This window comes from Mytilus edulis, chromosome 3 (assembly GCF_963676685.1).
Source record: "Mytilus edulis chromosome 3, xbMytEdul2.2, whole genome shotgun sequence".
Classification (NCBI taxonomy): domain Eukaryota; kingdom Metazoa; phylum Mollusca; class Bivalvia; order Mytilida; family Mytilidae; genus Mytilus; species Mytilus edulis.
This window is the reverse complement of record NC_092346.1, coordinates 35,237,441-35,298,388: the sequence shown is the minus strand read 5'-3', so window position 1 is coordinate 35,298,388 and position 60,948 is coordinate 35,237,441. Positions and strand designations below refer to the sequence as shown.

Sequence of the window (60,948 nt, the reverse complement as noted above, 5' to 3'; positions counted from 1 at the left end):
GCCTATTGCATCAGTGTATTATCAGGGTGTTCAATAAAAGCAACAGTAGTATACCGCTGTTCGAAAATTAAAAAATGGATTGAGAGAAAACAAATCCGAGTTACAAACACCAAGGGAAACACTCCAACTATAAGAGAAAAACAACGAATCAACAGAAACACTGAAGTGCAACAAAAAACCAAAACGATAAAAGTGAGCATTTTTGAAAGTGCATTTAGACTTCATAATATTTGTAACCCCTCTCCTATTTTAAAGGACCCCCCCCCCAAATATTTCATACCGTGGGGCCCTTTTTGTGATTCAATGGTTGTCAGTTGGGTTGTAGGGGTCGAGTATTTATACAGTACTTATATTAATCAATCGAATTTCATTCCACTTGAGCAAATATTTAAAGGTATTACATAAGCTCCCAGATGTTATTTAAGAGATAAATAAACAAGAGAAGTTGATTTTTAGTTTATTTTTGTCAGGTTGGTAATTTTTACTAATGGAATTTATAATTTGTCTTTCCCTCATCTTAAATAAATTTAAAACAAACACCTCTTTTACAGCACTTTCATCAAAATTGGGCGATGTTTTTATACAAGTACAGGGATAGGAAAAAACCAAAAAAATACCCTTTTTACATCCTTTCCGTTACTTTTTAAAACCAATAGAACTTGGTGCAATATTTATTTTTTAATGATAATATATTCTGTAGTGTTATTTGTAATAAGAATTCAAATCAAATACAATGATTTACATAAACTAAGAAAAAGCTTTGAAGGCTTTTAAACTTATCACTGGTTAAGTATTTGTCATTGTATTTGAGTGCATTTCCTTCTTATCACTAATAATTCAAGCATTTTTGCGTTCGAATCCATGATGGATTAACCTTTACCTGTGGCTTCCAAAGCCAAGATTTGATCATTTAAAAACCGTGTCGGTTCTATTAGAACTGTATTAAGGATTGAGACAGTGCTTCGTCTACATGCAGACAAATTCAGTCAACATGTTTTAAAGTAAGAATTGACATAGTTCTTCATAAAAAGGCTTATAAACACATGTTTTTTAAAGTAAGGATTCAGACAGTTCTTCATAAGTAAACACATATTTTTAAAGTAAGAATTTAGACAATTCTTCATAAATATGCTTATAAACAAATGTTTTAAAGTAAGGATTGAGACAGATCTTTATAAATATGCTTATAAACACATGTTTTTAAAGTAAGAATTAAGACAACTCTTCATAAATATGCTTTTGAACACATGTTTTTAAAGTAAGAATTAAAACAATTCTTTATAAATATGCTTATAAACAATGTTTTTAAAGTAAGGATTAAGACAGTTCTTTTATAGAATAACATAGTTTCGATGTCCGTAGCGTTGCACATATTTATCTATCCAAAGTACAAGAACAATAACTAAAATCAGCACTCTTTTACTTTATTTTTTAATATCTTAGAAAAATAAAGGCTTTAGAGCAAATGCCATGTGATTTCCATTAACATGCATATTTCCAAGGGGCATAACTCGCTAAAATATTTGATAAGCACTCATTTTTCTTAAAAATCAAAGACAAATCATAGACCGAATACCGTGCGTAACGTCATTGTTTAAATAAATCTTTGATATAAATTTTATGAAATTCTGGCAGTAATCATTGCACACATGAGAACGCCGACAATCCAATTTTCCATATAATCAATATATCCAAGAGGTTAACGCTTTCAAAAATAATTGTTCGGCACTGATTTTCGAATTTGTCAAAGACATTGCTAATATAAACCTATGATTTAAGTTTCATAAAATTCTGGCACGAATTGTACACATGACATCGCTACCATTGTACACATGACAGCGCTACCAATGCATGTTCCTTATATATAGTGTTTCCAATGAACGTTACTCTTTTAAAACTAATTGATCGGCACTGATAGTCGAACTTGCCTAAGACATTGCTGATATAAACCTATGGTATAAGTTTTATTAAAAGTTTGGCAAGAGATGTACACATGAAAGTGCTAAAAGGACCGGATGGGCGCACACTAGAAATTTAGACAAGCACATCCAATCGGCACCAGCATATGGAGTATATGTGTCTCAATTGATACGTTACTCTAGAGCTAGCTCAAAGTACGTTGATTTTGTTGAACGAAATATTGCTTTCTCAAAATTTGCTAAGACAGGGCTATGAAACAATCAAACTAAGGTCATCACTCAAGAAATTTTACGGTCGCCATCATGAGCTGATTGACCATTATGACAAAAGTGTGTCAGAAATCATATCTGATTGTCTTTCTCAGTCATAATAATCTTCCATCATTACCGAACTGAACAAAGAAATAACACGACCGGTTCGTGTTGTTTCTTATTTCTTATTTATAAATGTTGATGTATATGTCCCTTGGTTTTGTGAGTCTTTGTTTACTCCTTGGTTTTAATTGTTATTGTCTTAAAATAATGTTAGAAAGGAAATGGGGAATGTGTCAAAGCGACAATAACCCGACCATAGAGCTGATAACAGCAGAAGGCCACCAATGGGTCTTCAATGTAGCGAGAAACTCCCGCACCAGGAGGCGTCCTTCTTCATAATTATACAGACAAACACATGTTGTAAAGTAAGGAACAAAACGATTCTTCATAAACATGCAGGCAAACACATGTTTTAAATTAAGGTTAACGCCAGTTCCTTATAAATATACAGACAAATAAGTTTAAAAGTAAGGATCAAGACGATTCTTTATAAACTTACAGACAAACACATGTTTTGGATTAAGCATTATTACCATTCTTCATAAACATACAAACAAATATAAGGATTAAGATAGTTCTTCATAAATATGCTGATAAAACAAATGTTTTAAAGTAAGCATTTTTAGTAATTCATAAGTTTTACATGCAGAAAAACACGTGTTAAAGTATTGAGATAGTTCTCCATAAATATGTAGTCAAACACATGTTTTGAAATAAGGATTAAGATAGTTCTCCATAAATATTTAGTTAAACAAATGTTTTGGAATAAGAATTAAGACAGTTCTCCATACATATGTGGACAAACACATGTTTTGAAATAAGGATTAAGACAGTTCTCCATACAAATGTAGACAAACACATGTTTTAAAATAAGGATTAAGACAGTGCTTCACAAACATGCAGACCGACACGTGTTTAAGGGTCAGGATTGAGATAGTTCTCCATAAATATGTAGTTAAACACATGTTTTGAATTAAGAATTAAGACAGTTCCCCCATACATATGTAGACAAACACATGTTTTGAAATAAGGATTAAGACAGTTCTTCATATATATGCAGACAAACACATGCTTTACAGTAAGAAATAAGAAAGTTCTAAATGCATATGTAGGCAAACAAATGTTTTATAGTAAGGATTAAGACAGTTCCTCATATATATGCAGATAAGCATATGTTTTGAAATAAGGATTAAGACACTTCTTCATAGTTTGCAGATAATATGTTGTAAAGTAAAGACTGAGACAGTTCTTTATATATATGCAGACAAACACATGTTTTATATTAAAGATTTTCATGAAACATGCACACAAACACCTGTCTAAAATAAGAATTAAGACAGTTTCGTAAATATGCAGACAAAAACATGTTAGACTTAGAGTGAAGATCAAAACAGTTCTTTATTAATATGCAGACAAATCTGATGTACTGTTACACTGTCCCAGGTTAGGGAAGGGTTTGTCGATCGTTAACATGTTTAATATTGCTACATTCTGTAAGTGAGGGGCCTGTAATTCAGTTGGTGTAGTTGCTGCAGTATAATTATTTCGTTCATTTTTTTTTTTACATAAATCCAGCCCTTAGTTTTCTCATTTGAATCATGTTCACATTTGTCATTTCGGGGCTTTTTATAACTGACTACGCGATATGAGTTTTGCTTATTGTTGTAGGCCATAAGATGATCAATAGTTGTTAACTTATATATGGCATTTGGTCTCTGATGTACAGTTGCCTAATTGGAAATGATATCATTTCTTATTTCTATAAACACATGTTTGAAAGTATCACATTTTACAAATTATGTTATCTAAAAAGTGCAACAACTTAATTTGAACTTAAATCTTTAACTGTTTAATCATAGATTAACTCAAATGTCAAACATTATTAAATTCACATCCCTAATTAACTGTGCATTTAAAAAGTCAGAATGCGAGTACATAGAACGAAATTCATAACAGTGTGGTCGACAGTAAAACGTTTATTAGTAATTGTACTGAAAAGTTTACCTTTAACTTGTTTGTCGTGGGCGATGATTTTATGCTCACTCAGTCTATCGGAGGCCTTCAAGTGGGGATTTAAATAATCATTTGTTACACATTTTGATACATAAAATGAAACTTTCTTTTCACATATCATTTAAGGAATTTATTTTAAATAATGTTATACCATCACTTACAACAGTTTCACTTTTAAGAATATTAATGTCCAGAGCTGATATCAATAAATAATAATAATAAAAAAAAAGTTTATTCATGGTAAAAAAAACCCAAAAAAACTTTTAAGTTAATAGGGACCCGCGTTATTTCTGAAAATATCTTATTGATTAAGAGAACAAAAACTTCTACGTTGTCATCATTTAAGAGTGGCCTTCTATTTATTCAATGCTTACCATGTGGGCTTTGTTTTTTTTTATATACCATAAATCGATTCGTTCATTCAGATATTTGTCAGTTTGCCTTGGCTCTTCAAGTACTAGTCCAACACACAACTTCTCACGAAATTGGTATTTTTCTTACAAAAATTACATCCATGTGATGTATTCTTTTCATGGAGAATGAATGTTGCACCTTATTTTATTTGTTATCGTTTTTTTGTGTGTGTATCATTGACGTATAAGACAACCTGAATCTTCTGTATTCAAATTTAAAACATACGAGATGGCAATTATGACACAAAATAACTAAATTAAACTTACAGCAGAAGAAAGATAATGAACATCGCTTTTATAGTCTTCCAAATATCGAAGACGCGTGGTCTTTTTAAAAATGATGTAAATTTATAAAGGAAACAACAAACAAAATAGTTCGAATATTTATATTGGAAAAAGTAACGGTGTGTAAATCATAACAATTATTTTATTTCAATGAAAATCAAACTGTTGAATTTTTTCCGCTGCGAGCAAATTTTTAATTTTGGTCGCATTTTGAAAATCAATAAATCTTGTATTCTTGTTGGAAGCTGCACTGTGTAGTTTATACCCGTTTTTTTCAATGCCACACAAATCCAACACAGACAAAAAAAAGGGTAGGTTCAAGAAATAATTGATGCAAACTATACTTTATTGTAGTTTTAACATGGGTAGGCATTATATTCGTGATTATTTTTGCCCGAGCGATATCGAAAAACTATTATAAAAAGTGTCCTAGTTCAGTGAAAATGTACGTCATACTTATTTCCTAAACAAATAAATAAACAAACATTAATTAACATACAACACTACCAAAGGCCAGAGACTCCTTACTTGTATGATTTTGTAAAAAAATGCATCTTTTTAAAACAGTCGAAAACAAAATTGTCTGTCCAATGGAAAAGTCGAAGCCAAAAAAAGATGAACAGTGCATTATAGAAACATTGAAGCTGGTTGCAAAAGTTGACGACAAGATCTATTTTATAACTTGAGTATGGCCTAATACTATTAACCTGAAATAAATATATTTATAGCAATTCCCTTGATACGAAAGATCTACATGTTGCCTTGGGCTTTTTTTTTTGCTCTTTGGTTGGGATTTTGTCTCGATGACAATTCAATTTTCATTCTTATCATAGATATAACTGCATGTTAAAATAAGAATATGAAGTGTGATAGACAATCAGACACATTCTTTCCAGGGACCAACAGGCGTTATCAAGCTATAGGTCCCCGTATGGCCTTCGACCATTAGCAAAATACACACTTTATAGAATGAAAGCTCCAAGAGGTCTTGGGATGAAAAAAAACAAACATAAAAGATGAGCGAGAAAATAAATAGGGATACCGTATGGAAATTGGAAAATGGTCCGCAACATTAATTTAGTCAACTCACTTAGTTGAAATTAAAGACCTGGCGAATTTTAGCCTTTTGCAATGGATGTGATGTATGTTTAAAAAAAATCATGGTTTGTTTGGACATTTTTATAAATCAAGTCTTGTTTTTAAATTATTTGCAAGTAAGTTTTAAGTCATGAACAAATAATCACTCACAGAAAGACGTCAAATCCATCAACAAAAGAAAAAAATTAATAGACGACCGACAACGCACAGAATATCATGTATGTGTTCCGGACCATATGAGTATTTTACACGTATGGTCCAAATACTCATAAGGTCCGGAACATATTTTATTTGCGATCACAAATGCACGAAGACGTCCATTTCTATGTAAATTGGGTCGATTTTTTTTATATAGATAAGATGAATGCGTTTCTGTTGCCAAGTGTTTTTCACAAGTATAGTAGCAGTATAGCAGAACAGTTTAAGTTTTCTATATACACCAAATGATACATTTTGCCAATACAATAACGTAAATGCATGCAAATTTCACAAGGTTTAATCCAAATAGCTTTCTTACTATCCAAAAACTTTCAAGTACGAAAAAGACAGGGCAGAAGTATATTTTGTCTTTATGTTTCGTATTTGCACAACTTTTGAAAGTGGATTATGCATTCGTTCTAAAATAAAATTAGACCAGATAAAAGTTAAAAGATTACATAACTCGACAATCGCAATTGTTAAATCCGAAAAAGATAATCAATCAATACATGCATTCAGTAAGTCATTCTTTTTTCTGAAAGAACATGGCTTTGCGATATCTTATTATGAAAATTGATTGTCGAAATATAACAAAAACACAAGTAAAGGACGTTTAATTAATCAATATAAATCAAAACACAAATTCCTGATTAGTATTTCGAATTATTTTATATAGGCGTTGAGAATCTTTGGTGACCCCACGGTTTAAATGTTTATATTAAGGACGTCGTGAGCAATGGGCGTTATAGACGAACGTTCACCTAATCTGTCCCAGTCAATGGGATATTAAAGTGCGCCAATCAATGTCCATAGCCACACTGTTATGAATTCGATACTATGTTCAAACTCTTTTAGATAATTTTTTAGTAGCAATAAACATAAGAACTATGTCAATTGAACATGCTTTGATACTATATATGCGCTTGAATTTTTACTTGATAACATCTTTGTTCGCTTTAAAGAGATTCCGTATATCGTCAAGCTCTTGGAATTCCAATGGGGACTAACTGTGCACCACTTATTGCGGACCTGTCTTTGTATTGATATGAGTTACAATTTATGACTATTAAAATTAGCAAAGACCCATCGAAACAACACTTGATACAAAAATTTAACAATACTTTTAGATATTTGGATGATGTATTGGCTCTCAATAATGACGACCTCAGTATGTATACTAAAGAAATTTATCCTGTTGAACTTACTTCAAAAAAAGATAATACTAACAATGACCACTGCCCTTTCCTCATATCTAAATCTTTAACGGGAAGCTTAATACAAAAATTTATGATAAAAGAGATAATTTTTCATTTCGTATCGTCTATTATCCATTTCTAGATGGTGACGTTCCCTTGTCACCATCTTATGGTGTTTATATATCTCAACTTGTAAGATTCGCTCGTGTATCCAACAACGTATTAGATTTTAGCGAGAGAAATGTATGTATAACTGAATAATTATTACACCAGGGTTTTCGATATCACAAACTAGTCAAAACATTTCCTAAATTTTATCATCGGTATATTAAGGAAATAATTCGTAAATATAACTCAACATGCAGACATCTTATACATTCAGGTATTTCCCATCCAATCTTTTATTGTAATATTCTTTACAAAGCACAAAAATGTCAGTATTCACCTCAAAAGCTTGCAAAACCTTTAAACAGACTTATTAAGAAGGGATATAGTTACTATACTGTTGTCAGGTCATTAAAGATTGCATATTTTGGCTTTAATATTGATTCACTTATAGAGTCTTTGCATCGGAACTAAACACATTTATTTAAAAAACAGTTGTTGTCATGACACGGGTTATGTTCTTCTCATATATTTTATGATAGTATGATACTTAACACCTAACGGGAGGGATTGCGCCTGATATTCATATGATGAAGACATAATCTTTCAATCAGTTTAATTGAGGTCTTGAGCTGTCATGCCAGTTAACTGCTAGTAGTCTGTTGTTATTTATGTATAATTGTTATTTTATTTATTTTCTGTTGTTACATCTTCTGACATCGGACTCGGACTTCTCTTGAACTGAATTTTAATGTGCGTATTATTATGCGTTTACTCATCTACATTGGCTAGAGGTATAGGGGGCGGGTTGAGATCTCATAAACATGTTTAACCCCGCCGCAATTTTTTCGCCTGTCCCAAGTCAGGAGCCTCTGGTCTTTGTGAGTCTCCTATGATTTTTAATTTTAGTTTTTTGTATAATTAGGAGTTTAATATGACGTCCATTATCACTGTACTAGTATACACATGTTTTTAAGGGGCCAGCTGAAAGACGCCTACGGGTGCGGGAAAGTCTCGCTACATTGAAGACCCATTGGTGGCCTTCGGGTGTTGTCTGCTCTATGGTCGGGTTGTTTTTTGGACTTTGACACATTCCCCATTTCCTTTCTTAATTTTATTAGAATACCAGAGGAAATACTGTGGATGTTTCTCTTGAATATCCATATGTTAAGCTCTAAAACACCAAGAGAGTACATAAACCTTAATTCACACTACAGAATAACTTACATGTATAACATGATAAAAAACAGTATTATAATTATACACATATTTTACATACTTATGCTAATGGAGGTTTTTAATTTAATACACTAATACAAAAATTTCTAGTTCATTTGTTATGCCTGTATTTGAATCAATGATTTTTATATTCTTTTGGGTCTTACCCCCTGTCCATCTGTCCGTTTGTCTGTCCTTCCATTATTCATTCTTTTTATGTGTATTAAGTTATTCCAGACACAATAATGTTTAGAAAGAAAGGTTTTGACTTTGTCATAATACAGTTACTTTAGAGTGGACTCTTTATATTCTTCGATGTTACTCCTGTTTAATCAATTATATTAATTTTGTTGGATTGTCGTTATTATGATGATAACCCTGTGTATCACTAACTGACATTAATAAGGTATATAGAAAAAATCGGGGCCGTAGTGATAGTCCGACAGTTCAATTGTCCGACGGTTCGATGGTCCGACAGCTCGATGGTCTGACGGTTCAATGGTCCGACAGTTCAATAGTCCGACAGTTCGGTAGTCCGACAGTTCAGTGTTATTTCTGCTTCTATATTTGAAACGGAAGTCCCGTGTGGAATGAGGGTACTGCAATATGTGATGAAAGTCGCATGACAGGAATTGATTTGAAAGCATGCTTTCATTATGAGGCTCGTACCGACTTCGCAGTCGAACCGGAAGTGGAACACGAACCGTAAGTTCGGTTCATTTGAATCGTCTGTTGAGACGAACCAAAGAAACAGTAGTCCGCTGAAAATAGTTTAAACCAAATGAAAAGTGATCCTACTCATCTATCGGAGGTAAGCTGAACGTGACTTCCGGTCACTCATGTTTTTCATCATGAAAGATGGAGGCCTCCAATAATCAGTTCCGGTCTCAAATGACTGTTTTTCACGTGTTCACACTACTCGGAGATTTTAAAGAATTGTTATTTGGAAATGTGTATCCATATTTTCCATGAAAAATGATTCAACGAAATATCGGACAGTTAACTAAAGCTGTGAACGGATCCAGTGACGAAAAGACGGACCTTAGGACGAACGAACAAACTTAAGCCTTCTGTGTCTTTACACAAAACCGGAAGTTAGATTTCTACTTCTAACTGAAGAAATCATCTTACTATAAGCACAATGGCACAAATCGACAATTCTACCAAAATAGCTTCCTGCGGGAGCTTATAAAAGCTCCTACATTTGAGGGAAATTTATTGTTTATTAATCAATATTATTATAGTACCATCCAAATTTAGCTTAGCTATAAATGATTCAGTATAAACCTGTGCAAGACGTATTGATTATGATCATTCTATTTGGTTAAAGTTGATTGATGTATATGCAGGTGCTTACCCTTCCGGAGCACATGGGATCACGTGTTTCTCAAGTCTTCAGTTTTCAGTTTTCTATGTTGTGCTTTGTGTACTATTGTTTGTCTATTTGTCTTTTTTTTTTTTGTAGCCATGGCGTTGTCAGTTTATTTTTGACTTATGAGTTTGAATGTCCCTCTGGTATCTTTCGCCTCTCTTTTATGATAAAATTGAGAATGAATTGCTATTTCATTTTTATGATTGTTGTTTCTTAGATGTTCAAGACATCTCTCCAAGTGATTTATTACTGCCAACACGATATGGGTGCGTATGCAATATTCAATACAGAGGTACCTGTATGATACGACACCTAAGTTATATTACACATTTTGTCGGACTAAAAAATAATTTCTTTGTAAATTCTTGTGATTCCTTACCTACTCTTGTTATTCATTAATATTGCTTACTACTTATCGAGGTACCTGTATGATACGACACCTAAGTTATATTACACATTTTGTCGGACTAAAAAATAATTTCTTTGTAAATTCTTGTGATTCCTTACCTACTCTTGTTATTCATTAATATTGCTTACTACTTATCAAGGTTTACGCTTAATTCATATTAAAATAAGACAATGTGTTTGTGATTGCCAACGACACAACTCTCCAATGAAGACCACATGTCGTTTAAAGTAAGCAATTATAGCTAGGTTACTGCATGATCTTCAACATGGAGAATCGGATTACAAAATAAAGCAATTGGGGGCTTTATAAAGGCCCCCTAAATTACCAGTATGACCAGTATAAAACAATTCAGATGAGAAAACCAATAAAAGAAAAACAAGTGTGAAAATACAGCAACAAACAAAAACCACAGCCGGATTAAACATTTTTTTCTGGATCCAAGATTCCCTTAGACAGCGGTGGTATACAGCACGATAAAAATCAGTTGATTACGACCAAAAATCAGTTGAAAACGACCAAAAATCATCAAATTGATATAGGCCAAATAAACATTTAACAATTATAATTATATCAAATGATTTGATAAAAATTACACAATAAAAACATACAGTACCAATTAGTCCGTTTCCTGGTGTAAGTGGTATTTGCTTTTTTTGGGGGGGGGGGGGGGGGGGGGGGGGGGGGAGGTGTAACGGCATTTAGTTCTTGTATTTGCATTAGAAGAAAAATGTGTTACTAATCCGTTTGTGATTTTTTTTTTTTGCATTTGTTGGTGATGCATTTCATTCATCAAATATTTTCATGCAAAACACTATAATCAAATTTGGAATTATTTATCTTTGAAAAATATCACAAATTGTCAGCAAAAATTCAGTAGTTTTCATAACTAAATAGTTTTATCAAAAAGTTCACTTTTAAATTTACACAATGTTTAAAGAAAATACAACAAAGTGTCAAAACTGAACCACTCCATAGCACACTGCGTTCCAGTATTGGTCTAAATTTCTCGTTCCATTATTATATTCCTCTTTCAATCTCATCATCCGTGCTTCTAGATTTCGCCATTTTATTTTTATTTTCGGCGCTGGATCGCCCCTATCGACAGCCTCCACGGAGTTCTCCAAAGTTGCTTGTTGGTCTTTTAAGCCACAAAGAAGGGTGTCTAACCGAAACAGTGTTATTCCAGAGTCGGTGGAAACCTGCAATATTAATAATAATTAATAATATTAAACGATATTAATATCAAGTAAAAATATGTGATACATAATTAAATACTTCTTTGTGTTTGACATGACTGTTTTACACTTGTCATTTTGTAGCCCTTGAAAGTTTACTTTGCTGTGTGAGTCAAGGCTTAAATTGCTTAAATTTACTACCTAATTAGGTTTCAGATAGAGTTGTCCCGTTTGCAATCCCATCCCATATTCTTATGTTTATATAGACGTATTGGTGGCACTTGTGTTCATATTTTTTAAGATTTTCTTAAACATAAAACCAAATTCGTAATATGGAACGGAGAAGCAAACGCTACAGCTATACATACTTGTACTGACGTGATTTTATACATATTAAATCAAATCATTTACACCTTCAGTAGCCGGAAAGGGGGGGGGGGGGTAAAATGGTGTCCACTATTTTAGAAAGAGACTGTTTAATAATTAAAGAATACACGAAAAATTGTGTATTAAATAAAATTACGAAATTTTAAACCTTATACTAAAGCCCCCCTAACCCCTGCATATCAGTTTAACTGTAGAAATGCATTTATATACCAAGCGAAAATTTAAATCTAAATCGTTTTTAGTAAAAACATATTCTGAATGTGAAGTTTAAATTGAGACCTTTTTCTCGTCAGATTTACTTTTGAAATAAAAAGATAACACTTACTTTCAACGCTGTTGTTTGTTCTGTTGTTCATATCTCTTTCATACACATTCCACATCTGGGGAGGGAACAACCCGTTCAAATAGTTCCTTTCGAAGTAGTCAAGAAAGTCCCTTAGTCCATTATACCGCCTGCAGAGTCTCTGAGTTCTACGGGATGTTCTCAACAAACGAAATTTCTGGCGCACAACAGCAATTGGTAGGTATCCAATGGCCATAACTTTACGGACTAGGCTTTTTACTGCTGGTCGTCGCCGGTAACTTGCCGCAAGACCTAAGTTCTGGACTTTTCGCCACAAACTCTGATTGAAGTGAAAATAGCAACCACTAATTTGAGCGCGTGGACGCTCAGTTTCTACTGCTGGTATCAATGCGAGCTCAAAATCACAGATGACTTTTCTTGGGCGCCATCTGTGCCGTGTGATTTGTCGAATTTTGACTTTCAGTGTCTCTAAAATATGTCTATAGTCACCAATATTGCGATCAGTAATTAGACAGTTTACAAAACACATCACCCTATTACGGTACCGGCCGTGAATGGTAAAAAATTGTGAATATGGCCTTGGGCAAGTTCTGAAGGTCCCGTCGCAATATATCTCTTTACATTGTCTAAGATTCAATAAGTTTTCATGTGTTGCATACATCAGAACACCCCAATCATTGTTTTTGTACAACAGAAATCTATCTTCCGACCATGTTCGTTTCCAATGCCCGTGAATGGAAACTTCATCAATATCACGAGGCACAGCGGGGACGTGAGCTAGTCGTGAACGGACTCTGTGGAATTCAGGAATATGTTCTCGATCCCCGCCTCCTTGTGCCACATGTGTGTGTTTTAAGAGATAATCTCATAACTCTTTAGAGTGGCCATTGTAATTTTGAATTTTGACTGATTCTATCAATATTTAATGTGAAGAGGAAAATGAGACGTAGATACATTACTTGTGTTGACCAAAGATAGATTTTCTACTCCTTATAGACACCTGTTGGTCATATATTTCCCCAAATAATCAATGCTGCAACATCCTTGTTTTTTCATATTTTTTTTAAGCGTTTCCTATTTTCCCGTTTAAGAAAAGTTAGAGAAGCGCTAGGGACGCATTAGAGATATAGTGTGAAAAGTTCTTTTGTCAGAATCATTTGATAAAGAGCTACGAGAAACTTATTTTAAGAATTAAAAATTGTTTTTCTTTTCCATTATATATTTTAGTACATTTTGTACGTTAGAACTAGATTGTTAACTTTCTAATACATCTACGGTCCTAAAAAGTATAATTGCTATAAAGACGGTATATTCAGCAATTCTGTCCTTCTTCTCAAGTACCATACACTCTAGATCTATACTTCTGATAATGCCGTTACTTTCTAATAAAATGGATATGTTGGCTGCAGTGTAAGCAAATTGATTCTATAATGTTTCATTGTTTAAAAATATACCCGTTAATGTATTGAACTTTCAAGTTAATTTCAAATGAACTAACAAAAAGACTGTCTTTTGAACTGAGTTTTATTGTGCGTATTGTTGTGTGTTTTTTTTTTCTACCTCTAACCAATGTAGAAAAAACAAACACACAACAATTTTTGCATTTTTGCGCCTGTCCCAAGTCAGGAGCCTCTGGCCTTTGTTAGTCTTGTATGACTTTTATTTTTAGTTTCTTGTGTATATTTTGGAGTTAAGTATGACGTCCATCATCACTAGACTAGATATATATTTTTGTTTAGGGGCCAGCTGAAGCACGCCTCCGGATGCGTGAGTTTCCCGCTGCATTGAAGACCAATTGGTGGCCTTCGGCTGTTGTCTGCTCTTTGGTCGGGTTGTTGTCTCTCTGACACATTCCCCATTTTCATTAACAATTTTATATTTCACAAAAATAATATAAACTAGAATTGCCATTGCAAGCAATAGCGGATGTCACCCTTCCCCCCATTGCCACTAAGCGGCAGCCATTTCAAACTTGTTTAACAGTAAATGCACAAAAATGCATGGCTATTCATCTTTTTGTAAATTTTCAGTATATTCAGAGCATTTTAAAGTATATCACATTTATACCGTTTCCATGGCAACGGCAGCCATTTTGAAAATTTCAAAGTCAAAAGTCTCATCTTTACTTGTCAGTTACCAATAATATCAAATTTCATTAAGTTAAAACCTTTCTGAGAATTTTGACATTTTTTGCAGTTTCCATGGCAACCGTGGCCATTTTGGAAATTCCAACTTTAAAAGTCATATGTAGACTTGACAGTCAACAATCATATCAAGTGTCATCAATTTTGAAGAATTCTGAAAGTTTTGCTCCTGTATCCTTGGTAACATAGTAGTTCCAATGATTGTCAAAATCATTCAAATCCTGTATATAGTGGACAACTCTATTGCATAAAAATTTGATGATTTTAAGTTCAAGCATACCAAAGTTATTCACCAAGCCCGGAAGTTTTTGGAGCATTTGGACCTTTTTGCATTGTTTCCATGGAAACGGCAGACATTTTGGAAATTCCAAAGCTAAATTCCACATCTACCAAAGTTGCTCATCGTTATGCTTAAGTTTCAAAAAAATTGGAGCATTTTCATATTTTTGAAATTTTTGGTGTAGTTTCTATGGCAACATAGTAGTTCCAATGATTGACAAAATCATCCAAAACCAGTATATGGGTGGCACCTTTATTGTATTTAAATATAATGATTCTGAGTTTAAGCATCTCCAAATTTTTCACAATTGTTCCGTTTCCATGGTAACGGTAGCCATTTTTAATGGTCTTAAGACCTACTGCAACCCGAAATTTTGTGTTCCTCATTATAGTCAACTATCATTAAGATTGGTTTCATTGTCTCTAAGAAAACTGCCGGACAAAAATCATTGGAAGAATAATAGTAATAGTAAAGAAACAGAGGAAAAGCAATATGTCACCCGACATTGTCGATCGGGTGACATAACTACTTGAACACATAAATGACTGGTCACATTTTTGACATGGTACTCGGCTATTTGCACGAGAAAACAATGGATAAAACCTAGTTTCAAAGGGGAGATAATTCCACTTGGAACAATTCAAAATTGCATACGTGAATGCACATACTATCATATAAATGAGTGGTTGTGTGTGTAGTAATGACATGTATATGTCATACCGTGTCATGATTATCAATTATAAAACCATGTATCGTACTGTAAACTAATTTAGTCCGTTAATATATTGCTTATGTATACAATGTAAATTAGGGAACTATATATATACATCTTATATATGACAGTTGAAAAAAAATGATGTTTAATAGAAATTCTCTACTTTAAAGGTTCAAGAAATATCAGTGGACTAGTAATATATAATAAATAAGAAACTATACATTTAACAAAAACTGATGTTTAAAAGAAATTCTCTTCTTCAATGGTTTAAGAAATATCATGATCTAGTAATATAGAATAAATAGGAAACTATACATTTAACAAAAACTGATGTTTAAAAGAAATTCTCTTCGTCAATGGTTTAAGAAATATCATGTAAATATATAGAATAAAAAGAAAACTATATTTAACAAAAACTGACGTTTTAAAGAAATTCTCCACTGAAAATTCATCAATGGAGTTTAAAGAAATATAACAATTTTAGATGGTAAGCAGAAACTTTAATTTACTCCATTTTACAACACAATTACATAAATTAGAGTTATCGTTCTTTAAAAAAATAACACACTTTCATCACCACGTTTTGCATGAACAATATTTTGGAAAAGAATTGATAGGTCTATTCATAACCTCTATATCTCCACATAAATTATAATATGTTTTCTTTTCAGGACAGATAACAAAACCTGCACCATAATTCGTGCTCAGACCGAGTTTGACAAGTAGTGCATGATTATAAGATGTTAAAGTCTTGTGTTTTGATCCTTCTTTATTTCCAGCTTTTGTTGTCTGATGGCAAGCAAGGACGGTACTAGTTATGTCAATAACAGTATAAAAATGACAACGTGCAAAACCAACGAGCCAATTGTCATAGGCAGGTCTGCCAATCACAAAGTCTGGAATCGTATTCCAAGGAAATCTGGAGGTTGTTATGAAATAGTCTTCAGATGCAACGACAAAAAGTTCTCCTCTCTCTGATGCCGCTTTTCGAATATTGTCATAAGAAACCACTTCTTTTAAAGATAAATGTGGGATATTAGTTCTTCTTCCTGTCAAAAACACATTTTTGTCTTTGTATTCACGATTTACAGTATGTAAAGAATTTAAAAGGTTATCAACAAATAAAATATCACTATTACTAAAGCCATAATACGTAGAATTGAAGGTTGAGATGACAGTTTGAAACATATGCTTTAACACCGGCACCCCTTCAACGTGGTGAATAATCGGTAGCACAGACCAGCCGTATTGTAAAGCCTCTTTTTTCAAATTTGAATTGTTTGTGAATAGAACTAAATTTACCTTTGGTATGAAAGAACTCCAGTTTCTAAGTGTACAATTGTGAACGAACGACTTTTCTGGTGATGGTTCCCATGTTGTGAATAATGTTAGCACTGGATGATCTTCTGCATATTCCATCTGGCGGGAAAAAGTATGACGACGCCTGCACTCATTAACTGTCGAATGGAATGCCTTTTCCAGTTTTTGAATATGAAGAGCAAGACTGGTGGATTCTACATCACAATTATTCGGTAAAATATTTTTAAATGTTCTTGCACCATTATGATCAAGGAATAATTTCGCAGACGACAGGAAATCGCTCACAGAGCAGAATAATCTGTCCTGACTTTTACGAATGTAAACGTACGACATGATCATCATTAACATATTAAATACGACAAGAAATGTAAATATCGTTATGAATTTCTCCATTGTGTGTGTGTGTTGCAGGTAGTCCAACTTTACGCATATTTTTGTAAGTATTATTTTCCTTACAAAACAACAAGGCTAGCAGCTAAATCTTTTGAAGTAAATAAAAAAACCATCATAAGGACAATATAGTAAAATGTCTGTAGGTCGTGTGTATTGATACAATCACAACTTATAAATAATATGAACATGCATTTTATGCCGAAGGCAACATAACGTGTTCTTTTGCCCTTAGAGAAGGTACACATTACAGGTCTTTAACCAGACGACAGTCTTTAAAATTGATACATTTATATTTTGCAAGTGAAGTTTTCATCTTTTTGAAAGGAAAATTATTTGATTATTTCTATAAACGTAAGTTATTATCCTTTTTTTACTTGTCTGTATGTTAATATTAACATAAATAATGTATGGAGTGTTTTCAAATAAAGATTAAGGTTGCTATCGAGTTTGTTAAACCATCAATAAATATTTAGCACTAAGTCGTTAACAATGGAGCATTTCGTTTTGTCGTTTTGTTGTAGTTTACATGAGCGACTATGACACACGTACGTTACACCTTCTCGTACCCATTTTGAACAGGAAAAATCAGTTTTATTTGTCTGTGTCAATCAGTTTTACTAATAATGACCTTCAAAGGAAGGTTTAAATGTTTTACTTGAACATAGGAATCGTGAGATAAAAATTTACCAATAGGGTAAGTCTATGTTCTTTTTTTGAGGAGAGACGGGGGGGCATGTTTTTGAAATGAGGATATGGAGGAAAAGATTGGAATGTGGGATATAGCGGTAAAAAAGGATGGGAAGAAGGAAAAATTAATAGAAACAAGAATTTGGGAAATGGCACTTCCGTATCCCCCTCTTTATATTGTAAGATCAATTTGGAAACCCATTAGCCAGATAAAGTAGGAAAGAGACAAAAACTGAAACACAGCCAAATTAAATAAACGCTATATTTTATATCTTCAACCCAGTAATGACTATATGCAAGATTAGATAAGATAAGATGAGATAAGATAAATTGTATTTCCAAAGAAGGATCAATTATGGGCATAATCAGTGCAGTGATTTTTATATTTTACATTTGGAATATTGACAATACACAAGAATACCAACTGAAAATATGAAATATAAATTGAGTTACTAATACATGTAGTCATTTAAACCATTAGGTTTAGTGTTTATTGACCATGCACCAGAAGCAGCATTTTCTGATGATAACCATTGCTTCTTTTTTTCTGAAAAGATTTTTAAAAATAAAATTTGGTGTTTTTTTTATTTATTTTTTTATTCAGACAACAATATCCCCCTAGCATAGCAGTGCACCTCATTCCCATTGGCAATCATACCACATCTTCTTTGTCTTTAATAACACTAAACAACACATTCCCCATTTCCATTCTCAATTTTACGTTTGAGAAAACAAAACAATTTTATATATAAATTCAAAAGGTATTTTTTGTGTTTAATATGATTTGATATTTTACCTTTTTTCAAAATTTACTTTTTGTAATTTTTCTAGCATTAAATTTTAGACTGGCATAAAATACAAAAGAAATTTTGAGCATGTATGATGCAACAACTGCCTAATTGTTTATAATTGAAACCATGAAGAACTTGAAACTTTTATTACTATGCATACTAGATTTTTATCCAAATTTTACTACTAATAATCTAAAAAAATATTGAAGACTTTAGGAATTAACCATTTAACTCTAAAAAGGGGGGTTGTGTGTTTTTGTCCGACTTAACACTATAAGGTACATGTATGGGGAAAATATGGATTCGGAATAAAAAAAAATTATTTGCTATATACCAAAATATTTTTTCCCCATCAAATTGGAATATATTTTTTTTTTATGAAAAAAAAACCACAACTTCCTCCTTTTGAAGTTTTATGATCATCCCCTTAGGGATTTAATTCTCAAAACCTCAAGTTACTTTTAAAACATGTGGCCACAAAAGATCCGAATTAGAACATTTATAAATAACTTCGTTTCATGTCTATTTAAGTATCTGTTACATTTATTTTCCTTCAGGAAAAATAATGACAACTTCAGATCATCTATCTAAATACTAAGTGACCCAATGGTGCATGTATCACAGAGTTGTTTTTGTAGGATTTTTTCTTCCACCTCTAAAGATAAAATATGGATTTCGTGTACACGCATTTTGAATATTATGAGGTTGGTAAAGGTTAAGCAAATGCATTTTTTTGGTTCATGTTAGAATATGTTTTAATTTGGATTAAGTAAGTGTAAAAGTTAGTTTTCTGGGTCGGGGCATGGTTCGAGGCCCCTGGAGTTAATGCGTAAATGACACTACCCCCTGCATGTTATTTAGACATGTGTAATCATTGCATGGTAATTGATATTTCTTTTTTTTAGTCCAAGGTGACAGACTCAGACAGTCCAATGACAAACTTTTGAGATCGAATTAAATGCACCAGTCTTAGCCCCCCTCCCCGCCTCCCATGCGTTGCTTTTTCTTACACAAACGGTATATATACGGTGAGATTGAAAGGTGCAATAAATTTATAAAACGTCAAATTAATGTACAACAACTACAACAGAATTTGACACACTTGAAGATCAAAGGAAAAATTAACATTTATGTTGCAATAATCTTTAAAAATAGTATATTTATCTTTCCGTTAGTCTAAGTCTCCTTCTCCCCAATGAGGAGGATATGTCGGTTGTAGTGCGAACAGGTTAAAGTCTGTTTTGAATATTCAAAGAGGGACCCACGCATTAAGTCTTGACAAAGAAATTACATACAGTCAATCAATGGGGCATAGCAAATATGAAGAGTAACACGTACTGATTTTAAATGCTGAATATTTGAAGCTAACATCTACATGTAGCTCTTGATCATTTCAGCGTTTAAATAATGGTGATACAAGCCCTATTAATTTGAAGAAAAAAAATGAAATTTCAAGATTATGTTAAGGTGGTACCCAACACCTTGACTTAAATTAATTTGGCTCGTTTAATTTTCTTAAAATTTTGACAAAATATTTGCCCTGAGCCTTTGAAAAAAATATAAAAATTTCCAAACTTTATTGATAAATATTCATTGGGCAATTCAGGGCATATAGCAGTTTGACTTAAGCACCATTTTTTTTTTATCATTAAGAAGCTTATCATTGTTTAGAATACTTTCTTGAACAATAGAGCGTCATTAAAACGTTCAGCTGATTTTTACAGAGTTATCTCCCTGTAGTCCTTTGAAACACAAAATCCACGAATATGGTTTATAAAATCAAAATTCCCCATTGTATCGTATAAAGTGAACACAGAATGATCCCGGGGGTTTTAGTAGCAGCTTGACTTGACTCAGAGCGACTGACAATTTGACATATTATATTAAAATTCAAATATTACAACAGGTTAGCCAACAATATTATTGTTTTATGGACAAAGTCAAGTGATGTCAAAAAGAATATTTCCAAACTATTTGGCTCATAAGGTTGATCAAAGATAATGACAATAAAAAATTATAAACTATGAAAATTCAGAAGAGTTGAGGGAAATAACTACTTAAATGTACTTTGATTAACTGTCTAGAAAAACAATTTGAATAATTATTTAACTATATTTTAACAATTACTAATACTCGATTATGATTTCCTATAGCTAAGTGTAATATATAAAATGATTTTGGGGAAAATATTTTATTATTTAAATCAAGTAATATCCTGTTTTAGAACAATATCCCATTTTTTAAACAATAAGACTTTAACTTCATTTAATTGATGAAAGATGTTAAAAGAGATTTCAAACGAGAGGTATGTTAATGTTTGTAATAACAAGAGCAACACGACGGGTGCCACATGTGGAGAAGGAATGTTACTCTTCCAGCACATAAGATCACCCTGGTTTTTGTTGGAGTTCGTGTTGCTCAGTCTTTAGTTTTCTACGTTGTTTCGAGTATAGTGTTGTTAGTGGTATCTGCAAACAGCTCATTTTAAATTACAAACTTAATTTCAATGAATATTCGGCAATATTTTCTTTAAAGAATGTCATTAAGTCCCTCTAATTTAATATTTCTTTTTTTAAGATTACAAAAGTAACAATAAATATTTTCAAAATGAATCACTATTCTGTTTTATAAAATGATTGACAAATGTTCACAAAAGGATTTCAAATAAAAGGGCGTTTCGTTGAAACACTTGGAAACCTATTTGTCATTTGTCATCTTGTTTACATGACTGATCAACTAATAAACCTTTTTTTTTTGTAAATAAAATTTCATCAATAAACTATTTGTACAAAACACTACAAAAAGTTTTAACATCTTTCGATTTACTTGCATCCTCTTTGTCAACAGCTGCTCGGCTTTATATTGAACCTTTTGTCCGTTCAAATTGTCAAGACCGAACGATCATTCTGTACTGCGTATTGATACATACACACATGTTTACCTCATCTTCTTAAAAATTGAAACTACAATTTTTATCGGTAGGCATAAAGATGTATGTTATATATTTTGACGTGTGTTATTCCTACCACTGAAATGGGTGTACTATTCAAATAATGCTACTATAACTGGTTTATTTCAGCAAATAAATGGATTTTGGTGAATTGGAACGAATAAAACTGCAACATGGGTTGGAACATACAGATATTAATTGGTCTTTCATCTATTGGGATGTTAAATTTTATATTCTATTTCCTCTACATGACGAAATCACAAACGCCGGAAAGGATAGAACCCTGTTCAATTACGACATATTTAAGTGCTTTTACGAATTTTATGGATAATAACGGCAAACTACAGTTTTCTGATTCATTATCAAAGGAATGCCTGGGAAAGGCAGGAAATGACGTAAATATGATTGTCAGAAAATCAGTTGCCCATAGTATCCGGGAGTGTCAAATAGAAAATGCTAGGAAAATCGGTAGAATGCCTCTAAAGGATAATATTTTGACATTGTTTACTTCTTGGATAATAGAATCTGACAAATTTCATGTTCACAATAATACAGTTATAAACTGGAATACATTCATGCCTCGTGTAAATTTGGTTTTATTTACAAACGACAGCGGTTTGTCTGCCTATGTGCGAGACCGAGGTTGGACGTCATATCCGGTGACAAGACATGCAGCAGGTGGCGCGCCAATTCTTAAAACTATGTTTCAGACTGTCATGAAAAATTTCAATTCCACCTTTTATGCATATGCAAACAGTGACAATCTTTTTGATTCGTCATTATTAGATACATTGTCAACAGTTTACAATGAGTTAGATAACAAAAAACCTATCTTCATTAGTGGCAGAAGGACAAATGTGGCATTTTTGACCCCGAAAGAAGCTGCATCTTATGGCAATATTCAACAGGCAGCTAAAACAAGAGGTAGCTTGTTCTTAACTAATGCTGAAGACTATTTTATAACAAACCAGCATTTTGATTGGTCAGGTTTTCCTGACCTAGTGATTGGCCGAAGAGCATATGATAATTGGTTGGTATTACGTGCTCGTGCAATCGGTGCATTAACAGTTGATGTGTCTAAAACTTTGTTACTCGTTCATCAAACTACAAAAGGAGGTAATTTTGAAGGTCACGGTCGTGTAGACCCTAATTACAATGATGCACTCATTTTGCGTTTACGCCTTGATAGAAAATACGAAAAAGGGTTCACAACGTGTATGGAATATGAAACATTTATGTCACTTTGTGACGAAACTGAAATAATTCAGCGTAATGTGATACCCGATTACTGTAAGTGAGATGAGGACAAAATTAGTGCAATACACAAAAAGCTTAAACTAATAGCATACATTTCTACGTTTGTTTATTTCCTTTATTTTGCTAACATCTATATTTTTTTTTAAGTTGATGAGATCTAATCAAACCTTAGTGTCATACTACAAATTCAAAACAATATCCAAAGCCGGTGTTTTAATAAAATTATTCATCGATGTCTATGTAGCATGTGTTTTTCTCTCTTTAACTATTGATACTTAAAAAAAAATGATACAATTTCCGTGCTCCATCGAGACCAAAAGGTTGAAAGCCAATCCCCGAAAATGCAATACCCCCCCCCCCCCCCTAAAAAAAATAAAACCCAACCCCAAACCAAAAAGTTTAAGATCATAAATCAAACGTGCAGTGAAAAAATGTTTAAGGCCGGATTTGTATAAGGTGGGTTTACTTGAACTGCAGTTCTACTCCTCGTTGTATTAAGCTAACCCAAAGCACTCTTGTTTTCCTCAAATTGGACGCCATGAAATTGTTCTAAAAATGCAAAATTGTTCTAAACCACTGGAATATAAATATGTCTAGAGTGAGGTATAGTCCATATCATAAAACATAAAAGTCCAAGGCTCCAATCACACAGATATGGATTTAAGTATAATAACAATAATTCTGAACCGAACTACAATGGACGCCGTTTCGGTACAGCTGTTACAAGACACATTACATACTAACAATGAAATGTACGTGTGCGTCACATGTTGAATTGATTTAGAAGATTTGTCAATGACTTATTTTGCTATGAATAACTTTATTTGACGAATAAAGCAGTCTTTTATTAAATAAGACAAAAATCAATGTAAGTAATACTAATGTAATAATAAATTTAAACCAACTAAAAGTGCACAGGAAAAGTCCGCTGAACATTGAATGTGGGAAATAAGAAGGGATAATTGCACATAAAACAAAGTCTAACAACTGGTGGAGAGTTGTCTTATTGGCAATCATACCACATCTTCTTTTTTATCCTTATAGTCAAAACTCTTATGAAGACTTCATTTTGAATTACAACTTTAAGGTTTTAAATATATATATATATAAAAAGAAATTAAAAATGTTAAATCATAAATTATATGAAATCATAAATTATATGTATCCCCTAAATCCACCCTTCATATGCATGTGCACGAACAACGCTTTTACAAACCATTAAATTGTACAAATAGAAGCATTCAATTCTTATAATAGCAGTTTTAATCCTATGCATTGTGAAATTTTCACGGGAAGCACGTGCTATCATTAAAGTAAGATTTTAGATGTTATTGGGAAATAAAATCTAAATAAAATCTTCTTTTAGAATGGTTATATAACTTGTAATACTAGTATTACTCACAGTTTCTTCAAAGTGAATATAATTTAAATGAAAATGGCATATACAATATGCTGAATTAGAGTACATAAATATAACAAAATCTTATAAAAACGTTAAGCTTGGTCAAAATACAGAATCGCATTATTATATCGGCACGACGTGCTCAAAAATAAAATGAACTATTTTTTTGTTATTTATCATAAAACTCATTGCACCGGCATACAATTTTGTAGTTTAAAAGAATGTATAGGAGATAAGTTTAATTTCGGATTTTATGAACAATGAAAACATACATAAAATGTTCTGAACAGCGAATTTCGATTGCAAATTCGTCCATCATTAGATATAACAGAAATATTCGTAGCTTTGCCCCTAGAACCAATTATTTGTCATCGGCTACAATATATAGTTAATTCATGATCAAGTTGGCGTGGTTTTCCAGCTTTAACAAGTATCTTCATTTCTGTGTTCTTTAATATTTTAGGCAATGCTTCTCAGTGTTTATTTTTTCTGCTCATTATTCATTACTTTTTATAGTTCAGCACCCCATTATTCTCTTTTTTAATTTTTCTTTTTCTCTCTATATTTTACATTTTATGCCTTTATTCTGAAGGTCGCCTTTATTCGATTGTCAATTCTGTAAATCCAATCCAGACCCTCGTATATAACCATGCAACTAACACCATCGAACGCAGTCAATTTATGATTATTAAAAAAATTAAACCGAACGACGAGTCATTTTAATTTTAGTATATCAAAACATGGTAGAAAGATATATAGCACGTAGTTGCAATCTCAAGTGAAACAATTGTCCGTCATAAAACTCTAAAATGTTTTAAAATGCTGGATACAAAATAGCAAAATAACAAGAAACACACTCAACGTACATGTTTGTATAATTTAAGGAGACGAATGTATGTTTCAGAGATAGCACCTCAATGACGAAAAAACCAAAAAAACATCTAGCTGTTAGTAACTTGGAGTACTCTTAAATCTGTTCTTAGTGTCTTTTTTGTGGTTGGGATGTACAAGTACCCGGCCACGTCCACTCTGTGTTTTTGTTAATGTATTTCTATTTGCATCCATCTGATGAGTTTAGACCGTTTAATACCTGATTAGGGGAGGGTTGGGCTAACATGTTTTACCCATCCCCATTCTATATGGATGTGATGTTCCAAGTCAGAAGCCTGTAATTCAGTGCTACATATTTGTTTTTCGTTCATTTTTTTGTACATGAATAAGGCCGTTTGTTTTCTTGTTTTAACGGTTTTATATTTTTCATTTCTGGGTCTTTTATAGCTGATAATGCAGTATGAGCTTTGCTTATTGTTAAAGGCCGTACGGTGACCTATATTTGTTAAGCGATGCATTTAGTCTCTTGTAAAAACTTGTCTCATTGGAAATCATACCACATCTTCTTTTTTTTTATATCTAGTTTCATAACTCTATCCTTGACGACGTCTGAATATCATTAAATAGTTCCACTTTGTTTTTGACTATGTGATTTTGTTGCTCACGTGTATTTGTGCCATTGAAAATTCGGTTTAGAGGGTACCTGGTTAAGGTTGTTATATAACCATTGCCATTCTCCTTTATAGGAAGTACACCAATGAATTGTTATAGTTAAAGGGAAATAACTAATTCTAAAAATCGTGGTCTAATTCTATCAAAATAAAACACAACAAATGCCTGTGCTCTTAACATATGTTTCTAGAAATGCATTCAGCTGGTCAGCTATAGTGTTCAGTAAATTTATGAGCATCGAAACATTTTCAAAAGACATAAACAACTAAATTCGTCCGAGGTCAATCTCGCTTAAGAGAATTATTAAAAAAAAACATTTCAGGAAACACAAGCAGGTCTTCATTAATAAGAAGAAATAATAGGGGAAAAAAATATAATCTTGCTGATGTATTTATGTTAATGAGGAGCTAACCAAACACTGCTGTTTGAGTTGAGTGAGGAATCTTAAGGTTCATCATAACCTTTTGGCTAAAATGGCCGTATTTACACCCCAAATTTTACTCTGAGTACAGACTAACCTATACACCTGCAACAGTTTTAAGGGATGGCAGGAACTAGATATATAAATTTTAAATGCATTTTATGTTTCAGAAAATTATAAACTTTTCTAGATTTTGCTATCCATTTTTTTTCGTTCCTGCAGAAGGTGCAAAAATTAAGTAAGTAGTGAAAACGATTGAGAAGCTCCCCTCATATAATCAATGTTGTGAGTAGTATTGATTTAAATGGACAATAGATGGACAATAGACACCTGTAAACAATAGGTTATTTAACAGGTTTAAACTGTGTAACTGAGTGGACCGTATCAAATGAAACTCGGGTGTTTGTTTATTTTGCTATCTTCTGCAGACTGGAAAAAAATGAACATCACAATCCAGGTAAGTTTTTAATTTTCTGAAACGTAGACTTCATATAACTTTTATATATCTAGTTCCTGCCATGCCTTAAAACTTTCCTGGATGTACCAGTTTGTCTGTACTCATAGTAATTTTGGAGGTGTTAACACGGCCATATTTTTCAATTCCTTAAGATGAACCTTAAAATTAAAGACTTTCCTTAAATCTCAGAACACTATAAACCTCGAATAACTACGAAAATCAATTTGTCATAATTGTATGAGTTTTATGATACAATACCTTGGTCAATGAGACAGCATCACATAATAGTGGAATAAAAAGAAAAAAAATCAAACAGACCATAGAAAAATAAAGACTTCGCAACACGAACCCAACCAAAAACTGGGGTGATCAAATGTGCCCCGGAAGGGCAAGCAGATTCTGCTCAGCATATGGTACTTCAAAGCTTTAAAAATTAGTTCAAGAATTACATCAGTCTGTAACAACGTACATTAAGATAACAATAGCAAAACGGTACAAAAGACTGATTGTATATCTGATGCAAGCATTTTTATAATTACCATGGAGTTCGATATTGTTTTACTTTGCATTGGAAGCAAGCTAATGTACTTAACTTCGAATCCGGATTCAACCGATTCACAAACATTTTTTTTTCATGCGATCAAATGTAATTATAAGTGAAGTATACTGGTAAAGTAAAATTCTATTCTTTTACAGAAATATATACACATTTGATCATTAATTACATGTACAAAACAAGAAAATGGCCTGCATTGTTAAATTATTTTATCATCATCTTTTTGACATTTCCAAAAGAAAATAGCGTATGGTATCAGCAATTTGGATAAATATTACTTATTGTTAAGGTTCTCCAGATGTGGTTTTCTTGATCTTCGTGACGGTGACAATATCTCACTCACACACCCTCCGTCACTCTACATCTTACGAATACAAAATTTCTTTAACTTTCTCATTTCTTACCCCCTCTTAATTTACTCACTCTCTTTCATTTACTCAGTATGTGTATACTGTATAGTGTATACACATACTGTCTCTCTTTCATTTACTCTCACTCTCTTACACACTCTGTCTCTCTCACAATCCCATTCTCACGATCACACTCTCTCTGTCTCGCTTTCACACTGTCGCCCTCGCTCTGTCTTTCACACTGTCCCTCTCACTCTGTCTTACACACTTTCGCTCTCGCGCTGTTTTTTCATCTTTCACACTCTAACTCTGGCTCGCTCTGTCTTTCACATTTTCACTCTCGCTCTCATTCTCTTTCACACACATACAGTCTTACTCTCGTGCTGTTACTCTCACTCTCGTTCTCTGTCACACACAAACTGTCACTATCGTGCTCTTTCACACACTTTTCACACACACAATCTGTCACTCTCGTGCTGTTTCACACACTCTCACTGTCGTGCAATTTCACACACTCTTACTCTCGTGCTCTTTCACACACACATTCTCACTCACACTTTTATTCTCGTGCTCTTACTCTCACTCTCGTACTCTTGTTCGCATGCACACACAAACTGTCACTGTCGTGCTCTTTCACACACACACACTCTCACTCTCGTGCTCTTTCCATACACACACTCTCACTCTCGTGCTCTTTAACACACACACTGTCGTCGGTTTACCTTCCCATTTGAATGATCTGTATAACTTTCACGGTTAAACGTGCCCGGGTGTTATACAAGACGTTTCAAATGGCTGTATCAGTACATTGGTTCAACTCATAAAGGGCTGTGATTGCCACAGTTGATGAGGTGGAACACGTCTCTGTCTACGTTTGCCATTATCTGGGAAGGGTAGGTTCCCATACCTTCAGTTAGCCTTCATTAGGTATGAGAACAATAATTGAAGAAAAAAAGTATTCAATTTATTGCATGATAATTTTACATTGAGATGCGGTATTTTAACATTTTAAATTTTGCAATTATATTTGTTATAAAGAACCAACTTTATATTGTTTCAGTTGCATTTCATTTGATTCATATATCTATTATTATTATTGTTAAGTTATTCATAAAACTTCTCATATTTGTATATCAATAAGAAAACATGTAACGCGATGAAATAATGGGTGCTAACTGTGTTGATCCTTTATCGTTCATTGTCAATTTATAAGGAAACATATATATAAATTCAGTTCAGTAAAATATATAAAATATACGGTACGATTGCCAATAATACAATTTTCCAACAGGGACAAGAAGACGTAGATTTCAGCAGATATATGTCACCGTAGAGCCTTTAACAATGAACAAAACCCATAACGCATAACAAGCAACAAAAATGCTCCGAGATAACAGAACGTAAAACACTTGAAATATGCGACAACACCACAAAACATTTTAATCATTTGACAGAAACCTACCAAAATACAACTAAAACAATGAATTTCAACAAACCGAGACTGTAATATACCCTTATCAGTAAAAGAAACGAAATACAGTGACTTATTTTGAATTTTTATTGCAACCTATCTCAGATTAGCCCACCGCAAAACGTGTTTTCATGATCATCATAGCGTTTATTTTCAATGTAGATAATACTATTCACATCAAAATATGAAAAGAATCCAAGATTTTAGTGTGTTTGCAGTAAACGAATGTTACTATTTAGTAGCTCTTCCTTTTTAATGGCGTCATATATACTTGCTATTGGGAAAATAGTCCAGGACAACCAACCAATCAATCACACAAATTTGCATTTGTCTGTTGATTTGTCTAAATGGAATTAAAAAAGTGTAAGGCGATGGAGATAAAACGGGGGACTGTATATCCATTACTGACTTTTTTCTGTTTTTGAAGTTCCTTTTTTGTTTTTATTTTTTTTTACACAATTTTGTCGGTATTGTTTAATAGATTTCAATTTTGTAACAAAAAAAAACATAAATAAACCAAAAGAAACAGCTGTTCGTTCATTTAACGTAAAGATGGAATCATAATTTGTCTTACAAAATACATGAAGTACATATCTGCCAACGACCCACTATAGATGAACTATCGGATTACTTCATTATACAAATGTATGTTAACTTAATGGTAACAAAAGTCGATATTTGCGTTTATATACAATTTGTGTATTCTTTCCATTGAGTAAATAATTTCAGAATTTTCCAACCAATGATATAGCATTTTATCGGATAAGAAATAACTTCAAAACGAGGATTTTACTTCGAGAAACACGACTAATTTTACTACGAGAAACATGACTGATGTCATCAGTTGAGCAGGCATTGATACTCTTCTGTTGGCTTGCACATGAGTTCATTGTTGAAATGTTGCGAGATTCATGTCTAGACGATTTCGGAGATATAATCAAGGCGACCAAATATTTGTTTATCTTTTTTATCGGTATATTCAGTAGTTGTATGCCAAACTCAATATATTCTGCAATTGATTTATCAAAACTTATGGTCCGACATTCTGTCATTCCTTATTATTTTGCATCGATCAAGGTTATACTGTTAAATTTTCTCAGACTGTTGAGGCGTCTATACAATAAATCTGCTGGAGGTGTTCTAGTTGGTACTTTGTCTGAATAGATATTTTTTTATTTGTTGAACTTGTGCTTTTGAACTAGCTATTAGTCGTTGTGGGTACCCTTTGGTAGGTTGTTTGTCATTTTTAGTTGTTTTTGTGCTAAGTACCAAGACGATAATCCAAGCTCTTTCCAACTGATTTTTACAATTTGTTCTAAAGTTGTAATATATTTTTACAATTTGTTCTAAAGTTGTAATATATTTTTACAATTTGTTCTAAAGTTATAATATAATATTATACTACAACTTTAGAACAGATTGTTAAAATCAGTTGTGTTTGGCATATGAAAATGTGGTGGTGATAGACATTATTTTTGTGAGTTCTCAACCCCACTGAATCTGTGGCATCGTTTATTGTTATTGGCTACAATCTTTCACATCATTTCACATATTAAAATCAAAGGAAAAGTATATTAAATTATCATATTTATTATATGTGTAAACACAACGATCATATAGAATGAAATTCAAAACAGTGTGGCTGTGGCCATTGATTGACACATTAAATTCATCCATTGACTGGGACAATTTACGTGAACGTTTGTCTGTAACGATCACTGTTCACGACGTACCTACGATAGACATTTAAACTGTGGGGTCACCAAAGGTTTCTTAACGCCTTTAATTATAAAATAATTCGAAAAATTAATCAGGAATAACCTTTATGTTTTGATTTATATAATTGATATAAATCAAAACCTCGTGTTATTTCTGATTAATTTTTCGAATTACTTTATCAAGGTTTTTGAGAACCTTAGGTGACCCCATAGTTTAAGTGTCTTTAAAAAGTACATAGTGAGCAGTGGTCGTTACATACAAACGTTCATCTAAATTGTCCCAGTCAATGGATGAATTAAATGTGTCAATCAATGGCCACAGCCACACTGTTTTGAATTTCATTCTATATGACTTTTATATGAGATTTTAGTCAAATATGTGATGATGATGACAGTTATTATAGGTAGATACAAATGTATTGTAAATGTAAACACATTGTTCTTAAGGTTTAGGGAGCTACCATTTGATTTTTATGGGGGGGCTAGGATGAAAAATTTTGTCCTGCTTTTTTTTTAGTTGTAATCTCTGTCCTGCCTTTTTATTTTTTACTCTATTCGGTCCTGCCTTTTTTTTTTACTAGTTTATCCTGACTTTTTTTACACAAATTGTCATCCTGCCTTTTTTTTTTACCAAGTTGCTCATCCTGCCTTTTTTTTTTACTCAAAACTCCTGTCCTGCCTATTTTTTTCAAATTTCATCCTAGCCCCCCCCATAAAAATCAAATGGTAGCTCCCTTATGTACCCTTCTGTAGCCATTTTTGTACGGACTTTTCAAACTTCAATTGTATCAAAACTACAGATATAATGAATAATAGAGATAGGCCATTTTGTACATATTCGAAGGGGAAACTTGATGCAAAGCATTATTTTTTACTGTTCCGTTGCATTTAATAGAAAAAGAGGACTTTGTGGCAAATAAATCAAGATTTTTATAGAAAATCCACAGCCTTTATCCTTGTACTCTCATATTTGGCAATTTGATGACTGATAGATATAGGATTATTGCATGCAGTGCTAGCATTGATTTCCTTAAAACAAGTTTATAAATGTAGTTATTAGTTAAGACAAGTATAAATATGGCCAAAATCAAGTACACCTTTTAGGGTACGCTCGACTTTAGTGACTCAGCACGAGGTGTTTTGGAATTTACTGGTTACTTAGAACTTTTTGTAAAAAATAAACACTAGCACATCATAGAAAATCAAGTGAGTAATTTATGTTTCAAATTTTATAACAAAAATCTCTGTAAAAGGCTGTGGATTTTCTATAAAAATCTTGATTTATTTGCCAAAAAGTCCTCTTTTTCTATCAAATGCAGTGAAACAGTAAAAAATAATGCTTTGCATCAAGTTTCCCCTTGGAACATGTACTAAATGGCCTATCTCTATTATTTATTATATCTTTGGTTTTGATAAAATTATTGAGGTTTGAAAAATTCGTACAAAATTGGCTACAGAAGGGTACACAAACCTTAAAGATGTTCGTACTGTTTCAAAATATGCATTATACTGCTGACCATAAGGTCCGAGTACACCGTTATTTCGTATTGCATTTGTTTCAGACAATAAATGAAAATTTAAAACATCCACCTGCGCTTTCTCGATTATATTTTTACAGTGTGTTGTACTACTTTTGGGACAAAATATATCTAAATTATTAGAAAAAAAATATATGGAAGTGTTTAACGACCTTGACTGGCTTTTCAGCCCTCGCACGGTCGGTAAAGGAAAAAAAATCATTATTACAAGCGAGAATTATCTCCCGTAGTCCAGGACTTTCCTCCATATACTGCTTTCTCCCAAATTGTTTGTACTGAATTGGTATGTGATCATAAAAGCATGCCTTTACAGTCATTCTTTTTGACATAAAATTAAGACCCATTAAATTATAACATATCTTGTCCTTCCGTAATTCATTCCTAATTTAGATTTCAGTCAATATCGCTAGTTTTATTAGTAACGTTTTTGACTATAATGTATCGATGTCCTTTCCAATATATGATTGTCTTTACTCTGCTTACAATGTTTCATATATAATTACACCTTATGAAACCTGGGTTTTGATTGGTTGATAGCCAGTGTATTGTTCACCAATTTACTGTTATCAAATGAATATCGTTCATTTTTTAACGCCGCCGGGGTATATGCAAAAAGGATATGCCTTTTTTACTCTGCCGTGGTATTTGCCAAAAAATACTCTTTCCGACTGGACGCTTGTAACGTCTAGATCACCAATGCGTTTTTGAACGTTAACATTCGGTGTAATTAAACAGATATAGCGTGTTCTTGAGGGGTATTTGCGAAAAACATCAGTCTTGAGAATGAATTTCCCTCGCCTTACGGCTCGCGGAATTTAACATTCTCTCGACTGGTATTTTTCGCAAATACCCCTCCTTAACATGAGATATCTGTTCAAAATACCTACACACTTAATAATCACGATTGCGTAAACCTCCGCCGTAGGATATAACGCATTTGTCAGGAAATGATACTTGTAAATATATAACATTGCTAGGAGAAATAGAGCGAAAGGTTAATAGGAACAAATGTTAAACGACTTATCATTTTAGACGTGTATTATACGGTAAAGGCTTAATTCTCTACTTTGATGAATTTGACCTGAACTCTTTATTTGTAAGGGGACATAAATAATATCGCCACTAACTTATATAACTGTATAGCCCATCATATAAAGTAGATGATTCAAGATTAATTAATTGTTCCCAACATTTCTACAAACAATTGTAATAGTAAAACCATGTGTCACAAACAAGAGGTCTTATCTAACGTTTAAACTTCAACTGCATCAAACATAGATCACCAGAATTTACTGTGTTATTTTGACAGGTGATATGAAACATTTACTACCATCATGCATCAGCCTAGGGTGACGGATGAAGATGAAACTGAGAGAAGATGGTGTTTAAACACACTATAGTTCTCCTCGGATATTTATTTTGTGTGAATGGACATGGCTTTTTGTTAGATCCACCTCAGAGATCTTCACTGTGGAGGATTTATCCTGGACATTTCCCGCCAAATTATAACGACAATGCTCTTAACTGTGGAGGCAGATTGGTAGGTACCTGGTTTTTCTCTGTTCTGTTTTTGTTTTATTGTTTTCTTTTTAAAATTAACACATCCAAAATGCATATCTAGCTAGTTCTTGAATTTCATATAGCGAGTCAATATGGCATTGTTTACACCACACAATTAACTCTGAGTACAGACACATTTATCATACTTTTCGGGAACAAGATAACTCAATTTCATTTGCAGTCATTTTGAAGAAGGTTATTTCACAAGTGCAGTCAATTGATAAAAATATAATTTTTTGTAGTTTGCCCATTTTATGAACTAAAGAAAAATCTCATCACTAAGTTCCGGACTATTATCTAGTCTACGCTGATTTTTTTTGGCAAACAAAACCAAGCTAATACATTTTATCTTCAGAATTGTATAATTAGTAAGTCCGAACGGAAGAAATCATAAAAGCATAGGGGTCGTAACTAAAAACTAAAATCACAAAAGTTCTAACTCCGAGGAAAATTCAAAACGTTATCAAATGGCAATGTTAAAAATCAAACACTTCAAACGAATGGACAACAATTTTCATATTCCTGACTTGGAACATGCATTTACTTAAGTAAAAAAAAAGGTTTTATAGCTAGCTAAACCTCTCACTTGTATGACAGTCGCAGAAAACTTCATTATATTGACAACAATGTGTGAAAAAAACCAACCAGATATGATAGTTAAAAATGTCAAAAATAGGGACACAGCAGTCAACATCTTAATAAACTGTAAAAACAAACAAATATGTAAACAAACATTGGAACAACAACACAATGACGGGATGTATAAGTACAGATCCACGTCAAATGTATCAAAGAAACACGAACAGACTATCGACAAAGCATAGAAGCAAAAAGGAGATAAAACACTACAAAAATATTATAGAACTATAACACAATGAAGGGATGTATCCGTATAAAGCCACGTCATATAAAAAGAAATACAAAAAGGGATATATAGAAAAAGTATAATAAGCAATAATCAAAGACAAGAATACAAAATTGATCATAGAAAAATAACAAAAAGATGGGATGTAGAAGTACAGAGCCACGTCAAATCAATATCACCAAAACAGCCTAACAGTAAAAGTAATGTTCATAAAGACAAATAAAAGAATACTATAACACTTCATTAAGATGATAAACAACATCAGTACCCATAATCTATACTTCATGACCATCATGTATTATTTGTGAAGTTGATACGGAATACTTATCAACAAGATTTTGATTCATTCCGAAGAATTTTTCTTAGAAAAGGACGAGTCGCTAGATCATCAACTTTCTGCTCAGTCACTGGTGACGTTTTACAAAGTCTTACTTGTTACTTATAAGGTGGTGGAAATTGATAATTTGAAAATTAAAATCGTCTCCTTTGTCATAGATACTGGTACTGAGTTGACAGTGTATGTCAAATTCGAGGTATAAGTTTAAAAATGAGGCGGAGGAAGCCGTCTTCGTTGTTTTTTTAATTTCTAGTTCTGGTGGATTGATTAATGGAACTCAATCAGAAAATATTGGATTGTTAATGGATTGCGAAAGACACGCTTTCATTTTTTTTCTTTTTTAAAAGAAGGAATTGGCATTGAGTGACTGAAGGTGTTGACTGTAAAACTCGATGTTTGTAATGCGTTATATCGTAAAAAATATAAGTGCATCACGCATCTTTAAAAACGTTAGATATAAAAAAATATAATTGTACAATTGTAAAGTGGTGATTTATGTATTTGCCAAGCTAAAGGTAGAGTTATATACCTGCTATTATATATTTAAGTCGTAGCCGTAAGGTAATCCACCTTACCAACTTATACTGGTCAAAAACTAAAACAGCAAAATAAACGTAAATCATATTTAAAGGTCATGTAAAAATGTGAAGAAACGTTTAAAAGTATCAAATTTCAAGAACAACATAATAATATCCAATAAATATCAATTACATTTCAATTGCAGTATCAATGGCAAGTGAAAAATGGTCGTTGTGGATCTTGCGGAGACCCAATTGATGACGTCAGACAGCACGAGGATAATGGCCTCTACGATAGCGGTTTTATTTCTAGGAATTACACATCCGGTTCAGATGTTATTTTGACTGTCAGAATAACGTCCAATCACAAAGGCTGGTTCGAATTCAAAATATGTCCACGTGATCACTTCCAAGGATCATTGGATACTTGCCTAGAAAATCACATTCTTGAAATAGATGGCCGAGGAATTCGATATGAATTAGGTCAAGCATCTGGTGATATTGAGGTCAAAGTTAGACTACCACCTGGTCTAACATGTAACAGATGCATATTACAATGGAAATATAATACTGGTAGGTTTAGAATATATTTTTATTTTTAACTTTGATTCAAATTTTGAGCACTTGACCTCATATGTATACACTTCAAAACAAAACCTCAGTATTTGTCTACACATATTGTACACCCTTGAATAATGCGCGTACGGTGTTATCTTTTATATTTTTCTTCAAATAAACCGTTATTAGATATAGGAAGATGTGGTGTGAGTGCCAATGAGACAACTCTCCATCCAAATAACAATTTATAAAAGTAAACCATTATAGGTCAATGTACGGCCTTCAACACGGAGCCTTGGCTCACACCGAACAAAATGCTACAAAGGGCCCCAAAATTACTAGTGTAAAGCCATTCAAACGGGAAAACCAACGGTCTCATCTATATAAAAAACGAGAAACGAAAAAACACGTATAAATTAAATAAACAAACGACAACTACTGTACATCAGATTCCTGACGCATATTAATCAGTGCTATTTTGATACAAAACCACATGGTGTTTTTTTTTTTTAAGATTGAGTATTTTTTTTTACCTTCCAATAGATATTAGCATTATATAGATATACGAAGATGTGGTATGGGTGTCAATTAGACAACTCTTATCCAAGTCATAATTTATAAAAGTAAACGTTAACTTTGAACGATTTTAGTCATTGGGAAGATATTTATTAATTTAAAGTATTATTACGTTAGAATGTTATAGAGTTGCACGAGCTCCAAATTAGAAATAATGAAAAAGAAAGAAATAATAAAACGAAGTGTTTTGATATTGCAAATATCACCAAAAAAAACACACCAACACAGCCACCCACAAAAGAAAGCAACAACAACAACAACATAAAACAAAATAAATGAATAAGAAAATCTAAATGTGTTCGTTGATACATTACATTAAGAATTATATTTTGCATTTTCTAGGCAACAGTTGGGGATGTAATGACAGTGGTTGCTGTGTCGGATGTGGACCACAGGAACAATTCTACAACTGTGCTGACATTGGAATTTACAATTCGGATGAACCATATGATTTTGGTGAACTACCACTAAAAGATCCTCTTTCATTTTTACCTAAACCACTTCCGACAAGTAAACCAAAAGTGAAAACATGTCACACTTCACCAGAATACAGAGATGTAGTCGGCATGGAGAAATGGTGTCAGGACACGTGCCCGTTTTGTCCGAAATCCCATTGTATGTGTACATATATGTAAGTACAGTCAAACCTGTTTTACAAAGCTGTTTTAAGAGACCAATTAAGGAAGAACAAAAAAGTGGTCTCCTAAGACTGGTAGACTCTTAATACTGGTCCAATTTATATGAAATGTACTACAGAGGGATCTAAAATTGATGGACTTTTAACGCAGATTTTTGCCTAATACAGGTGGTCTCTTAAGCAGGTTTGACTGTATATTTTCTCAGTGTCATAATTAGATAAATAACAACTTTTTATGACTGACTGGAGTTTTTTTTCAATAAAAAATGCAACTTGTGTGTAACACATCGAAATGATGAAAAATAAAGTTATCTACGTTTGTCATAAGCGTAAGAACAAATTAAATCAAATGTAAATGGATAATGATGACTTTATTTCTTATACAAATTTAATCAGTTAAATGAATGCTTAGGTATTTGATGTTCAGAAGTTGTCGTTTGTTAACGTGGTTCTCAAGTCTTTCTAGTTTTTCGTTTTTTAGACTAGATTAAACTGTTAGTTTTCCCGTTTGAATGGTTTAACACTATTAATTTCTGGGGTCATAGCTTGTTGTTCGTTGTGACCCAAGGCTCAGTGCTGAAGGCCGCACTTTGACCTATAATGGTTTTCTTTTATAGATTGTGACTTGGATGGAGAGTTGTCTCATTGTCACTCATACGACATCTTCTTATAACACTCTATTGAAATATTAACTAAGGAATAGTAAAAGAAAACATCAAAGTGTTGTTGCTACATGTATTCTTCATTAATGCTCTCTCCATACGAACAAGTTTCATCCAATTTAAGGTTCCCATTCCGACGGCAAGCTCTGATTCCTTTCACGGATTTGGCTATACTTTTTGGACCTTTTGGATTATAGCTCTTCATCTTTTATATAAGCTTTCGATTTCAAATATTTTGGCCACGAGCATCACTGAAGAGACATGTATTGTCGAAATGCGCATCTGGTGCAAGAAAATTGATACCGTTAATTTTATTGCAATTGCAGTTTCTCCTCCTCTCAGCTATTTTGGGAAATGTAAATGTCGGTAGAATAAAACATTAGGGTTTCTTTTTGAAAACATAATAAAACCTTGCGCGCTTACATTATCACTTTACTTCCCAATCAACTAAACAGATGATGTGGGAGTACCTTCAAATTCTAAATATCTATTATTCAAGTTGTATATAAAAACAGCATTGAGACAGTCGCTGTATATTACATTTATATAGACTTATCTCCCGAATAAAGGCAACATTAGTATACCTTTGTTCAAATCCGGGTTACAAACTAAAACGGAGGGAAACACATCAACCATAAGAGGTAAACAAACTATTTAGTAACAACTGCCATATTCCTGACTTGGTACAGCACATTTTAAGAAAATATGGTGGATTGAACTGAATTTCAAAGCGAATCAATTATAATATACCCTCTCAACAAAAGTTTTCTTAGTAACACAAGTTATTTAAACCACGCCCGACAAAAAACATTTTTGTAATTTTTCATAAAAAATTACTGGACACATTGACAGGACGTCACATTTATCATCATAACTGTGTTACGCGGTTACATACTCATTAACAGCAAATCTATATATATCTGTATATATATTATTTCATTCTTATCTATGCAAATACTAAGTCATACTGTTAAAAAAACATATTTCGTATACAATTATAATTTTTCTTAATTCAGATATTTTTCTTTAGTTCATGGCACTAATCATTTGACATGAACTCAAATTACATGAAATGTGATGTAAGAAACGCTGATGATGCGGTACCTGTGAAAGTGGTATCAAACACGTTGACTAAAATAAATTTGGCTTGTTTAATTTTCTTATAATTTTGACAAAATATTTACTTTGACCTATTGACAAAAATAAAAAAAAAAATAAAACACTTTGAACCAACCACTTTCTCAGAAAAATAGCAGTTTGACAAACACGAATTTTGATCATTGAGAAGCTTAATGTTTCCTAAACAATACAACGTGATTAAAACGTTTACCTAATTTTTACGGAGTTATCTCCCTGTTGTGTAAATACCTGTTAAGGCACATATTTTCATTTAAGAATCATTGAAAAAAGTAAAATCACAAAAATACTGAACTTAGAGGAAGATCAATTGGGGAAAGTCCATAATCACATGGCAAAATCAAACAAAACGCATCAAAAACGATTGGACAAGAACTGTCAAATTCCTGACTTGGTACAGGCATTTTCAAATGTAGAAAATGGTGGATTAAACCTGGTTCTATAGCGCTAACCCTCTCACTTTAATGACAGTCTCATCAATTTCCGATATTTTTACATTGATGCGTTAAATAAACAGACACAATAAATAAAATAGTCAAAATATGGGTACATCAGTCATCATCGTTTAACAATTTTAAAAGGAACAATTTAACAGAACACAAAAACATCTACTATCTACGAACACATTTATTGATTTGAGTGTCTGACGTCGTCAGAAAATTTTATACGTCACATAAATTTGTAGTTCAATGTGCGTACAAACAATTTTAAAATTTTCATGGGAATGTTAGCATACAAGGTAGCTATTAAATTGAAATTGATAGTGTTTTCACTCCAATACTTATAAAAAAAAGGAGATGTGGTTTTGTTGCCATATAGACAGGTTTCAAACAGTGTATAAAAGACGTGATTGTAGGAGACTATATGTCAGCGTAGTGCCTACACTAATGAGTAAACCCATACCATACAGTCAACCACTACAAGGCCCATACATGACTAAATGTGAAACAATTCAAACGAGAAATACCATGGCCAGATTAATGAGAGTGAATACACCTAAACAATCAAAGATACCTGGCTTATACTTTGGTTCACCAGATGCACGAATTGTCCCCGTTAGACTTAAAGGAACCCCTAGAATCAAAACAGTTCAATGCAAAAGTTGATGAGCATCGAAAACCTAAACTGCAGTTTAAGCAATCTACGCATGGATGTTGGATGTGTACAGATTGATAATTTAGTAATTGTTAGTGGCTTTGAATTAGCTGTCGGTTAACTGCGATTACTCTCAGATCTGTTCCTACTGTTTTTTTGTTGTTGGGATGTACAAGTACCCGGCCACGTCCACTTGTATTTTTTGTCCATCTGATGAATTAAGCCTTTTTCAACTGATTTTTACAGTTCGTTCTTATGTTGTGCCGGTATAGCACTGTCCCAGGTTAGGGGCAAGGTTGGGATCCCGCTAACATGTTTAACCCCGTCACATTATGTATGTATGTGCCTGTCCCAAGTCAGGAGCCTGAAATTCAGTGATTGTCGTTTGTTAATGTGTTACATATTTGTTTTTCGTTCATTTTTTTTTATATATAAATTAGACCGTTAGTTTTCTCGTTTGAATTGTTTTACATTATCATTTCGGGGACCTCTATAGCTAACTATGCAGTATGGGCTTTGCTCATCGTTGAAGGCCGTACGGTTATCTATAGTTGTTAATTTCTGTGTCATTTGAGTCTCTTGTGAAGAGTTATCAATCATACCACATCTTCTTTTTTATATGTGGTAAGAACACCGAAGTGTTCTGAATATTTTAACATTTTGTAAACAGTAAATATACAGAAAATAAACAAATCAATAGCATTTCATGTCAATACAAAAGTACTGATTACTGGGCTGATGATACCTTTAAAAACAAAACGTCCACCATCAGTTAATCAATCATGTGGTTGTTTAAACTCACCAAAGACACCAGTCGATTACGTCAGACGCGCGTTTAGTCTTCCTCATACTCATCAGTGTCACTTGATTCAAAACAGTTAGATGGCAAAATCAAATATAAAGTAAGATCATTAAAACAAAATAAGTTGATACACCGTGCTAACTTTTTTATTTTTACACTCTTATATATATGGATTATGATAAGAATATTTATCAAAGGTACCAGGATTATAATTTAGTACGCCAGACGCGCGTTTCGTCTACATAATTATAATAATTCGTACAACATTTGTTTTAATATCACTACTGAAACTTTTTGAAAATATACACAGTGACCAACACAAAAAAGACACACCAAAGCCTCAAATAATTGAGTTGTGCAGATTGTATCATAAACACATAATAATACGAAATTTGAAATTGAAGATTTAAAAAAACCCAAACACAATTTGATAAGAGTGAATGCTAATTTGATTTCTCTGCTTGCTTTTTGACAAAGTTCATTTATACTTTATATTTGCATGCAATTGACCTGATTTAGTGACCTTCATCTTTTAAAATTGTTGGTAATATATATATCAATTACTAAGTTTACCTCTTGTGGGAGTCAAAGGTAGCTATTAAATTGAAATATTTCCTTAAGGAAAGAAATACAAAAACTTATAACGATGTATCAATAGTTGACAGCAGTTCACGTGTCGCTTTCATAACATACAAAACTCATTTCTCATTGTAATTTTGTACTTTAGATATATAGGATATATTATATTCCTTCTTGAATTAACCGTTGAACAAAGTACAATATTCATCACTTTTAGGTCAATACCTTTGTTTGTAGGGCGTAGATTCGGAGAACGTCATTACTCATCTACTTCTGTGATGGCATGAATTATCATTGACATGGTCGTAATTATCAATTAACTGTAACACAGTGTAGAAATCTTAGACTTTTCAAAATACTTAGGACTTTTTAACCCAGGAATAGATTACCTTAGAAGTATTTGGCAAAAACTTCAGAATTTTGGACTTCAATGATCGTCAATTTCGTATTTTATCTGACGTTTCAATTTTTTTATTCGAGCTTCACAAATGAGTCTTTTCTAGACCAGGAATTTAAATGTATAATTTTAATTAAAAATTATGCGTAGATGTCAGATGTTAAATTGTTTATGTTGAATTTATACAGAATTCTAAGAGACCTTGATAATTAAGAGATTGCCATACGATTTGGACACCTGTCTGTTGTTTAAGACAGTATCTTGTATTTCATATGTCTGCTTGTCATTTTTGCCGAGTGTTTGCCTTTCGCTGATATGTGCGACCTGGGTACAAAATCTATTTCGATATCACAACTGAAATTTGAAAATATACACAGTGACCAACATAAAAAATGATACATCAAAGCCTCACATAATTGAGATGTGCAGATTGTATCGTAAACAATGAAGAATGCTCTATACTTTACATTTACATTTTTTGGAGAAAAAAAACTAAGGTCCAAAGCCGGAAAAATTGGGGAAAAACTCAGTTCGATTATATAGCAGGTGCACAATTTCAAGATATGTCCAATCTACCAGTATAGATTCAAGGATATGGTTTGAAAGCTGTAAAAAGCGTTAAATAAACAAAAAATACCTAGTACGCATACTGGATAATGATATAAAAGACATCCTGAAACAGTTCCATATAGCATAATTTCTACATATGTCCGATCTTTCAAGTGACGATGAACTATCTGAAGGGGTCTTAAATGACATTTTGTAACTTTAGCACAGTGAGAGTGTCCTTAATTTACTTTAAAACATTAATAAAATTGAGAATGGAAATGGGGAATGTGTCAAAGAGACAACAACCCGCCCAAATAAAAAACAACAGCAGAGGGTCACCAACAGGTCTTCAATGTAGCGAGAAATTCCCGAACCCGGCGGCGTCCTTCAGCTGGCCCCTAAACAAATATATACTAGTCCAGTGATAATGAACGCCATACTAATTTCCAAATTATACACAATTAATGGTAACATTAACTGTTCCAATTGTACTACATTTGATGCGCATTTAAAAAAATAATGTTTCATCAGTGATGCAGAAGGCCAACATAGTTGATAATTCAAAACTTATAAAAATGTATGAGCTGATGAAACCAAAAAGGTAAAAAAATATAGGACAAGGAATAAGAGCCTTGCAAGAGGAAATATATTTCTCGATTTTAACCAATTTCCTACGTTCGGTAACAGCAAATAAGAGGCAACAAAAACTTCAAACCAGAAACGTGTTTGTAGTAGGCAGTTTCAATAATGGCTTTCAAGCAATTTGTAAAACAGATTTAATATAATCTGTTTTACCTAATGACTTAGAATGATTGATGAAGATAGTTACTAAAATATCAAACGTTTCAGTGATTTTTAAGAGTCATGTCCCTTGTCGTAGGAAATTGTCCTTATAAAGCGTATTTTAGAATAACTTTATTACTTTGACCTGAATAGCAATGTTATTTTATCTCATCTGATATCTTAATAGGTGTTTTGATATTTGCAAGATTTAGTGTGAATTGCAGAAATTGCTTGTTTGTTTTTTCTCTGTTTTTGTCATTTACAGATTTTGTTTATCATTGCTTATTCGAGGAGAATAACAGCTTGGCATATTGTACATATTGTGATTATTGTTTAAGACTGTGATCCTCGAGCTGTATTTTTATTATTATGTCGTTTTGTTGGAGCCTAATAGCATATTACTCACATCTCCCTTTATCTATAACAATTTATGTGTGATTCATAACATTCCGTTCGTCATTAGGGAAACAAAAAATAGTATTAAATTTTGTTTATTTTTTCAATTTTTTACATCAGTGGCATTTACAAGCCAGTGGATTAATAAATAATTTTGATATTCGTCATTTGGGAAACAAAAAATAGTTCTGAATATTGTTTTTTTCTTCATATTTTTACACCAGTGGCATTTACAATCGAGCGGATTAATAAATAATTTAACGTTTTTCACATTTTTTGCGTGTCATTTAACGTACATCAAAATATAAATTTCGTGAATTACTATTTTTAAGAAAATGTTTCCTGGCTAATGAAAAAAGATATACACCATTTTCTCAAATACAACAATCACGAATAAATCATGTAAAAAATATGATTATACTTTTTGATTTACGATATGTGGGTGTTTATATATGTTATAATGTCAAACATAGTATTCGTGTAAATATTCTCAGGTATGACTATACAACACATTGTGAAATTAATCAATTTCATGGCACCACTTTCAATTAAACCGACGAACTGGTTAAACTTGTGGACTTACAATGTGGTATTAGACTGGTTACATGTCCTTCATCTATTTGGGCATACCCGTATGCTGCAAAAATAGGAACCGGCCTAGAGATATATGAGCCGTGGCTCCGTAATGAAATTTAAACATATATTGATTCCCTTTTGATTTCTCTTGATTAGTATTTTGTTTTTTTCTTCTTTTACATAGTCAACATGCATTGTAGGACTCTACAAGTGAATGATATGACAACGTTATTTAGATTTTTTTCACAGTAAATGTCTGGACCAGAACGTATTTTTAGGCATGCATTTTTTTGTCTCTCATTGGCAATCATACCACATCTACTTTTTTTATATTGCATATTGCTCCACCAGTCCTTTTGTTTTTAATGGTTTGTGTTGCCAAAAACAAACTGAGAAGTCTGTTTTGATTGCATGTACAACTTGTTTAAATCAGCCTCCTTATAGATCTGCGCTTAGTATGGAGAACTGGATTAAATCAACCTCAATATAGACCTGCACCTAGTATGAAAAAAAATGGTTTAAATCAACCTCATTGTAGACCTGCACCTAGTCAGTCTATCTAGACCATAATATGTTCACAGCGAATCAATTGTTTGTGGATGGTTTGGTTTGTCTGTTGATAGTCCAACATTTTAGTACTTTTGTTATTCCTTTATATATAACCTGCATAGAATTTTTGCAAACATTTTTCGAAAGCTTTCGACACATTAGAATGGAATTTTATGTATCATACTTTAGAATATTTTGGTTTTAATAAACCCTTCATAAACTGGATAAAAACCTTGTATACAAATATAGATAGTTCTATATTTAATAACGGTTGGATATCTGCCCCCTTTAGACCCCTAAGAGGTATCCGACAGGGATGCCCGTGCTCTTCTATACTTTTCGTAATGTCAGTAGAAATAATGGCTAACCAACTAAGGCAAAACAAAAATATAACAGGCATAGAATTAAAAATTGATAGTAAAACACATTGCTTAAAAATCACGCAAGTGGCTGATGATACAACTCTATTCCTAAAATCTAAAGAAGAAATCCGAACAGCATTAAATATAATCGAAATTTTTGGAACTTTTTCTGGATTACAACTAAACAAAAATAAAACGGAAGGAATTTGGATTGGTAAATTAAAGCATTGTAGAGATAAAGTAGATGAAATTAAATTCACGGACAAACCTGTAAAAGTGCTAGGTATATATTTCGGCATTAATAAAAAAGATTGTGAAAAATTAAATTGGGATACTAGATTTGAAAAGAGTCGAAACCTGATAACATCGTGGAAAAAAAGAAACTTAACCATTTTAGGCAAAATTCTAATAGTTAAAACTCTCATTATACCACAATTTACTTTTTTAGCAAATGTTACAGCTTTAAGTAACTCAAAAATAGTTGATATAGAAAGAGAAATTTTTGGTTTTATATGGAACAATAAGAAAGACAAAGTTAAAAGACATACTTTGGTAGCAGATTATAACCAGGGAGGGCTTAAAATGACCGACATAAAAAGCTATTTCTCCTCTCTTCAAATAAGATGGGTCTCTAGATTGCTACAGGCAAAACAAGAAAATTGGACATTGATACCAAAATTATTTTTAAGTAAATTAGGTTCTAATTTCCTCATTTTTAGAATGAATTTAAACAACCAAACTTTAAAAAAACTAGATTACATAACTAAGGACATTCCAGAATTTTACTTAGAAATAATAAAAAGTTGGATTTTATTTCATGAAACGAACATCACAGAATTGAAAAACTTTGTCGAAATAAGAAAGCAAGTTATCTGGGGTAATAAATTTATAAAATTTCAAAACAAGCCGCTTATTATGCATAACTGGATACACAGTGATTTTATTTACATTAACGATATTATTGACGATAATGGAAAAATTGCCCAAGATAAAATATTTAGAAAACTGCGAAACACTAAAAATTGGATAGCAGAAATTTCAAAAGTAAAAAACTCAATTCCAACCTCATGGCTAAAAATTTTAGCTACAGAAGAATCCATCAAATCAAAAGTAAATTTTAACAGATTATTTATCAATATAAACAAAGAAAACATTAAAATTGAAAATTTAAGCAACAAAAACGTGTATCAATTGCTCGTTCAAAAAAAAATTTCTCCAAACATTGGCATAAATAAATGGAAAAATGAATTAGAAATAAATTATGACTTTACCAAATATATGTTTAAGTTTATACACCAACATTTAAAACTTAATAAACTTAAAATGTTTAGGTGGAAACTAATAACTTGCATTTTACCGAATAGAGAAAATCTCTATAAATGGAAAATCGTAACTAGTTCGTTTTGTCAACTTTGTCAACTCAAAGACACGTATCAACACTTTTTTATCGAATGTAAATTTCTAAAAGAATTTTGGGAAATCATTAATAAAATCTTATCTCAAATGAATTTTAACAAAAACATTAACTTAAAAGACATTGTAATAGGCTACAAAATAACAGATAATGAGTATATCGGATTCAATATAATTCTGACACTTATAGGATTTGCTATCTACAAATCATACTATGTATCCGATCAAAGAAATAAATCTACTAATGTATTCAATCTGTTTAAAGTTGAACTGGACGAATACTTAAGATCCTACAATCTACAAGAATATACTACAGTCCAAGTGCTTCAAACTTTAATTTCTCCAAAATAAAACACTCTTAAAGAAGATATTTCTAGAACACTTCAACTAAATAAATAAAAATAAAGAAAAGACTCACCTAAAATGTTTAAAATCCAAATAAAAAAGAAGTAAAGTAGCCTAATTCAACATACATCCATTAAAAAGCATGCTCTCTCTCACCTTTAAACAAGGTAAACCTTCCGATCAAGAAAATCGATGTCACACACTCTTAAATCATGTAATTTTTAAACGAGATAATTGACACCAAACATTCAATTTCGGATACCAGACTCAAGCTGGCAGCCACTTTCATCGGCCAATCAAGATAGCAGCCACTTTTTTCCAGCAGCCAATTTTGACGATATGTCTAAAAACCAAAAAACTGCGTGAGGCTCAAACGTTCCAAAAATCGCTAAATCTTAGTTAAATGCAATCTAACAGCGGAAATCGACAATTTCACGGTTTCTGCTAATTTCTAAAGCATTTCATTCCGTTTTAAATATGTATGTAAGCTATCTGTCTTTTATTTGACATTCGATAATTGATATTCAATATCCAACCGACTGCTAGCCGTCAGTTCAATATTTAAATTTAGTTGAAAATCACTATGAAGCCTGAGAGAAAAGATACCATTTTATGACCCCTTCAAGCTGTCATAAATTTTCGTTGTCCTCGAATATAAACCCTGATACAAGTTGTATATTTGTCTTTATGTTATATAGATTTTTATCAATAAAACATGACAGAGGATTCACCAAAGATGTAATTTAATATATAAAATATGAAACAAAATCCAATCACTCCAGAAACATATAGAAATATACATAGAAATACTTATGGAAAGCCAAAAAAAAAAAGAAATTAATAGTGAACACCTACCAGAAACTGCTTAAATGACGGTGACCACCCTAAGACGACTTTGGACCTTTTTGGTGGCCAGACGGGCCCGGATCCCAGAAAAATATTTAAGTGTTGAATAGCTTGGGTCAATACCTTTAAAATGAGCTAGGTGCGGTTCGGAACTTTGCCGTTGGTATATGCCGAAAAGTACCGAATGTATGCATATGGTTAATACGGAAAATTACGTAAAGGGGCACCTTTGAACCTCTGTGGTGGCCAGACGGGCCCGGATCCCAGAAAAATATTTAAGTGGCAAATAGCTTGGATCAATACCTTTGAAATGAGCTAGGTCCGGTTCGGAACTTTGCCGTAGGGATATGTCGAGGAGTACCGAATGTGTGGTTGATATGGAAAATACGTAAATGGGCAACTTTGAACCTCTGTGGTGGCCAGACGGGCCCGGATCCCAGAAAAATATTTAAGTGTTGAATAGCTTGGGTCAATACCTTTAAAATGAGCTAGGTGCGGTTCGGAACTTTGCCGTTGGTATATGCCGAAAAGTACCGAATGTATGCATATGGTTAATACGGAAAATTACGTAAAGGGGCACCTTTGAACCTCTGTGGTGGCCAGACGGGCCCGGATCCCAGAAAAATATTTAAGTGGCAAATAGCTTGGATCAATACCTTTGAAATGAGCTAGGTCCGGTTCGGAACTTTGCCGTAGGGATATGTCGAGGAGTACCGAATGTGTGGTTGATATGGAAAATACGTAAATGGGCAACTTTGAACCTCTGTGGTGGCCAGACGGGCCCGGATCCCAGAAAAATATTTAAGTGTTGAATAGCTTGGGTCAATACCTTTAAAATGAGCTAGGTGCGGTTCGGAACTTTGCCGTTGGTATATGCCGAAAAGTACCGAATGTATGCATATGGTTAATACGGAAAATTACGTAAAGGGGCACCTTTGAACCTCTGTGGTGGCCAGACGGGCCCGGATCCCAGAAAAATATTTAAGTGGCAAATAGCTTGGATCAATACCTTTGAAATGAGCTAGGTCCGGTTCGGAACTTTGCCGTAGGGATATGTCGAGGAGTACCGAATGTGTGGTTGATATGGAAAATACGTAAATGGGCAACTTTGAACCTCTGTGGTGGCCAGACGGGCCCGGATCCCAGAAAAATATTTAAGTGTTGAATAGCTTGGGTCAATACCTTTAAAATGAGCTAGGTGCGGTTCGGAACTTTGCCGTTGGTATATGCCGAAAAGTACCGAATGTATGCATATGGTTAATACGGAAAATTACGTAAAGGGGCACCTTTGAACCTCTGTGGTGGCCAGACGGGCCCGGATCCCAGAAAAATATTTAAGTGGCAAATAGCTTGGATCAATACCTTTGAAATGAGCTAGGTCCGGTTCGGAACTTTGCCGTAGGGATATGTCGAGGAGTACCGAATGTGTGGTTGATATGGAAAATACGTAAATGGGCAACTTTGAACCTCTGTGGTGGCCAGACGGGCCCGGATCCCAGAAAAATATTTAAGTGTTGAATAGCTTGGGTCAATACCTTTAAAATGAGCTAGGTGCGGTTCGGAACTTTGCCGTTGGTATATGCCGAAAAGTACCGAATGTATGCATATGGTTAATACGGAAAATTACGTAAAGGGGCACCTTTGAACCTCTGTGGTGGCCAGACGGGCCCGGATCCCAGAAAAATATTTAAGTGGCAAATAGCTTGGATCAATACCTTTGAAATGAGCTAGGTCCGGTTCGGAACTTTGCCGTAGGGATATGTCGAGGAGTACCGAATGTGTGGTTGATATGGAAAATACGTAAATGGGCAACTTTGAACCTCTGTGGTGGCCAGACGGGCCCGGATCCCAGAAAAATATTTAAGTGTTGAATAGCTTGGGTCAATACCTTTAAAATGAGCTAGGTGCGGTTCGGAACTTTGCCGTTGGTATATGCCGAAAAGTACCGAATGTATGCATATGGTTAATACGGAAAATTACGTAAAGGGGCACCTTTGAACCTCTGTGGTGGCCAGACGGGCCCGGATCCCAGAAAAATATTTAAGTGGCAAATAGCTTGGATCAATACCTTTGAAATGAGCTAGGTCCGGTTCGGAACTTTGCCGTAGGGATATGTCGAGGAGTACCGAATGTGTGGTTGATATGGAAAATACGTAAATGGGCAACTTTGAACCTCTGTGGTGGCCAGACGGGCCCGGATCCCAGAAAAATATTTAAGTGTTGAATAGCTTGGGTCAATACCTTTAAAATGAGCTAGGTGCGGTTCGGAACTTTGCCGTTGGTATATGCCGAAAAGTACCGAATGTATGCATATGGTTAATACGGAAAATTACGTAAAGGGGCACCTTTGAACCTCTGTGGTGGCCAGACGGGCCCGGATCCCAGAAAAATATTTAAGTGGCAAATAGCTTGGATCAATACCTTTGAAATGAGCTAGGTCCGGTTCGGAACTTTGCCGTAGGGATATGTCGAGGAGTACCGAATGTGTGGTTGATATGGAAAATACGTAAATGGGCAACTTTGAACCTCTGTGGTGGCCAGACGGGCCCGGATCCCAGAAAAATATTTAAGTGTTGAATAGCTTGGGTCAATACCTTTAAAATGAGCTAGGTGCGGTTCGGAACTTTGCCGTTGGTATATGCCGAAAAGTACCGAATGTATGCATATGGTTAATACGGAAAATTACGTAAAGGGGCACCTTTGAACCTCTGTGGTGGCCAGACGGGCCCGGATCCCAGAAAAATATTTAAGTGGCAAATAGCTTGGATCAATACCTTTGAAATGAGCTAGGTCCGGTTCGGAACTTTGCCGTAGGGATATGTCGAGGAGTACCGAATGTGTGGTTGATATGGAAAATACGTAAATGGGCAACTTTGAACCTCTGTGGTGGCCAGACGGGCCCGGATCCCAGAAAAATATTTAAGTGTTGAATAGCTTGGGTCAATACCTTTAAAATGAGCTAGGTGCGGTTCGGAACTTTGCCGTTGGTATATGCCGAAAAGTACCGAATGTATGCATATGGTTAATACGGAAAATTACGTAAAGGGGCACCTTTGAACCTCTGTGGTGGCCAGACGGGCCCGGATCCCAGAAAAATATTTAAGTGGCAAATAGCTTGGATCAATACCTTTGAAATGAGCTAGGTCCGGTTCGGAACTTTGCCGTAGGGATATGTCGAGGAGTACCGAATGTGTGGTTGATATGGAAAATACGTAAATGGGCAACTTTGAACCTCTGTGGTGGCCAGACGGGCCCGGATCCCAGAAAAATATTTAAGTGTTGAATAGCTTGGGTCAATACCTTTAAAATGAGCTAGGTGCGGTTCGGAACTTTGCCGTTGGTATATGCCGAAAAGTACCGAATGTATGCATATGGTTAATACGGAAAATTACGTAAAGGGGCACCTTTGAACCTCTGTGGTGGCCAGACGGGCCCGGATCCCAGAAAAATATTTAAGTGGCAAATAGCTTGGATCAATACCTTTGAAATGAGCTAGGTCCGGTTCGGAACTTTGCCGTAGGGATATGTCGAGGAGTACCGAATGTGTGGTTGATATGGAAAATACGTAAATGGGCAACTTTGAACCTCTGTGGTGGCCAGACGGGCCCGGATCCCAGAAAAATATTTAAGTGTTGAATAGCTTGGGTCAATACCTTTAAAATGAGCTAGGTGCGGTTCGGAACTTTGCCGTTGGTATATGCCGAAAAGTACCGAATGTATGCATATGGTTAATACGGAAAATTACGTAAAGGGGCACCTTTGAACCTCTGTGGTGGCCAGACGGGCCCGGATCCCAGAAAAATATTTAAGTGGCAAATAGCTTGGATCAATACCTTTGAAATGAGCTAGGTCCGGTTCGGAACTTTGCCGTAGGGATATGTCGAGGAGTACCGAATGTGTGGTTGATATGGAAAATACGTAAATGGGCAACTTTGAACCTCTGTGGTGGCCAGACGGGCCCGGATCCCAGAAAAATATTTAAGTGTTGAATAGCTTGGGTCAATACCTTTAAAATGAGCTAGGTGCGGTTCGGAACTTTGCCGTTGGTATATGCCGAAAAGTACCGAATGTATGCATATGGTTAATACGGAAAATTACGTAAAGGGGCACCTTTGAACCTCTGTGGTGGCCAGACGGGCCCGGATCCCAGAAAAATATTTAAGTGGCAAATAGCTTGGATCAATACCTTTGAAATGAGCTAGGTCCGGTTCGGAACTTTGCCGTAGGGATATGTCGAGGAGTACCGAATGTGTGGTTGATATGGAAAATACGTAAATGGGCAACTTTGAACCTCTGTGGTGGCCAGACGGGCCCGGATCCCAGAAAAATATTTAAGTGTTGAATAGCTTGGGTCAATACCTTTAAAATGAGCTAGGTGCGGTTCGGAACTTTGCCGTTGGTATATGCCGAAAAGTACCGAATGTATGCATATGGTTAATACGGAAAATTACGTAAAGGGGCACCTTTGAACCTCTGTGGTGGCCAGACGGGCCCGGATCCCAGAAAAATATTTAAGTGGCAAATAGCTTGGATCAATACCTTTGAAATGAGCTAGGTCCGGTTCGGAACTTTGCCGTAGGGATATGTCGAGGAGTACCGAATGTGTGGTTGATATGGAAAATACGTAAATGGGCAACTTTGAACCTCTGTGGTGGCCAGACGGGCCCGGATCCCAGAAAAATATTTAAGTGTTGAATAGCTTGGGTCAATACCTTTAAAATGAGCTAGGTGCGGTTCGGAACTTTGCCGTTGGTATATGCCGAAAAGTACCGAATGTATGCATATGGTTAATACGGAAAATTACGTAAAGGGGCACCTTTGAACCTCTGTGGTGGCCAGACGGGCCCGGATCCCAGAAAAATATTTAAGTGGCAAATAGCTTGGATCAATACCTTTGAAATGAGCTAGGTCCGGTTCGGAACTTTGCCGTAGGGATATGTCGAGGAGTACCGAATGTGTGGTTGATATGGAAAATACGTAAATGGGCAACTTTGAACCTCTGTGGTGGCCAGACGGGCCCGGATCCCAGAAAAATATTTAAGTGTTGAATAGCTTGGGTCAATACCTTTAAAATGAGCTAGGTGCGGTTCGGAACTTTGCCGTTGGTATATGCCGAAAAGTACCGAATGTATGCATATGGTTAATACGGAAAATTACGTAAAGGGGCACCTTTGAACCTCTGTGGTGGCCAGACGGGCCCGGATCCCAGAAAAATATTTAAGTGGCAAATAGCTTGGATCAATACCTTTGAAATGAGCTAGGTCCGGTTCGGAACTTTGCCGTAGGGATATGTCGAGGAGTACCGAATGTGTGGTTGATATGGAAAATACGTAAATGGGCAACTTTGAACCTCTGTGGTGGCCAGACGGGCCCGGATCCCAGAAAAATATTTAAGTGTTGAATAGCTTGGGTCAATACCTTTAAAATGAGCTAGGTGCGGTTCGGAACTTTGCCGTTGGTATATGCCGAAAAGTACCGAATGTATGCATATGGTTAATACGGAAAATTACGTAAAGGGGCACCTTTGAACCTCTGTGGTGGCCAGACGGGCCCGGATCCCAGAAAAATATTTAAGTGGCAAATAGCTTGGATCAATACCTTTGAAATGAGCTAGGTCCGGTTCGGAACTTTGCCGTAGGGATATGTCGAGGAGTACCGAATGTGTGGTTGATATGGAAAATACGTAAATGGGCAACTTTGAACCTCTGTGGTGGCCAGACGGGCCCGGATCCCAGAAAAATATTTAAGTGTTGAATAGCTTGGGTCAATACCTTTAAAATGAGCTAGGTGCGGTTCGGAACTTTGCCGTTGGTATATGCCGAAAAGTACCGAATGTATGCATATGGTTAATACGGAAAATTACGTAAAGGGGCACCTTTGAACCTCTGTGGTGGCCAGACGGGCCCGGATCCCAGAAAAATATTTAAGTGGCAAATAGCTTGGATCAATACCTTTGAAATGAGCTAGGTCCGGTTCGGAACTTTGCCGTAGGGATATGTCGAGGAGTACCGAATGTGTGGTTGATATGGAAAATACGTAAATGGGCAACTTTGAACCTCTGTGGTGGCCAGACGGGCCCGGATCCCAGAAAAATATTTAAGTGTTGAATAGCTTGGGTCAATACCTTTAAAATGAGCTAGGTGCGGTTCGGAACTTTGCCGTTGGTATATGCCGAAAAGTACCGAATGTATGCATATGGTTAATACGGAAAATTACGTAAAGGGGCACCTTTGAACCTCTGTGGTGGCCAGACGGGCCCGGATCCCAGAAAAATATTTAAGTGGCAAATAGCTTGGATCAATACCTTTGAAATGAGCTAGGTCCGGTTCGGAACTTTGCCGTAGGGATATGTCGAGGAGTACCGAATGTGTGGTTGATATGGAAAATACGTAAATGGGCAACTTTGAACCTCTGTGGTGGCCAGACGGGCCCGGATCCCAGAAAAATATTTAAGTGTTGAATAGCTTGGGTCAATACCTTTAAAATGAGCTAGGTGCGGTTCGGAACTTTGCCGTTGGTATATGCCGAAAAGTACCGAATGTATGCATATGGTTAATACGGAAAATTACGTAAAGGGGCACCTTTGAACCTCTGTGGTGGCCAGACGGGCCCGGATCCCAGAAAAATATTTAAGTGGCAAATAGCTTGGATCAATACCTTTGAAATGAGCTAGGTCCGGTTCGGAACTTTGCCGTAGGGATATGTCGAGGAGTACCGAATGTGTGGTTGATATGGAAAATACGTAAATGGGCAACTTTGAACCTCTGTGGTGGCCAGACGGGCCCGGATCCCAGAAAAATATTTAAGTGTTGAATAGCTTGGGTCAATACCTTTAAAATGAGCTAGGTGCGGTTCGGAACTTTGCCGTTGGTATATGCCGAAAAGTACCGAATGTATGCATATGGTTAATACGGAAAATTACGTAAAGGGGCACCTTTGAACCTCTGTGGTGGCCAGACGGGCCCGGATCCCAGAAAAATATTTAAGTGGCAAATAGCTTGGATCAATACCTTTGAAATGAGCTAGGTCCGGTTCGGAACTTTGCCGTAGGGATATGTCGAGGAGTACCGAATGTGTGGTTGATATGGAAAATACGTAAATGGGCAACTTTGAACCTCTGTGGTGGCCAGACGGGCCCGGATCCCAGAAAAATATTTAAGTGTTGAATAGCTTGGGTCAATACCTTTAAAATGAGCTAGGTGCGGTTCGGAACTTTGCCGTTGGTATATGCCGAAAAGTACCGAATGTATGCATATGGTTAATACGGAAAATTACGTAAAGGGGCACCTTTGAACCTCTGTGGTGGCCAGACGGGCCCGGATCCCAGAAAAATATTTAAGTGGCAAATAGCTTGGATCAATACCTTTGAAATGAGCTAGGTCCGGTTCGGAACTTTGCCGTAGGGATATGTCGAGGAGTACCGAATGTGTGGTTGATATGGAAAATACGTAAATGGGCAACTTTGAACCTCTGTGGTGGCCAGACGGGCCCGGATCCCAGAAAAATATTTAAGTGTTGAATAGCTTGGGTCAATACCTTTAAAATGAGCTAGGTGCGGTTCGGAACTTTGCCGTTGGTATATGCCGAAAAGTACCGAATGTATGCATATGGTTAATACGGAAAATTACGTAAAGGGGCACCTTTGAACCTCTGTGGTGGCCAGACGGGCCCGGATCCCAGAAAAATATTTAAGTGGCAAATAGCTTGGATCAATACCTTTGAAATGAGCTAGGTCCGGTTCGGAACTTTGCCGTAGGGATATGTCGAGGAGTACCGAATGTGTGGTTGATATGGAAAATACGTAAATGGGCAACTTTGAACCTCTGTGGTGGCCAGACGGGCCCGGATCCCAGAAAAATATTTAAGTGTTGAATAGCTTGGGTCAATACCTTTAAAATGAGCTAGGTGCGGTTCGGAACTTTGCCGTTGGTATATGCCGAAAAGTACCGAATGTATGCATATGGTTAATACGGAAAATTACGTAAAGGGGCACCTTTGAACCTCTGTGGTGGCCAGACGGGCCCGGATCCCAGAAAAATATTTAAGTGGCAAATAGCTTGGATCAATACCTTTGAAATGAGCTAGGTCCGGTTCGGAACTTTGCCGTAGGGATATGTCGAGGAGTACCGAATGTGTGGTTGATATGGAAAATACGTAAATGGGCAACTTTGAACCTCTGTGGTGGCCAGACGGGCCCGGATCCCAGAAAAATATTTAAGTGTTGAATAGCTTGGGTCAATACCTTTAAAATGAGCTAGGTGCGGTTCGGAACTTTGCCGTTGGTATATGCCGAAAAGTACCGAATGTATGCATATGGTTAATACGGAAAATTACGTAAAGGGGCACCTTTGAACCTCTGTGGTGGCCAGACGGGCCCGGATCCCAGAAAAATATTTAAGTGGCAAATAGCTTGGATCAATACCTTTGAAATGAGCTAGGTCCGGTTCGGAACTTTGCCGTAGGGATATGTCGAGGAGTACCGAATGTGTGGTTGATATGGAAAATACGTAAATGGGCAACTTTGAACCTCTGTGGTGGCCAGACGGGCCCGGATCCCAGAAAAATATTTAAGTGTTGAATAGCTTGGGTCAATACCTTTAAAATGAGCTAGGTGCGGTTCGGAACTTTGCCGTTGGTATATGCCGAAAAGTACCGAATGTATGCATATGGTTAATACGGAAAATTACGTAAAGGGGCACCTTTGAACCTCTGTGGTGGCCAGACGGGCCCGGATCCCAGAAAAATATTTAAGTGGCAAATAGCTTGGATCAATACCTTTGAAATGAGCTAGGTCCGGTTCGGAACTTTGCCGTAGGGATATGTCGAGGAGTACCGAATGTGTGGTTGATATGGAAAATACGTAAATGGGCAACTTTGAACCTCTGTGGTGGCCAGACGGGCCCGGATCCCAGAAAAATATTTAAGTGTTGAATAGCTTGGGTCAATACCTTTAAAATGAGCTAGGTGCGGTTCGGAACTTTGCCGTTGGTATATGCCGAAAAGTACCGAATGTATGCATATGGTTAATACGGAAAATTACGTAAAGGGGCACCTTTGAACCTCTGTGGTGGCCAGACGGGCCCGGATCCCAGAAAAATATTTAAGTGGCAAATAGCTTGGATCAATACCTTTGAAATGAGCTAGGTCCGGTTCGGAACTTTGCCGTAGGGATATGTCGAGGAGTACCGAATGTGTGGTTGATATGGAAAATACGTAAATGGGCAACTTTGAACCTCTGTGGTGGCCAGACGGGCCCGGATCCCAGAAAAATATTTAAGTGTTGAATAGCTTGGGTCAATACCTTTAAAATGAGCTAGGTGCGGTTCGGAACTTTGCCGTTGGTATATGCCGAAAAGTACCGAATGTATGCATATGGTTAATACGGAAAATTACGTAAAGGGGCACCTTTGAACCTCTGTGGTGGCCAGACGGGCCCGGATCCCAGAAAAATATTTAAGTGGCAAATAGCTTGGATCAATACCTTTGAAATGAGCTAGGTCCGGTTCGGAACTTTGCCGTAGGGATATGTCGAGGAGTACCGAATGTGTGGTTGATATGGAAAATACGTAAATGGGCAACTTTGAACCTCTGTGGTGGCCAGACGGGCCCGGATCCCAGAAAAATATTTAAGTGTTGAATAGCTTGGGTCAATACCTTTAAAATGAGCTAGGTGCGGTTCGGAACTTTGCCGTTGGTATATGCCGAAAAGTACCGAATGTATGCATATGGTTAATACGGAAAATTACGTAAAGGGGCACCTTTGAACCTCTGTGGTGGCCAGACGGGCCCGGATCCCAGAAAAATATTTAAGTGGCAAATAGCTTGGATCAATACCTTTGAAATGAGCTAGGTCCGGTTCGGAACTTTGCCGTAGGGATATGTCGAGGAGTACCGAATGTGTGGTTGATATGGAAAATACGTAAATGGGCAACTTTGAACCTCTGTGGTGGCCAGACGGGCCCGGATCCCAGAAAAATATTTAAGTGTTGAATAGCTTGGGTCAATACCTTTAAAATGAGCTAGGTGCGGTTCGGAACTTTGCCGTTGGTATATGCCGAAAAGTACCGAATGTATGCATATGGTTAATACGGAAAATTACGTAAAGGGGCACCTTTGAACCTCTGTGGTGGCCAGACGGGCCCGGATCCCAGAAAAATATTTAAGTGGCAAATAGCTTGGATCAATACCTTTGAAATGAGCTAGGTCCGGTTCGGAACTTTGCCGTAGGGATATGTCGAGGAGTACCGAATGTGTGGTTGATATGGAAAATACGTAAATGGGCAACTTTGAACCTCTGTGGTGGCCAGACGGGCCCGGATCCCAGAAAAATATTTAAGTGTTGAATAGCTTGGGTCAATACCTTTAAAATGAGCTAGGTGCGGTTCGGAACTTTGCCGTTGGTATATGCCGAAAAGTACCGAATGTATGCATATGGTTAATACGGAAAATTACGTAAAGGGGCACCTTTGAACCTCTGTGGTGGCCAGACGGGCCCGGATCCCAGAAAAATATTTAAGTGGCAAATAGCTTGGATCAATACCTTTGAAATGAGCTAGGTCCGGTTCGGAACTTTGCCGTAGGGATATGTCGAGGAGTACCGAATGTGTGGTTGATATGGAAAATACGTAAATGGGCAACTTTGAACCTCTGTGGTGGCCAGACGGGCCCGGATCCCAGAAAAATATTTAAGTGTTGAATAGCTTGGGTCAATACCTTTAAAATGAGCTAGGTGCGGTTCGGAACTTTGCCGTTGGTATATGCCGAAAAGTACCGAATGTATGCATATGGTTAATACGGAAAATTACGTAAAGGGGCACCTTTGAACCTCTGTGGTGGCCAGACGGGCCCGGATCCCAGAAAAATATTTAAGTGGCAAATAGCTTGGATCAATACCTTTGAAATGAGCTAGGTCCGGTTCGGAACTTTGCCGTAGGGATATGTCGAGGAGTACCGAATGTGTGGTTGATATGGAAAATACGTAAATGGGCAACTTTGAACCTCTGTGGTGGCCAGACGGGCCCGGATCCCAGAAAAATATTTAAGTGTTGAATAGCTTGGGTCAATACCTTTAAAATGAGCTAGGTGCGGTTCGGAACTTTGCCGTTGGTATATGCCGAAAAGTACCGAATGTATGCATATGGTTAATACGGAAAATTACGTAAAGGGGCACCTTTGAACCTCTGTGGTGGCCAGACGGGCCCGGATCCCAGAAAAATATTTAAGTGGCAAATAGCTTGGATCAATACCTTTGAAATGAGCTAGGTCCGGTTCGGAACTTTGCCGTAGGGATATGTCGAGGAGTACCGAATGTGTGGTTGATATGGAAAATACGTAAATGGGCAACTTTGAACCTCTGTGGTGGCCAGACGGGCCCGGATCCCAGAAAAATATTTAAGTGTTGAATAGCTTGGGTCAATACCTTTAAAATGAGCTAGGTGCGGTTCGGAACTTTGCCGTTGGTATATGCCGAAAAGTACCGAATGTATGCATATGGTTAATACGGAAAATTACGTAAAGGGGCACCTTTGAACCTCTGTGGTGGCCAGACGGGCCCGGATCCCAGAAAAATATTTAAGTGGCAAATAGCTTGGATCAATACCTTTGAAATGAGCTAGGTCCGGTTCGGAACTTTGCCGTAGGGATATGTCGAGGAGTACCGAATGTGTGGTTGATATGGAAAATACGTAAATGGGCAACTTTGAACCTCTGTGGTGGCCAGACGGGCCCGGATCCCAGAAAAATATTTAAGTGTTGAATAGCTTGGGTCAATACCTTTAAAATGAGCTAGGTGCGGTTCGGAACTTTGCCGTTGGTATATGCCGAAAAGTACCGAATGTATGCATATGGTTAATACGGAAAATTACGTAAAGGGGCACCTTTGAACCTCTGTGGTGGCCAGACGGGCCCGGATCCCAGAAAATTATTTAAGTGGCAAATAGCTTGGATCAATACCTTTGAAATGAGCTAGGTCCGGTTCGGAACTTTGCCGTAGGGATATGTCGAGGAGTACCGAATGTGTGGTTGATATGGAAAATACGTAAATGGGCAACTTTGAACCTCTGTGGTGGCCAGACGGGCCCGGATCCCAGAAAAATATTTAAGTGTTGAATAGCTTGGGTCAATACCTTTAAAATGAGCTAGGTGCGGTTCGGAACTTTGCCGTTGGTATATGCCGAAAAGTACCGAATGTATGCATATGGTTAATACGGAAAATTACGTAAAGGGGCACCTTTGAACCTCTGTGGTGGCCAGACGGGCTCGGATCCCAGAAAAATATTTAAGTGGCAAATAGCTTGGATCAATACCTTTGAAATGAGCTAGGTCCGGTTCGGAACTTTGCCGTAGGGATATGTCGAGGAGTACCGAATGTGTGGTTGATATGGAAAATACGTAAATGGGCAACTTTGAACCTCTGTGGTGGCCAGACGGGCCCGGATCCCAGAAAAATATTTAAGTGTTGAATAGCTTGGGTCAATACCTTTAAAATGAGCTAGGTGCGGTTCGGAACTTTGCCGTTGGTATATGCCGAAAAGTACCGAATGTATGCATATGGTTAATACGGAAAATTACGTAAAGGGGCACCTTTGAACCTCTGTGGTGGCCAGACGGGCCCGGATCCCAGAAAAATATTTAAGTGGCAAATAGCTTGGATCAATACCTTTGAAATGAGCTAGGTCCGGTTCGGAACTTTGCCGTAGGGATATGTCGAGGAGTACCGAATGTGTGGTTGATATGGAAAATACGTAAATGGGCAACTTTGAACCTCTGTGGTGGCCAGACGGGCCCGGATCCCAGAAAAATATTTAAGTGTTGAATAGCTTGGGTCAATACCTTTAAAATGAGCTAGGTGCGGTTCGGAACTTTGCCGTTGGTATATGCCGAAAAGTACCGAATGTATGCATATGGTTAATACGGAAAATTACGTAAAGGGGCACCTTTGAACCTCTGTGGTGGCCAGACGGGCCCGGATCCCAGAAAAATATTTAAGTGGCAAATAGCTTGGATCAATACCTTTGAAATGAGCTAGGTCCGGTTCGGAACTTTGC

At 35.2% G+C, this 60,948-nt stretch overlaps 3 protein-coding genes across 5 annotated transcripts; 2 read left to right on the top strand and 1 right to left on the bottom strand.

Moving 5' to 3' along the window:
* Positions 1 to 16,015: 16,015 nt before the first annotated feature.
* On the bottom strand, positions 16,016 to 17,383 carry LOC139516332 (uncharacterized). The gene has a single exon (XM_071306381.1). It carries the CDS (start codon positions 17,257 to 17,259, stop codon positions 16,120 to 16,122), a length of 1,140 nt encoding a protein of 379 aa, XP_071162482.1. The 5' UTR covers positions 17,260 to 17,383; the 3' UTR covers positions 16,016 to 16,119.
* On the top strand, positions 16,952 to 23,181 carry LOC139516336 (uncharacterized). Of its 3 annotated transcripts, none has more exons than XM_071306384.1 (2): positions 16,952 to 17,078; positions 21,817 to 23,181. In XM_071306384.1, exon 2 carries the CDS (start codon positions 21,861 to 21,863, stop codon positions 22,983 to 22,985), a length of 1,125 nt encoding a protein of 374 aa, XP_071162485.1. In that variant the 5' UTR covers positions 16,952 to 17,078; positions 21,817 to 21,860; the 3' UTR covers positions 22,986 to 23,181. The 3 variants fall into 3 exon arrangements, with proteins under 3 accessions (XP_071162485.1, XP_071162486.1, XP_071162487.1); XM_071306385.1 differs by lacking the exon at positions 16,952 to 17,078 and adding an exon at positions 17,522 to 17,610; XM_071306386.1 differs by lacking the exon at positions 16,952 to 17,078 and adding an exon at positions 21,699 to 21,715.
* Positions 23,182 to 33,652: 10,471 nt separating this feature from the next.
* On the top strand, positions 33,653 to 37,540 carry LOC139516345 (uncharacterized). The gene is made up of 3 exons (XM_071306398.1): positions 33,653 to 33,900; positions 35,847 to 36,213; positions 37,117 to 37,540. The coding sequence occupies exons 1-3, from the start codon at positions 33,739 to 33,741 to the stop codon at positions 37,407 to 37,409; spliced, it is 822 nt and encodes a 273-aa protein (XP_071162499.1). The 5' UTR covers positions 33,653 to 33,738; the 3' UTR covers positions 37,410 to 37,540.
* Positions 37,541 to 60,948: the final 23,408 nt, after the last annotated feature.

What these genes read in the sequence shown, in the direction of transcription:
- LOC139516332 (XM_071306381.1), bottom strand. Translation starts at nt 17,259, where the DNA reads ATGGAGAAATTCATAACGATATTTACATTTCTTGTCGTATTTAATATG.
- LOC139516336 (XM_071306384.1), top strand. Translation starts at nt 21,861, where the DNA reads ATGGGTTGGAACATACAGATATTAATTGGTCTTTCATCTATTGGGATG.
- LOC139516345 (XM_071306398.1), top strand. Translation starts at nt 33,739, where the DNA reads ATGGTGTTTAAACACACTATAGTTCTCCTCGGATATTTATTTTGTGTG. An exon ending in TTAACTGTGGAGGCAGATTG is followed by an intron (nt 33,901 to 35,846) that starts GTAGGTACCTGG and finishes TTTCAATTGCAG; the next exon opens with TATCAATGGCAAGTGAAAAA. An exon ending in ACAATGGAAATATAATACTG is followed by an intron (nt 36,214 to 37,116) that starts GTAGGTTTAGAA and finishes TGCATTTTCTAG; the next exon opens with GCAACAGTTGGGGATGTAAT.